General features: G+C 45.3%; 1 protein-coding gene across 1 annotated transcript; it reads right to left on the bottom strand.

The window, feature by feature from the left end:
* Nucleotides 1-21,898: 21,898 nt before the first annotated feature.
* Nucleotides 21,899-38,989, bottom strand: STMND1 (stathmin domain containing 1). The gene is given in 5 exon segments (XM_075919801.1): nt 21,899-22,263; nt 22,645-22,766; nt 30,970-31,119; nt 34,165-34,345; nt 38,906-38,989. Coding segments are annotated over 5 exon segments (828 nt in total). The 3' UTR covers nt 21,899-21,972.
* Nucleotides 38,990-72,089: the final 33,100 nt, after the last annotated feature.

The following is a 72,089-nucleotide window of genomic DNA, read 5'->3' as shown; positions in this document are numbered from 1 at the left end:
TCTGTCTCAGAAAGCCACCAGCTTCCCTGGTTGCCAAGCCCCTCCTGCTCCACATCTGGAGCAAGAGTGTCCTTTCCTTTCTAGGAGCCCCTATTTATACAGCCTCATCTGGGCCCTACCTGGCTACTATATGCCACAGCTGCTGGCTCTATAGCCCCAGTCCTCTTCCAGAGCTGGGTTTAACCCTTGTTAAAGCCAGTGCGAGGCAGATGCCACATCACAGAGCTCAGCAATTCTGTCCTCAGGAGTTTAAATAAGAGCATGGCCAATAACATCACCACACAATAGGGAATTGGTGCCTGAGTAGACAAGTGAGAAACCAGAAAAGAGATTGCACAGAGAGAAGATTAAATGCTGCAGCTCAGATGGTTAACATGTCTAATAGTGTGTAGTGTAAATTAGGATGTATTGCCAGACTGTTTCTGTCCTGGTATTGCATCTCCGGTGTCTGCTCCATAGCCTGCTTCACATGTTAACAAATGAATTGTTGGCACAGAGGAGAGGATGGTGATTGTGGAGCATACCTTCTGTCTGTGCTTTTTGGTCCCACCTGATTCATTTCTGCAAGGTAAATGCTTCCCCGTCCATGGTTCTCTCTTATGAAGGTCAAGGTGCAGCTGAAAAAATATAGGCAGATAATTTCATAGTCCATCTCTTTCTGTGCATCTGAACAGGGCCGTCCCAAGGTGGGTATGGGGCCCAGGCAACCCCCTATTGCAAGCCAACAATATACACCTGCTCCACCCCTTCCCCAAATCCTGCCCCATCCTTGGCCCTCCCCTAAACATTGTGGCCTGAAGGATTATGGGGGTCTGGTATGGTGGCAGCAGGATTCGCCTTCCCCCCCAACATCATGCAGGCAGCGGGAACAGGAGCGGCCCGGCAGCTTGCTCCGCCCTGCAGTGCTGCCCTCCCAGCCCACTGTGGTAGGAAGCAGAATGCCCTGAGGTGGGGTACTCTGCTTTGTGCCGCTGCTGAAAAGCTGCACGCAAGGGTGGGAAAGGCTGGCAGGGTGGAGCAGAGCAGGCTACCGGGTGATGGAGGATGGTGATGAAGGGTGACCCCTGCTACCACCACACCAGTCCCCCAGGTCCCTCCAGTCCATAGGGTGGTTGGGGTGGCTGCTACAGGTCTCCCAAAATTGAAGGGTGTGGGGTGGCCTCTCCAATTTGTCCTATGGATGGGAGGGCTCTGCATGTGAACAGAAAGACTGATGATCATGTGCAGGTTTAAGCAATACCATTATTCTTTTGCTTTAAAATGCTGCCATCTCTCTATGGTAATTTAGGATATTTCTGCACTGTATGGCTATTTTGGGATACTGAAGGTATCTTGAAATAGCAACTCTGCATCTACGTAAGACGCCTCTTATTTTGAAATATTTTTCAAAATAACGGGCACGCTATTTTTCCATCCCAGTAAACCTCATCACATGAGGGATAAGGAACGGCTCGAAATAATGCCTTATTTCAAAATTTGTCACTGTATAAACATGTCAAATTTCAAAATAGATTTGAAATAAGATACACAATTTGCGTAGCACAATTTGCATATCTTATTTTGAGTTTAGGGTGCTGTGTAGACGCATCCTTACTTATCACGGCATTTTATTTTTTGTCATTTCGTTGGATAATATCAAGGTTCTTTTTAAAGTATTTTTTAAAATTTTGTATCTGTTTCTCAGTTGTGGGAAATTATGGGATAGTCAAAGTCACATGGGGGGGGTCAGAGAGTAATTGTTTAATGACAGTAGATGCAGAGATTCAAAAAGTTAAAGCTTTATCACTGTTAAAACTCAAATTGCCAATATCAAATGTCAAACTATACCAAGTAAACACCTTTAAATCAAACTCTAATAAGTTCCCAAACTACATTTTTTTTCTTTGCCAATACGTAACTTTCAGATATTATTGATGGAAATATTTAGTGGTTGGTGTATGTGTGTGTCGTGAAAGCAACCTTTACCAATTTTTACCAGTAAAAATAAAATCCTTCAAAACCTAGTTATTTCTCAGGTTAACAATAACTTGGCCTACCCACTGAGAACTTTTATTGGATAGTCTACCCAGCCATGTCCAGTAAATCTCACACAATCAAAGTGATTTTGAAATGAGTCAATTAAGAGAGGGTGGGATGTTGCATGAATGCTTTGTATTACAGAACTGGTAAGTAGAGAATTTGGGTGTAACTTTCACTGATAAGATTTGACAGAAAAAAAGGGAAAAGCTTGGCCAGACAAAATAGCATATTGGATTCAGAAAACACAAGTTTAGTTGAAAAAAAAAACCATACTGGTGTTTGGGTTTGTCTTTTTTGAGGGGGCAGGTGGGAAGTTGTTGATAGGCATCAACACCTGTAAATGTCATAATCAAGTAAAGTTTAATTTACAGAAGTGGAATAAGTAGTTGCATCATTTTAGGGAGTCTCAGTCCGCAGTCAGTGATCAAAAGAGCCCAATCCTGCAAATGCTGAAGCATGTATGTAATCCTGTTGAATTCAATGCTAAGACAGCTTGCACCTTCCCCCTTTTGAACCACCTCTCTTTCAGTAGAAATGAACTTCCTCAACATTATTTTTTTAAACAAGGAGCAGCAAATTGATTAAAAGCTGTTCTTGGAATGGAAGAAAGCCTAGGAGGAACTTTGGCTCACAGCATGCAGATCTCTGTGTGCCTGTTACCCTTAGAAAGCAATAAGCAAATACATTTTAGTTGGCAGAGTGCAGTGATTTCAGAACAGATGAGTGAGAAAAGAGGAAAAAATAGGCTTAGAGCATCCCTTCTACTAAGAGCCTATGGGCCAGCTGGAAAGCTTACATGGCTAGGGCCAGCCAGCAGTGAGTTGCAATAATCTAATTTTAATTATGTGACAAAAGCATGAAGCTCATTTCAAGATCTCACAGAGGAAAATGGCAACTGGATGCTAATAGTTCTTCGATGGTAAAAGAAGACAAGCTGTCCCAAAGAATGTAGACGTGTCTCAAAAGATTAAATGAGATCTATCACAACCCTCAGGCCCCTTGCTGTTAAAATGCATGTAAGTGCCAGAAGCAGGTTACAGATGTTAAAGGAAGTTCCCAGGAGGTGGTTGGGCAATATAACAATACTAATGCCTCCCCACAACCATCCAACCTTAAAAAACCCCACACCATAATCTGAAGTGATTGGAAAACAAACACTAACAATCATATTAAACAGGCAAGCCTGAAATGCAGAATATACACAAACTGATTTAAATGGATACAGTTGCTTCAATCTGTATTCTTAAGCACCTCCACATTTGGGCAGGCCCCAATCAATAAAGTAGCTATTTTACTGTCCCAAAATAAAGCACAGTAAAAAATGAAGAGAATTCAAATCCTTCTGCTCTACTCAAACTACTTGCATGAGTGTAAAGGAGCATTTCCTTGGTAGTAATAGCATATGGTATATAACAAACACACAGGTGAACTGGTTTGATTCCATCTAGCGAAAACATGAGTCAATTTGTTACATCACATGCTATAAGATGAAACTATAGGCTTCCTAAAGGGTTTTACATTTTTGTTGAGTTTCAGGTTGTTCAAACTTGTTTAAGGAGAAGCCACCAGGATCTTCATCCCTTTCTTTGGATGCTCTGATTATTTATTATTCATGTTTTTCCCCTTAATTGTAAATGCTCCCTTCTACCCCATATGTGTTTATATTACTTGTTTTTTCTTTTCCCCATGCTGTGAGGTTTGTGCTCCAGTTCCGTTATCGCATGATACAGGTCTAATAGTTTCTAACTATCAGACAGAATTTCATCATTTTCTATATATATTTAGAAGGATTTATTTCCATCAACAACTCATGCCCAATTATGTTATCAATCTCCTGGCCTTCCCAGAAACTCCCATGTAATAGCATTTGCTGTATAGGAGCTTGATGAAGTGCTAGAGCTATTCCTACTGTTGCACCAATTAATCAAATAAGAGGAATTTTTGAGTTACTATGGCAGCTATGCCCTGTAGGATTAAGATTGCTTATTATCTGTTTTCACGTGTACTCATCAATCAAATGAAATAATGTGTTGCTAAATTAGTGCATGACTTTGTCATCAAAGAATCATTAGCCCATTGTTATCAATGTAAAAAAAAAAGTGAAAAAGTCTTTTCATGAATCCAAGCAACCACCATTTAAAATAGCTGCACATGAAAATAATATTTAGAAAGTTAGGCAGATGCAGAATTTGGCGTGTGTGGTCAGTGCACTTGGTTAGGTCTATTTTTAACTGGATCTGTAAATGTGAAGAGAAAATGGGTCACAGTATACAACATTTGCCTTCCAATTAGCCATTTGGCAAAAGTGCCAGGTAAAGTGTTTCTTTTAAAAAGAGATGGCATAGATAGCATTATCAGGAAGCTGTTTTACTTGTGTATATGCAAAGATTATTTAATTTATGTTTGTAGAGGAATTTAAGACTTTTGAGTTACTGCTGAACATAAATCTTCTTATAGCCTTAGTCCCATCAGCTATATCTAGACTGCAAGCCTCTTTTGAAAGAGGCTTTTTCGAAAAAGAGCATCTAGACAACAAGAAGATTTATTGAAAAAGCGGCTCACTTTTTCGAAAGAGAGTCTAGATGCTCTCTTTTGAAAAAGCCCTGTTTTCATGCAATAGCACCTTTTTTCAAAAGATGACTTTCAAAAAAGGGTGTTATTCCTCGTAGAATGAGGTTTACCGCCGTTGACAAAACCTCCGCATTCTTTCGATTTACTGTCGACAGAACACGGCAGTAATCTAGACGCAGGTACAGTTTTTTTTTTAAAAAAAGGCCACTTTTAAAAAAACCAAACGCTGTAGTCTAGACATACCCATCTATATTGGGCTGGCTCTTTGAGTCCTTCTTCTCTAGTCCAGTCTGTCTTGAAGCATTTCCTTGCAAATGTCACTGCCAATCAAATCCTTCCTATAGCACCCATCCATATAGTTTTGGCTTTTCCAACCCTTCTATTAACCTCCACTTCTAAATTTAATAGCCTCTTTTCCTATATCTTCTTTTCATGTATGCAAAACTCCAAAGCATGGATTTCCTCAGCTTTTCCATAATTAGTACTAGCTTCACACTTGGTGTAATTCACTCATTTGAAGCAGAGTCTATCCTTGTAACTCCAACCATCCATCTTAATATTTTCATTTCCACTGTATTCAAGATCCGCTCCTGTCTCTTCCTCAGTGCTTAGCACAGGGGTGGTCAATAAAAAAAAGGCAGCTGGCCAGGGTTAGTCCCTGGTGCACCGCCGCCAATATATTTACCTGTGCCTTTGCAGGTATCGGATGATCGCAGCTCTTGTTGGCCGCGAATCACCATTCACAGCCATTGCAAGTGGTGGGAAGCAGCGTAGACCGGGACACTGCTTCTTGCTGCTTGCATTGGCTGCAAACAGCAATTTGCGGCCAACAAGAATTGCGATTGTCTGAAACTTGCAGAGGTGAAGGTAAACATAGCAGTGGGGGCCTGTCATGGACTAACCCTGCACACCGGATCCAGCCTGCGGGCCGGAATTTGTCCTCTCCTGCCTTAGCATTTGGAATCAGCTAAAAAAAAATGCAAACCTAATTACTATAGCTCTGCAAATCTGTGGATGTATGCTTTATATCCGCAAATATCCACATCGGCGGATGTGGATGGAGGTATCTGTGGCTCATTTTTGTAGATTTTGTATCCGCACAATGCTCTACTAATGACTGTCTTGTAAAACGTATTGGATGATAGGCATTCTTCTATTGCAGGTCACTCTACTCTAGGGCTACTCAACACGCAGCCCGCGGCCCATTTGTTTGCGACCTGTGGTGGTGTGATTTGGGTTTACTCGGGGCTCAACATGTGGCCCGCGGGTGGGAGCCAAAACAAAAAAGTAGTCAATATAATGGTCTTCCGTTGATATGCATTTTAGTAGTTAAATTCCTGGATTGTCATTGCTCGGTGAAAGTGCTGTCATAGGGGTGGAAATCGGGTAAATATTGCATTTCATTAATATCAGCAGAACTGACTTAAATAGTGCCCGCGTGGTGTGTAGTCTTGCCTTAATCTTTGTATTCATGCCTGTCAGTGTGAAAGAAGCTATTTGCATATATATTTGCATGTAAATGCAACCACACTTAAGTTGCGGCCCTTGGTATGTGCCATGAGTATCATTGTGGGCCGTGGGGCTTTCAAAGTTGAGTAGCCCTGTTTTACTCACTTCTCTCCAGTTAGTCCATGCCTTTCCTGTTCTGCTTAGTACGTTGCTGAGTTCATCATTTTCCTATACTGTCAAAACTAGATACTTGACACTCTCTGCCTTTGGTAATAGCTGGCCTATTAGGTTTGTTGTTCCCAGTCTCATTGTCTTCCTGCAAAGTGATATCAGTTTGACAGATGATATACTCTGTGTTACTTCCACTGATTTTCATGCCAATTCTTTCAACTGCACATCCCCTTCCAGTCCCCCAGGTATGTGACAGACCCCGTATCGGCCCCACTCTGCTCCTTCCCCGAATCCTGACCCTCCCCGTTGCACCCATTGTCTGAAGCCCTCTCCCTTGACCTGGGCTAGGGCCAGGGCTGCACATCCACTTCCCAATGGGCTGAGAGATGAGCAGTGGAGCAAAGTAGGCTGCCAGGTTGTTCTGACTCCTGCCACCATAGTGAGAGCGGGGGGCCTGACTCCTGCTGCTGTCCTGCGCCAGCCTCCCTGAGCCCCACCGGTCCTGTCTATGGGATGGTTGAGGGGGCTGATGCAGGGCCCCACAAAGAACGGGCCTAGAGCAGCTACCCCAAACTGTGCTATGGACGGGATGGGCTCTGCCTCCACCTTTCTAAATCTTCAGCCACTTCTTGCTCTCCTGTCACCTGCACTGCATCATATGCAAAAAAACATGCATCAGAGTGCCCCTCACTGGATGTTGTGTGCAAATGCATTGAGTACTAATGCGAATGACTGGACACCAATGTAAAAGTGTTATGATTAGCAAGTTACTTTGGGGTCTATGCTGCTGTGCATCACTCAGTGGCTGCTGATGTATTGGCCACGTACACAACTTGGATTTTGCTAATTTTATTCCTTTGTCTTTTTCGGAAAAGGGATGTAAATTAGACGTATCTCAATTGCTAATGAAGCGGGGATTTAAATCTCCCGTGCTTCATTAGCATAAAAATGGCTGCCGCTTTTTTTCGGCATGGAGTTTTGCCGGAGAAAAGCACCAGTCTAGATGCTGATCTTTCAAAAAATAAAGCCTTTTCTGAAAAATCCGTTATTTCAAGAGGGATAAGGGATCTTTCGGAAAAGGCTTTATTTTCCGGAAAAAAAAGTGGCAACAATGTTTATGCTAATGAAGCGCGGGAGATTTAAATCCCCACTTCATTAGCAATTGCGATACGTCTAATTTACATCCCTTTTCCGAAAAAGGGATGTGGTCTAGACGTAGCGTCTGTGTATACAATGCACTTGTGTTTTGTTTTTTTTAACACCAAGTGCTGTTTTGAGGGCTTATTGAGCTCAGGCCCAGGTCTGTAAGTTCCTGGGCAGTCCTCAGTCTGCAGCCATCACCTAGCAGTTTACTAGTACCAGTAGGCTGGGAACCCCAGTTTTTCATAAGCACCACCCATGAAACTCCTGATTGGTGGAGACATCTGACTTCTCCAATGATCTCAGACTTGCTATTTCAGCCAGAAGGAGACACAGGAAGTTGAAGGAGCAACCAGGTGACTCTCTGGCTAGCTGTTATATTGGACTTGCCTTCTCATCTTGACTCCTGGACTCTGGCTTCCTATCTTGTTCCTGATCCCTGCCTTCCTGTTCTGTTACTTGCTTTCTTCCAGATCCCCACTTCTGTTCCTCCTTCCAATTCTGATTCCAGCTCCAACCCTGGGCTTTGTTCCTGACTTTGACACCAGCTCTTATGCTTGCCTTGACTATAACTCTGAACTCCGACTCCTGTCTCTTGACTTCTGTGCCAACTCCTAGGTTAGCCCCTGCGTGTCTGCACCACCATGTCTGACTACCTACCTGCCACGCCACGGTTGCTGGTGTGCTAGACACTCATTTTAGAGTTGCTCTCTTGTGCCTGGTCTAGACTAGGATTTAAGGTGTGGTGTTGGCATATGGTAGACAGACACTCCTGAGCTTTGGACTGAGCTGGAACTCAGTTTTGTGTTCAGGTCTAAAACCTGCAGTGGTCCATTGTGAATAATGAAAAAATGAAAATATTTGACCATTGCGCCACCTAGTGTTTTGTTAAGTAAACTACACGATCACTTTCACGGATTTCAGCAACTTCCAACCCACCATCAATCTTAGCCTGGAGCAGTCCACACAAGAGAGCTACTTCCTTGACATTACAGTACAAGTAAGTGATGGCCACATTTCCACCACTTTATACCGGAAACCTACCGACCGTTATACTTACCTACATGCTTCTAGCTTCCATCCAGGGCACATTACCTGATCAGTTGTTTACCACTAGGCCCTAAGATACAACTGTATTTGCTCCAATCCCACAGACAGAGACAAACACCTATAAGATCTCAGTCAGGCATTCTTAAAACTTAATTACCCACCCGGAGAAGTGAAAAAACAGATTGACAGAGCTAGACAAGTACCCAGGCATCAGCTTCTTCAAGACAGGCCCAGCCAACAAAATAACAGAACACTGCTTGTCATCACCCACAGCCCTCAACTTAAACCCCTTCAGCACATCATTAATAATCTCTAGCCTATCCTCGAAAACAATCCCTCACTCTCATAGGCTTTGGGGGGCATGTCAGTCCTCGCCTACAGTCTGCCCCCTAACCTGAAATAAATTGTTTCCAGCAACCATGCATCACACCTCAGGCACTTTCCCTAGGAACTCACCCCTGCAATAAACCCTGGTGCCAACTCTGTCCATACATCTATACAAGCGACATCATCACAGGGCCTAACTACATAAGCCCTGATTGCAAAGTTGGTATGGTGCTACTCAGTGCTTTCTTTGTAAACAAAAAAGGTGCCGGTACTAGGGTTATCAAGCCAAAAAAAGGAGGGGGGGGGGCAGGGGAAACTTGTTAAGCAAAAAAAGGGGGGGGGGACTTGTTGAGCAAAAAAAAAACTGCTCGGCGGTCAGGACCGTGTCCCAAGTGGGCTTCCGTCCGATCTAAGAGCTCCCAGAGCTGGCTGGGGGCTTTGCCAGAGAAAAGCAAGTGCTCCCAAAAAAAGGTACCGGTATATACCGTCACAAAAAATCACTGGTGTTACCCGTGTGCTTTTGCTCACCTGATGTCATTGCCGATGCTTAAGGAGTCACTGTTTAGCAGAAGCATAGAGGCAACACAAATTCTGCTCTTTGATCTGAACTACTGGGTCTGATTCATGGTTATTGCAATTGTGCAGTGCACTGTTGTCTTTGGCAATGGACACACCGATTACACAGGTGAATAAATTTAAAAGCTTAGAGCTATGGCCATGAAGCAGTGTTAATATGTTCTGTGGTGACACCTACTGGTAGATTTCTCCTACCTAGGTAAGGAAGAGAGAGGCAGAGAGTTGCTGTGCTTGTTTTGTTAATTTACAAAATATGTGCACAGCATCCCGTTCTCCTGAACACAGTAGAAACAAATAACAGCAGGCTGTTTCCTTTCTCGGAAATACCCAAATCTGCTACTCCAGCAAGCCCTGTATCCAAGGAAGCCCTGAGCTTTGTCTGCCTCTCAGAGTTACAAGCAGAGCTCCTTCTCCCTTTCTCTTTCCAGTCCATGCAGGCTGCAATCAGTGTTCTAGTCCCTGTACAGGCAGTCCCCTGGTTACGTACAAGATAGGGACTGTAGGTTTGTTCTTAAGTTGAATCTGTATGTAAGTCGGAACTGGCGTCCAGATTCAGCCGCTGCTGAAACTGACCGCCAGTTCTGACTTACATACAGATTCAACTTAAGAACCCCAAGCGTCCCCAAGTCAGCTGCTGCTGAAACTGATCAGCGGCTGATTCCAGGAAGCCTGGGGCAGAGCAACTCTGCCTCAGGCTTCCTGTAGTCAGCGCTGGTCAGTTTCAGCAGCGGCTGACTTGGGGACTCCTGGGGCAGAGCAGCTGGGGTGCTGCTGGGTTGCTCCAGTAGTGCCCAGAGCGGCGCTGCAGGACCAACCGGCAGCGCCCCAGCTGCTCTGCCCCAGGGTCCACAACAAAAGCCTGGTCTGCTGGGGGGGGCACACTAGCTGCGCCCCCCTCTCCCCCAGCAGACCAGGGACACGGGAAGGAAAGCCGCAGCGGCAGCCGGGTGCCGCGCCTCTGAGGCTTTGCTCTGGCAAAGCCTCAGAAGCACGGGAACTCGCCACTGCTGCGGCTTTGCTCCCGGTGCCCCTGGTCTGCTGGAGACGGTCTCCAGCAGACCAGGGGCACCGGGAGCAGCTTTTCTCACCCCGGAGGTCGAGGTGGCGGATTGCTGCCTGCGAGCTCCGGGGCGAGAAAGCCCCGTTCGTAAGTGCGGATCCGACATAAGTCGGATCCGCATAAGTTGGGGACTGCCTGTATACAAAAGTGGCAGAAGACCCCCCTGCCCCGGCCCCTCGCCTTCCATCACCCCTTATCCCAAGGTCTTTCCTCTCCAATACCCATTCCCAAGGCCCTGCCCCTGTGCTACTCCTTCCCCTCTTAGGCTTTAGCCCTCTGCTGCCCCTTCCCCTGTGTCTCCACCCCCACTCTGCCTCTGCTCCCTGAGCCACCCCCTTCTCACCTCCTCTTCCTCCCCAAGCCTCTTCACCCTGCTCACTCCTCTCTACCACTTCCTCCCCCCACATTGCTCCATCTTGCCACTTGTTAAAAAATTGGGAGGGCATTTAACACACTTTAAGGGGAAGAAGAAACATGGGCTATAATAGCAAGGATAAGGGAAAAACAAGGCAAAAGGGTGGTGGTGCAAAATTAAATCAGTATCTTAGTTTTATGTATACAAATGCAAGAAGTCGGAGGAATAAGCAGGAAGAACTTGAAATGCTCATAAGTAAACACAAGTAGGACATAGTTGGTATCACAGAGACTTGGTGAGATAATACGTATGATTAGAATATTGGCACTGAAGGACACTGCTTGCACAGGAAGGATAGGCAGGAAAAAGGGAGGAGGTGTTGCTTTATATTTTAAAATGTGTACTCTTGGACTGAGGTTGAGATGGACATAGGAGACAGAGTTGGTGAGAGTCTCTAGGTGAGGTTAAAAGGGGTAAAAAACAAGGTTAATGTCATGGTAAGGGTCTGTTACAGACCACTTAACCAGGAAGAAGAGGTGGATGAGGCTTTTGTTAAACCACTAACAAAATCATCCAAAGCACCGGACTTGGTGGTGATAGGGTACTTCAACTATCCAGACCTCTGTTGGGACAATAACACAGCAGAGCACAGATTATCTAGCAAGTTCTTGAAATGTATTGGAGACCATTTTTTTATTTCAGAAGGTTGAGAAAGTTACTGAGGGGAGGCTGTTCTAGATTTGATTTTAACAAATAGGGAGGAGCTGGCTGAGAATCTGAAAGGGGAAGGCAGCTTGGATGACAGTGCTCATGAAATGATAGACTTAATGATTCTAAGGGATGGTAGAAGGGAGAACAGCAAAATAAAGACAGTGGATTTCAGGAAGGCAAACTTTAGTAAATTCAGAGAGCTCGTAGGTAAGGTCTCATAGGAAGGAAAACTAAGAGGAAAAACAGTTGATGTCAGTTGGTAGATTTTCAAAGGGACATTATTAAGGGCACAAGAGCAAACTATTCCACTGTGAGAAAAAGACAGGAAATATGGTAAGAGGCCACCGTGGCTTAACAAAGAGATCTTGAATTATCTAAAAATCCAGAAGGAGTGTGTCGCGGGGCGGTTCTTCCTCCTCCCTTCCCAGGGGGTAGGGACCCATGTCCCAAAGCTATCTGAGTCCACAGCCTGTCCCGCATGCTCAGTAAACAGTCTGTAGTCTGGCCCCTCCCCTCAGGGCTGGATGCCCAGACAACCAGAGGCAATAAAACAAAGTTGCTCACCGGCCCTTTAAAGCAGGGCTGGATGCCCCAGGTCCAGAGTCACTATTAGAGTCACCTGCTGGCCTTCAAGACAAGGCCAGGTGGCCCACTGGGCAGAGTTACTATTAAAGTCAATCATGGGCCCTTTAAGGCAGTGCTGGGTGGCCCACTGGCTAGAATTACTATTAGAGTCAATCACTAGCTCTTTAAGGCAGGGCTGGGCAGCCCACTGAGCCAAGTCACGGGGGTGGTGCTACACCCCAGCCCAGGTCCCCGTGAGTGGCAGAATGGTCCACCCCTTCCTCGGCGGGGAATCCACTCGAAACGCACCGCTGATCTCTGGGAGGGAGATGCTGCTCCTGCACCCTCCCTGAGCCACTTCCTACCTGCTCCGATGGGCCATCTTCCCACATGATCGCAGGGTCCTCTGGCTCCTTGGGGCCTGCACTTCCCTGGTAGCCTGCGGTGATTACAACCCGAGCAGCATTGGGGCCACTGCTGCTCTCGTCTCGAGCGGCTGGCTGATGATGATCAGGAGCTCTAGCCCATGGTCCTTCTCCTCCAGCAGATAGCCCAGACTGAGCCTCTTCTCAAGCCTTTATACCTGGGCTACAGTCTGCGCATGCCTAGCGGGCTTGCGTGGGCTGGGCTCCTTCAGCCAGGGTAACTTGGCTAACCCCGGTTCGTTCAGTGAGGGGCTTGTACACCCTGTCACAGAGTGTTATAAAAAGTGGAAAGTAGGCCAAAATGTAAAGGATGAATATAAGCAAATAACACAAGTATGTAGGGGCAAAATTAGAAAGGCGAAGGCATAAAACAAGCTCAATCTTGGTAGAGATATAAAGAGTAACAAGAAAACATTCTGCAAATATGTTAGAATCAAGAAGACCACCAAGAACAGAGTAGGCCCCTTACTCAATGAAAAGGGAAAACAGAACAATAACAGAAAATGTGGAAATGGACACGTTTCTTAATGACTTCTTTGTTTCTGACTTCACCAAGAAGGTTGGTGGTAATTGGATGCTTACAATAATGAATGCTGCAGAAAAGGAGGTAGGTTCAGAAGTTAAATAGGAAAAGAACAAGTTAAAAATTACTTAGAAATGTTTAGATGTCTGCAAGTCCCAGGGCCTGATGAAATGCATCCTAGCATACTCAAGGAAGTGATTGAGGAGGCATCTGAGCCATTAGCTATCAGGAAAGATGGAAAAGATTCCAGAAGACTAGAAAAGGGCAAATACAGTACCCATCTATAAAAAGGGAAATAAGAACAAACGAGGAAACTACAGACCAGTCAACTTAACTTCTGTGCCAGGAAAGATAATGAAGCAAATAATTAAGGAATACATCTACAAACACCTGGAAGATGATAAGGTGATCAATAAAAGTCAGCATGGATTTGTAAAGAACAAATCATGTCAAACCAACCTGACAGCTTTCTTTGGTAGGATAACAAGCCTTTTGAATAAGTGGGAAGCAGTAGACGTGGTAGACCTAGACTTTAGTAAAGCATTTGATACAGTTTCCCATGACATTCTTATAGATAAACTAGGGAAACACAACCTAGATGGGGCTACTGAAAGGTGGGTGCATAACTGGTTGGATAACTGTTCTCAGAAAGTAATTACCAATAGTTCACAGCCATCCTAGAAGGCATAACAAATGGGGTTCCTCAGGGATCAGTTTTGGGATAGGTTCTGTTCAATATCTTCATCAACAATTTAGATGATGACATAGAGAGTATGATTATTAAGTTTGCAGATGATACCAAGTGGGGAGGGATTGCAAGTGCTTTGAAGGATAGGACTATAATTCAAAATGAACTAGACAAACTGGAGAAATGGTGTGAAGTAAATAGGATGAAATTCAATAAGGATAAATGCAAAGTACTTACTCCACTTAGAAAGGAACAATCAATTTCACACATACAGAATGGGAAGTGATTGTCTAGGAAGGAGTACTGCAGAAAGGGATCTAGGGGTTATAGTGGATTACAAGCTAAATATAAATCAACATTGTGACGCTGTTGCAACAAATAAACAAACATACATTCTGGGATGCTTTAACAGGAGTGTCGTGAGCAAGTGAGCAAGACATGAGAAATAATTCTTCCACTTTACTCTGCACCAATTAGGCCTCAACTATGTCTAGTTCTGGGTACCACATTTCAGGAAAGATTTGAAGAAGGTCCAGAGAAGGGCAACAAACGTGATTAAAGGTCTAAAAAACATGATCTGTGAGGGATGACTGAAATAATTTGATTTGTTTAGTTAAGACTGAGAGGGGACATCATAGCTTTCAAAACCTAAAAGGATGTTACAAGAAGGGAAAAAATATTCTCCTTAACTTCTGATTATAGGACAAGTAGCAATGAGCTTAAATTGCAAGGGAATTTAGGTTGGACATTAAGAAAAACTTCCTGACTGTCAGGGTGGTTAAATGCTGGAATAAATTGTCTAAGGAGGTTGTGGAATCTCCATCATAGGAGATATTTAAAAGCAGGTTAGACAGACATCTATCAGGGATGATCTATATGGTGCTTGGTTCTGTTGTGAGCGCAGGAGACTAGACTTGATGGCCTCTTGATGTCCCTTCCAGTTCTAGTATTCTATGATTCTATGAAAGCATTTTTGTAACCATTCTTTTGTGTATCAAGGCTCCAATCCACCTTCAATTGAAATAAATTGAAAGATTCAGGTTGACTTCTGTGCGAGTTTGATCCGGATTCAAATAATCATTTATATAATTCAGTAACTAACAGAATTTACTATTTTATACACACACACACACTTGCCCATGAGAGCTATTAAAACTTTATTTTTAAATGATTTCTAAGTTCAAATAAATTTAAAAAATGTGTTTCACATCTACGAATTTACTTGTATGTTATTCACACCTGGTTTCTTATAAAAACATTTTCCAAAACACACATTATTAAATTGTGGCGTTCAATAGAGCTTCCAAGTGTCATAAATATTTATAAAGAAAATATATTCATTGTTCTGAGTCTTCATTCTGATCATTTCATAAAGTGTTTGTATTCTGCTAGTAGGCTTTCTTGAAAGATTTAGCATTGTATATGCTGCATTCTTACAACTTTTTACTTTTACTGTCTTGTACTCAAAAAGACTAACTACCACTATAAGAATATACAAACATATCAGCTGCCATACTGAGTCAGAACATGGTCTATGTTGCCCAGTATTGTGTCTCCCGCATCACAGCCTCAGGAGGAAATCTACAGAACTCAGCAATTATGGAGTGTTCCACTCCTGGCTTCTGATAGAGATTAAGGGTTACCCTGAACATGGTATTACATCCCTGACCATCTCGCGTAAGACCTTCAATGAATCCATCTTCCATGAATTTATTCCATTCTTTTTTAAAGCCCTGTATTGCTTTGGGCCATCACAACATTCCATGGCAATGAACATCCCAGGTTATATGTGCACTGTGCAAAAACATTCTTCCTCTCATTTATATTAAACCTGCTGTCTGTTAATTCCATTGGGTGACTCCTGGGCTTTGTGTTGCGTGAAAGATCAACAACACTTCTGTGTTCACTTTTTTCACATGATTCATGATTTGGGAGACCATGATCATATTCCCCTTTAGTCATCTCTTCTCTAAATTGACTAGACCTAATCTTTTTAGTTTTTCCTCAGTGAAAGTAGCTCCATCCCCTTGATTATATTTGTTGCTCTTTTCTGAATCTTTTCCATTATATCCTTTTTGAAATGGGGCTACCAGAATTGCAGACAGTATTTAAGCTGTGGACACTCCATGGATTTATACATCTTACTGTCTGTCTGTTTCCGAATAGTTCCTTACACACTGTTAGCCTTTTGGGCTACTGTTTTTGCTCTGTTGTGTTTTCTAAGTGTGTGGGTGAAGCCATTTGGTTAATGAAAACCATTGTACTAAGTGAGGCTTGGATTCACAACCTCAGGCTGTCTCCACTCAGCACTGCTCAGTTAGCACTATGTGCGAACCGATTGCATGATAGGAGCATGAGTTCAGCAGAACTTTTCAGAGAACTATATGTGGTGACTCCAAAGTCTCTTTCTTAGATGCCAACAACCAGCTTAGACCCTGATATTTTGTATGTCTAGTTGTATGTATAGTTCCCTCCCCCCCATAAGCATTACTTTGCACTTATCAGCATTTAATTTAATTTGCCATTTTGTTGTGCAGTGACCCTGTTTTGTGGGATACTTTTGTAATGAATCACAGTCCACTTTGGACTTACCTATCTTGAATAATTTTGTAGTACTATAGCTTTACCTGATATTGCTCAGGTCCTTAAATAAGTTTTGTTTGTCTTCATTTCAATCAGTGTTCTGGGGTTGGGGTGTGGATGAGAGGTTTAGTATGCAGGCTACCCTGGTAAGAGAGGACAACCTCAGCAGCAGCTTGGGACCAGATGAAAAGCACCTGTCCATGGTCAGTGCAGCTGCAGTGGACACAACCAGAGGAAGGCGGGAATGTCCCTCAGCTGGGGGACAGACAAACAGACACATAAACAGACAGTCTCTCTGAAATACATAGTAGATAACTGTCCCTCTCTCCACTCCTGCCCCCTCCTGGGCCCAATGGGGTTATAGCTATCCCAGTCCTGATCTCTGCCCCCTTGCTGCTCTCTGTGGTCATTCTGCAGTATAATTCCCTCCTACCAGACCCCTGCCTTTCCATTTTATGAAAAGCAATCCCATTTGGGCACATCCCATTGTCCTGGCACAACCAAACCCTGATCTTGCTTTAAGTTATGATAAGAGGAAGCTGCCTACCAAATTTGGTGGCCCTAGCTCTTACCATTTAGGAGAAGTTCTTGAACAAACAGACTCACAGTCAGACAGACTGACATTTCTAAAATATATAGTAAGATTTTATGTTTGTCTCTCCTCCTCTTCCCTTGGCTCCCTCAAAGGCATGTCTGCCCTTGAGAATTTAATTCAGATGATTGGCATCTGTGTCTGAGCATCCAGATCTTGGTAGTAACCAACCAGTTATTGTGTGTCCTTACTGGTGCTGTGTTTCCTTTGTGCATCATTAGGACTTCTGGCAGCATAGCCAATGATTCTTACCACTGTCTTCTGGAGTTCAAGAGGGCACTGTCCTTGGCTCCCTCTGGACATAGTTCTTGGTGATCTCATCTGCTCAGATGAGTACTGTCATTGTCATTTTGCTGTGACTCTCAAATATATTTCTCATGCTACAAATGTCTCTGGGTACGTCTACACTACAACGTTAATTCGAACTAACTTAGCTCGAATTAGTTAATTCGAACTAAGCTAATTCGAACTAATGGATCCAGACTAAAAAACTAGTTCGAATTAGCATTTTGCTAATTCGAACTAGCATGTCCACCTTAAGTGGACCCTGAACCGGGCTTAAGGATGGCCAGAAGCAGTGCTGGCAGGGCATCAGAGGAGGACTTAGAGCGTGGAGATGCTGTCTCAGGCTAGCCGAGGGCTGTGCTTAAAGGGTCCCGACCCCCACCCCGGACAGACAGTTCTCAGGGGTGCCCCGCTTGCAAAGCAGTCCTGGCTTGGATTGCCCGGACTACCCACACTGGGCACATCACAGCACTCGGCCATCAGCCCGGCTGCACTTGCCGCAGGCTGCCATCTGGGGAGAGGGGGCAATTGGGGGGCTGCAGGAGAGCTTCCACCCCCAGAAGCCCGCAGAGCCAGCCCAGTCCTCCCCATCGGGGGCTCGTGCCCCATTCCTCCCTCACCTCCTTCCACTTACCCTTCCCTAGCCCCTCTTCTTGATGTATAAAATAAAGATAACGTGTCTTCCAAAATGGAATCTGTCTTTATTGAACAAAACTGGGGGAGACTGGGAAAAGGAGGTGGGAGAGGGGAAGAGAGAGGGTGGGAGAGGGGAGGGCAACTAAAATGATCAGGGGTTGGGAACAGGTCCCATATGAAGAGAGGCTAAACAGACTGGGACTTCTCAGCTTAGAAAAGAGGAGACGGAGGGGGGACAGGACAGAGGTCTCTAAAAGCAGGAGTTGGGTGGAGAGGGTGCATACAGAAAAGTTCTTCATTAGTTCCCATAAAGAAGGACTAGAGGACACCAAAGGAAAGGAATGGGTAGCAGGCTTCAAACTAGTAACAGAAAGTTGTTCTTCACAAAGCAAAGAGTCAACCTGTGGAACTCCTTGCTGCAGGAGGCTGTGAAGGCTACAACTAGAACAGAGTTTAAAGGGAAGTGAGATCAAGTCATGGAGGTTGGGTCCATGGAGTGCTATTAGCCAGGGGGTAGGAGTGGTGTCCCTGCCCAAGGTTTGTGGAAGGCTGGAGAGGGATGGCACGAGACAAATGGCTTGGTCACTGTCTTCGGTCCATCCCCTCCAGGGTCCCTAGGGTTGGCCGCTGTCGGCAGACAGGCTACTGGGCTAGATGGACCTTTGGTCTGACCCAGGACGGCCATTGTAAGCTCAGGGCTCAGGGTCGGGGGTCTCAGTGGACCACCTTGATTTTATTGCACACCTGCTCCTGGGTGGCCAGGCTGGCAGCTCTCCTGCCCTAGCCGGCCACTTTCCTGTGCCTAGTGCGGAGGTCGTGGACGAGGTCCACGATGTCTGCACTAGCCCAGGCGGGTGCCTGCCTCTTGCAGTCCCGGGCAAGCTCCCGGGAGCCGCCAGCCTGGTCCCGGGAAGAGGGGGAGGGCTGGGGGGCATCAGGTGGGTGGCTCGATCCGTGCCAGGTGCAGGGTCTTCTGGCTGGGTGCTGGCAGGCTTGCACCTGGCACGGGCACCGTAGCCAGCCCGTGCCCCTTTAAGGGGTCCGGGGCCAGGAGGGGGGCAGACGAGTTTCTCTGGTGTTGGCCAGAGTGGCCACCAGGGAAACCTGGGGAGGGCTAGCCTCCCACTAGTTCGAATTAAGGGGCTACACACCCCTTAATTCGAACTAGCTAGTTCGAACTAGGCTTAATCCTCGTAAAATGAGGTTTTCCTAGTTCGAACTAAGCGCTCCGTTAGTTCGAATTAAATTCAAACTAGCGGAGCGCTAGTGTAGCGCCTATTAAAGTTAGTTCTGAATTGTTACTGTTCTCCACTGATGAAAACATTCATCCTTTTGACAACCCATGCACACAACACTGGGGGTAATCTACTCCTCCCTCACATACAGCCCGTGACCTGATCTCACACTTTTTCCCTCCACTATATAACAGTTGTCATACATCTGATCAAGCTTCCTCTTGTTGGACACACATCAGGTGGCCATATTTAGATCTGTGCACTAGATCCTTGTGCTTTTCAGCTTCCCTAGCCCTGGGTAGGTTCCAGGCACTGTCTTTCTTTACCTCTGCAACCATGAGCCATCCCATTGCTCTGTGTGGGCCAGTTAACTCAACTGTTGATGGTCCTTAGTGATTGGCCCTGTCAGGACTGTTCCCTACTCTGGCATTCCGAGTGCAGAAGGTGAGGTCCTGCAAGAGAGCTTCAAAACCTTGCCTCTACGGGCACTGCTTACAAAAACTTGCCCCCAGAATCATAATACACAGATTTTGAGGAATTGCTGCCACCTTCAAGAGCTTTTTGATCCCTAAAAACCAGGGTTGAAAACTTGAAATCAGCCCCAGGGGTACCCCAAGCTCTTTTGCCCCAAAAGAGCTTGAAAAACAAAAGAGAAAAACAAGCTGCAGTCTCTGGTGGCTGACCCCTCAGTCAGAGGCATGTATATACACACAGACAGACCTTCCAGGACACAAGATCAAATCATCACCTTAAAAAAAAGCAATTTTTATTACAAAACAAAAGATAAACTTGAGAAAGCATATTTGGTTGCTAGATGTTACAGAGCAACTAAGGAAAACAAATTAAAACACAGAGAAAAGTCTCAGCACAATGCTTAGATGGTAGTAAATGGGGAGGAGAGGCAAAGACTCATAGGGTATGTCTACACTTGCACCCTCGTTCGAACTAGGGATGCAAATGTAGGCATTCAAAATAGTCGATGAAGTGGGGATTTAAATATCCCACGCTTCATTAGCATGATCTCGCTTGCGTGTTATTCCAATCAACAGCTGTTTCGAAAGTGAAAGTGCAGGTCGAGACGCGTTAGTTCGAACCAAACCCCTTGGTTCGAATAACGTTACTTCTAAAAAAATACGGTGTTACGTTAGTTCGAACCAAGAGGTTTGGTTCGAACTAACATGTCCTGGCGCGCACTTTCAAATTTCCAATTCAAATGTCAACCCTCTATCTTGATGAGTTCTCCCAGCCGTCTGGCTGACACCTGTAGTCACTGGGTTCTGGTCAGCATTCCTCCAGTCCGTTACAGGCCCATATACAGGCAGAACCCCCCTAGCACCAGTCCCTCACTTCTTGACAGAAGTATGATTCAAGGATAGAGTAGAAGTCACCAGAAGGCTTTTAAACAAACAGAGAAAAAATATAATCTAACAGAATTCAGAGAAGTCTTCCTGAACCTTCACAATAGCATGCAAAAAGTCCAGCCCATCTACTCTCCTGATGGCTAAATCATGTGTCCTAATTATCTCCAGCCCCAGCCCCCTTGTTCATGCTGGTGCTCTCCTGATACCCACAATTGCCTCCCTCAAGCCACTAAAACCATCTTCTTTTCCTGTTGTTCAGACCACGTCATCCTTCTATTTACATCCCTTTGCTGGCTCCCCATTGCCCTGCACTTCAGGTTCAAACTTCTTTTTCTTACATCAGGCCCGTTCCCCACTCTGATCTTGCTTACTCTCCCATTCCTCCACCCCTGAGCTCTGCCAGTTACAACTCCTTTGCCTTAATTTGCCTCTGTTTATCTACACGTTGGCCCTGGGATATATCCCCTCCCAATCCAGATTTGCTAACCTGCTGCTCTCTCCTCACTCACATCCTACCTTCCAAAGAAGCTGATCAATTAAAAGCACCATTTTAATGGAAGCATCAAGGTATATCAAAACTGAGTAAGTGGGTTGTTATTTTAACACAAGCTCTTCCTTGTCCCTTCCTCCTTCCCCTTATTTATTTTTGGTTACTTTCAATTGTGTTGTCACACCTAAAGTTAGATTGTAAGCTTGTTACCACAAGATAGAATCCAGAGAGGGGGGCTTAGCTCCACCTGTAACTGATCAATTGTTTCCCCTCAGTTGGTGAGGGGAAAGGCCAGTGTACGGCTCACTAAGAGGAAGAGATCTTAAGAGGTTCCTGGTGGAGATCCTGGGTCAGGGAAAGGACCTGGAAGGTGGCTTGCCATGCCAACAAGGTGAAAGAGGTGGTTAGGGATGGAGCTTCATTGACATACTGGACACCAAGGTGGCCCACTCTGGCTACCTCCAGACTGCATCCCTCTGCCGACAGAGGGATGCAAATCAAGCACTTTGAAAGTGCAAATGAGCCTGGGATTTAAATATCCCAGGCTTAATTTGCTTACTCACGTTCGGGTGCTGTATACTGAGGAGTACAGGATCTGCAGAAAAAGTTCCCTGCTGTCGGCTAGAGTTTACTTTCACTTTCGAAAGGGGACGTGATAGGCACAGTGCTCGAACGTGAGTATGCAAATGAAGCCCAGGATATTTAAATCCCGGGCTCATTTGCACTTTCAAAGTGCTTGATTTGCATCCCTCTGTTGGCAGAGGGATGAAGTCTGGAGGTAGCCTCACTTACATGAGTGGGGAAACTGAGGCATCAGCTGATTTTTTTTTTTTACACTAGGTTTGGGGAGACCCTGTTTTATTCATCTCTTATTTTTATTGTAGAATGTCACCTCCACTGAGGTGCTGGGACAAAAAACTGGACTTCCTGTTGGCAGTCCTCCTCCCCACAAACTGTGCTTATGTAACCCAGCAAATTGCAATTCATGCTCTTAGCTTTTGGAAGGAAAAATGCAACCAATTCTCAGTGCACAATGGAAGAAAGTCTTGTTTTTTTCATTACACATGGATGAAAATCCAAATGATGATTGGAATACATGAGATGTGACTATAATCCCTGTTGTGTGTCAAAGACTGAATGAGTTTGACAGAGTTTTGCTTGTCAGAATGCCTCATTTAAAGTGCTGTTAAAAGTTGCATCAGACTCCACAGCACCAAAGTGTTCTGAATTGCTGTTTACCATGTTCACAGCTATTTCTTCCTTCTCCAGCAGAGTCTCTGTCTCCTAGTCGAATGACAAAGGCTCAGCAATGTTTGTAGCTTCTTGACCTTCAGAAGATGAATAGCCTTCCTCATTTTGCTTAGCTATATTTTGATGGACAATTGCTAGAAAAAGTCTGCCACTTTGAAGTCTTTCTTTCACTTGCTTTTCTTCAGTTTGAAAAATATATTGCTATGTAATGAGGGGTAAGTAGGAATAAACTGTATTTGAACACACACTTTAATAGTTGCTTTTACCTTTCTCTCTGAGTTTAACTGGAATTTTACTCCAACTGATTCAGAATTTGGCTAGTTTGCGCAAAAGAAATAAAATCTCTATCGAAAGCTATTCTAGCATTCTCTTTTTTTGTCCCTATCTTCTGCATAGTTTTCATACTCTGAAAACCAGAAAACTTAACAGCCCTGTCCTGCAGGCATCTTTTGTTGAGATGAATGCTCCTTCCTGTGACACTGATGTTCATGTTTTAATAGCATTTTTCAGGAATGCAGCTTCCACTGGCACATACAGTATTTTAAACAGCGTTTTTTAGAAGACACAGCAAAATTAAATTACCTTTCTTCTTTCTTCAGCAGAATTCTTAATATCCTCCATTATTTAAGCACTCACTTCCTTCTTTTCTACCTTAAGCTTTTCTAGCTTGGCTGGTGGTTTCTTTAATGGCTTTTCCAGGGCTTCTCTCTGCAGAAAGACATTTTAAAAAATCACACTATCATGAGAATGGCAGGAGATGGTGTTGGAAGGAGTCAAATCTCATTCCACTTCTGCTGTACCCCTTCCTGCCTCATTGTGTAGAAATTAAGTGGTGAACTGTCAATTTGTCTCAACCCTCACCTAGTGTGGGCTACCTCCACAACAAACGTTCATTCTCCCATGCCTGTTCTCTCTGTGACCTCCCCACGGCCAGTAACAATGAGGTTATTCTCTCATGGGAAAACTGGCTGGAGACCAGTTATCTATTTTCCCAATAAGTATCAAATGGCAATAAGTTTGTGTCACTGTTGAATTCAAACTAATAGCCTCTGGTGGAAAGCTCTGTATCCTGTTACTTGTCCCCCGAGACCTCCTGTCAGCAGATTCTGACTATCACAAATAACTGCAAGTCAGGCCTCTATGCCAGAAGAATCAAGTAATGCAATTAGTATGGAGGATGACTCATTCAATGTGACTGAAGTGGATGAGAAGGTGACAATAATGGAAGAAATCTGATCTATTGAAGAGACTGCTTGCATGCAAACAATGCACCAAAAATTCCTGAATAATGACATGTTCAAATTTACAATGGGACAAAATGATGCTCTGAAAATGGCCTTTTTACAGGCCCGCCAATGGGGGTGGGGGCAAATGAGGCATCTGCCCAGAAGCCTGGAGATCCCTACCAGCTGCCATCACTGCTACTGTAGTGGCCGGAGCCCCAGACCCTCTAAATCTCTGCCAAAACCCCAGACGGGTGCTCCAGTCAATACTGAAGGGCTGGCTGGGGGAGGCTAGCACCAGACCTGCCTCTCCCACCCAAGGCCCTGCCCCTTCTGGGATGGCTGAGTTTGCCCTTCCCCCCTCCACACCCCACCCACCACCTTGCCCAGGGACCTGACAGTTCTGTCAGTATCCCTGCCTTCTTAACATTAATGAAGAAGGCCATTTTAACAGCGTCCAAAGGTGGAAACACTAGAGTATCAGGGCACTAGAGTATCAGTAGAAAGAGAGTCTCGTGCTGAGTTTGGGGAGATCATATTGTTCTTGTCTTTTATTTGTACTGTACAGCTGAGTGGCTGGGGTAAAAAATTCCACTTCCATTTACAGTTGTCCTCCTCCTTACCTGTGTAACACAGCAAGTTTCAATTCATGCTCTTAGCTGTAGGAGGGGAAAATGCAATCAACCCTGAATGCTAAATGGGAAAAAGTCTTGTCGTTTTTTCATTAAACATAGGTGAAAATCCAGGCACTGATTGGTATAAATGAAATTTTAATAGGATCCATGTGCTTCAAATGTGGAAAGTGTTTGAGAGAATTTTGCTTGTCAGAATGCTTCATTTAAACTGTTTTACATTGTGTGAAACTCCACAGTACCAAAGGGTTCCCAATTGCTATTTACAGTTTTGACAGCTATTTCTTCTATGCAAACCTAAGTGTGAAGACTATGAAAAATGGGGAATGTGGAATGCATACTCTAATTCAGTGGTCCCCAACCAGGGATATGCGTACCCTTTTGGGGACACAGCAGTCGTCTGGGGGGTACATAAACTCATCTAGATATTTGCCCGTTTTACAACAGGCTATGTAAGAAGCACTAGCACTGTCATACAGGGTACGTCTACACTAGCTCATTAGTTCGAGCTAGGTAGGGTAATTAGGGCAAGCGGAGTTGCAAATGAAGCCTGGGATTTAAATATCCCAGGCTTCATTTGCATGTTCCCAGGTGCCACCATTTTTAAATCCTCCTTAGACCGAACTCCGTGCCCGCGGCTACACACGGCACGGAGTAGGTAGTTCGAATTAAAGGTCCTCATGGAATGAGGAGTAACGGTAGTTCGAATTAGGATCTTTAATTTGAACTACCTACTCCGTGCCGCTTGTAGCCGTGGGCTTGGAGTTTGGACTAAGGGGGATTAAAAAATGGTGGCGCCCGGGAACATGCAAATGAAGCCCGGGATATTTAAATCCCAGGCTTCGTTTGCAACTCCGCTTGCCCTAATTACCCTACCTAGCTCGAACTAACGAGCTAGTGTAGACGTACCCACACACATGACTTGTTTATATTGCTCTATATACAATGCACTGAAATATAAGTACAGTGTTTAGATTCTAGTTGTTTTATAATGATATGGTAAAAATAAGAAAGTCAGCAATTTTTCAGTAATATACGTTAGACCTCCTTGGTCGGGCACCCTCAGGACCTGACTGGTCCCGGATGAGGGATTTTTTTCAGATCAGGGGAAGTCATTTCAGGCTCCCTGCTGCTGACCTCATTGTCACAGTGTCCCCCGTCCCCCCAATCCATCGGGTTTCCTGGCTCCCCCTGTAACCCAGCTGAACTGCATGCCAGCTTCCTGCCCCTCTGCCCCCCCTCTTGCAGCCCAGATGAGCCGCGCACTGGTTTCCAGCCCCACCTCGTAGCCCAACTGAGTCATACGCCAGCTCCTGGGCCCCCATCCTCCTGCAGTGCCGGGACTCTCTGATCCTGGAACATCCGTGGTCATGCCAGATCATGGATGTTGCTGGACCAGAGAATCCCGGATTTTAGAGGTGCAACCTGAAGAGTGCTGTGACACTTGTGTTTTTATGTCTGCTTGTGTAAAAAAGTAATTTTTTGTCAGGTGAAACTTGGGAGACAAATCAGAATGCCTGAAAAGAATATAGTAGTCTGTCGTTATTCTAACTGAACAGGAAATTCAGACAGCAGAACATTTTCCAACCTGCCCAACATTCTTACAAAACAGGAATAAAAACAGCAACTTATCTCTCAGCTGGATTTCTCACTAGTGGGATCTCAGAAGCTCTCATAATGGGTTTCAAGGATTCCACAAATAATGGACAAGAGGAAATATTAACATGATTGAGGTGCACAGTCTATTGATAATTAGTAACATGATAAGTGGATCAAATGTCTGCAATTTGCCCCACTTGAAATCCATAGCAGCTTTCCAGTTAATTTTTTCTAGCCTCTCTCTCTCTTAATGAGATAGTGTTTATTCCTAAAACAAATGTGGAAGTTGGGTATTTTTTATTAATAATTTAGTTATAATTTTGCAAGTGTTCAGCCTTCCTATATAAATGGCAAGGCCTCGGGGGAAGGAGAGGAATGTGAGTTTTCAACAAAAGTTTAGTGCGACTCTTTCTGAACAAGGAAGAAACTTCTTCGGAGACAAAGACAACTCTTTCAAAGCACAAGAAGGAAAATCTGTTCTCTTTTAACTTGACTGTTGATTATGGTTATGTTTTTGGACTGAAATGCTGAAACACCTTCTCCGGGGTGATATATCAATGCAGTGCAGCTTGGTTATGAGTATTTTAGGTAGCTCTCCTGATGCAACGATTCCCATTAGAATTAAACTGAGTAATTTATATTGCAGCAGAGAATGGCTTTCTCTGACTTTGTCTACCCTAGATTTATTTCCATAAAATTTCTCACTGTCTCTATCAGTGGTGAAACTCCACTGGTGGCAGCGGTACTAAATACAGGATATCTAGCTAGGGGGGTATTTTAATCACAGGGTCACCTAGACTTGCTCTGCACAGAATGAGACCATGTGGTGATTAAAACATTAATGAAAATCCACAGGCAAAGCTGCACCAAGAGCAAGATGGGAAATCCTTAAGGAAAAGAAAGCATAGACAAGGCCTGAAGGATGTGTAAGCTATTGAGACCAGGCATGTAAGCACAAAAGGGATGGGATGCTAGGGATGGCTCAGTCTTCAATATTTCTGTGCAAAATATTCTTAAAGCAAACAGTGCAAGTCTCTCCCATTGGTGTCTGGGGAATGCATGCGGAGCACCTCTTGCTTCTCCTTCCTTGGCACTAGTGCTGAATACAAATTTTGCAAATGCCCTAGGGCATCCCAAAAGTTCAGATCTGAATACCCTCAAACAAGAAGTGATCCAAATCCAGTTTTAAATCATAATATCGTAGTACTGCAGGGCTGGAAAGCACTCTGAGAGCTCAGCTGGCACAAACCCACTTCTCTTATGCAGGACCAACTGCACCTAGACTATCCTTGGCTTTGGCTAACCTGTGCTTAAAATCTCCAATGATGGGAATTCCACAGCCTCTCTTAGAAGCTTGTTCCAGAGCTTAACTAGCTTTATAGCTAGAACTTTTCTCCTAATATCTAATTTAAAACTCCCTTGCTGAAGATTAAGCCCTTTACTTCTTGTTATCCCTTCAGTGGACAGGGAGAATAATTGATCACTGTCTTCTTTAGAACAACCTATAAGATACTTGTAGACTTATCAGATTATGGGTTTGTTACAGAAGTGGGTGGGTGAGGTTCTGTGGCCAGTGATATGTAGAAAGTCCATTAGGCCAGTAACCCTGTCAAAGAAGGAGATTAGTTTTGTTTGGGATGCTTTGTTCTTGACATATCCATACAGGTGATTATTACATATCACCCTATCATCCTCTAGGTGCTTAACAATTGATAGTTTAATAATATTTTCCAGTATCTTTCCAGGTATTTAAGCTAGGTTAACTGGTCTGTAATTTCCTGGGTCATCTTTGTTCCCCTTTTTAAAAGATAGGGACCATATTTGCCCTTCTCCTGTCTCCTGGGATTTGACCTGTTCTCCATGAGCTCTCAAAGATGATCCGTTATGGTTCTGAGATTGCTTCAGCTAGTTTCTTGAGTACCCTGTGGTGAATCTCATCAGGTTTTGATAATTTGAATACATCTTTATCTAAACATTCTTTAGCATGTTCTTTCCTGATGCTGTCTTGTATTCCTTCCTCTGAATTGTTAATATTAATTGTGTTAAGTGTCTGGCTATAATCCTTTTAATGACAACTGAAGCAAAATAGGCATTAAATACCTCAGCCTTGTTGGTGTCGTGTGTTTTAGTTCTCCTTTCCCACTAAGCAGCACATCTACATTATCCTTCACCTTTCTCTCATTCCTAATACATTTACAGAATTTCTTCTTGTTGCCTTTCATATCCCCGCTAGGTGTAACTTATTTTACCCTTTGGCTTTTCTGATCTTGTCCCTACATGCTTTAGCTATTTCTTTGTATTTATCCATAGCCGTTTGTCCATGTTTCTGCTTTTTGTTAGATTCTGTTTTGATTTTGCAGATCATTGAGGAGCCTTTGATGCAGCCATTTTGGCTTTTTACCCTTCTATCTTTCCTTCACAACAGGATAGTTTGCTGATGTGGTATGATGTGGTTTGGAGCCTTCTACAGTAATACTCCTTTGGGATTATGTTCTCAAAAAGCTACTTTGTAGCAACGATGAAACTAGAAGTCTATGAGCAGATTGTTCTTACAGGATTAAGAGGCCAGGTTCTCCAATGCATCTGAAGAATATTTGATAGTTAGCACTCTGATGACAAATCTGTGTTCCTGCTGCCAAGTTTCTCAGGAAGGAAGCAGACCCAGCTCCAATTTAAAATATAAAGTGATAAGAGAGCTAGAAATGAAATCTGCTCTCTCCAATAAAGAACTATTAATTAAAAAAAAAATCCATGAGGGAAACAAACACCAAAGGAGCACCAGATAAAGAATAGCCGAAATCAATAAAATGGTACAAGTAATCTTAATGAGTGAGTAGTTATTATTATGAAAAAAAATAGAAGAGACAGCAATCAGTTGTGTCATGAAGAAAAAAGACAACCAACTTTAGCTCCAATTGGAGCTGCTCTGCACCGCTTCCTCAAGTCCGCTCCTGCCACTGCTGAAACTGACCAGCAGTGGACTTGGGAAAGGGCAGGCAGAGAGTTGGGGTGCTGCCAGGTTAGTCCCGCAGCGCCGCTCCTCACCCCCCTGCTCGACGCCCGGCAGCACCCCAGCTGCTCTGCCCCACGGCTTCCCCAAGTGCACCGCTGCTAAAACTGACCAGCGGCGGACTTGGGGAAGCCCTGGGGCAGAGCAGCTGGGGTGCTGCCTGGTTGGTCCCGCAGTACCGCTCAGGTGAGGGGCGGTGCTGCGGGAACAATCAGGCAGCACCCCAGCTGCTCTGCCCGCCCTTTCCCAAGTCCGTTGCTGGTCAGTTTTAGCAGCGGCGGACTTGGGGAAGCCGTGGGGCAGAGCAGCTGGGGTGCTGCCAGGTTGGTCTCGCAATGCTGCCCCTCACCAGCACCTGGTTCGCCCCACACCATGCCATTCCCTGCCCGACCTCCCCGCCCCAGACACCTCATAGCCTCCCCCTGCTGGAGTACCTCCTGATACTCCGGCATATCCGATAATCCAGCACTCCTGGGTCCCAAAGGTGCCGGATTATCAGAAGTCTGCTGTACAATAATGTTTGCCAGGAAAAAGCAATCTTACAGATATGGAGGGAATGCAGCATTGTATTTTATTAAAATAGCAATACCCAGATTTTGTTCAAAAACTAATTTCATTTTTTAATAAATTTTGGATGTGAGATGTGGCATCAATTCTGGATTACTCAGAGAGTCAGATGTTTAAAATTCCCAAAATCTTGAGTTAGCTGTAATGTAAATCCCAAATAATAAAAGACTGAAAGTAGATTATGTCAATTAACTGCTGCCACATGATTGCTGATTTGAAAAACAATTCATCAATATTCAATTGGCAGTGAGCATTTGTAAGAGTGAGGCCAGCCTGGGCGTGTGCAAACAAATTAACAAAGGTTGTAGTCATCTTCCTCTGCGTTAAAATAAGCTTCTCATTAGTATGTGTCTCTGTCATCCAGCTTCTTATTTCTAAATCACGTAGGTCTCCCTCTTGAAAGGACTTTCGAATAGAGCTTCACTAATTGCAATTAGCTCTTTGTGGGTGCAGTGATCGATTGGTATGGAGCTCGTTGCATGATCAGGCCTTCAGTAAACATAATATTGTCTAAGGCATGGGTGGGCAATAATTTTTAATGGAGAGCCACTCCAAGATTTTGGTAAGTGGTTAAGGGCTGCACTTCTGTGGAAGGGTGTGGGGTCTGGGACAGTGGCTGGGGCATAGAAGTGAATTTGAGTGAAGGAGGGGGTTATGATCTGGGTCAGGGGCTTGGGATGCAGGGTCCAGAAGGGGTTATGGGTACAGGAGAGGATTTTGGCCTGGGGGAGGGATGTGCGAGGGGGTGCAGGATCTGGGAGGGAGTTGTGACCTAGGAAAAGGAGGGAAAGGGGGTGCAGAGGGTTTAGGTAGTGACATGGGGCAGAGAATAGAGTGCACGGTCAGGGAGGTGCAGGAAAGGATTCTGGCCTGATGGAGGGGTATAGGAGGAGTGCAGAGTCTGGGAGGGAGCTGTGAACTGGAGGAGGTGGGAACAGTGGGTGCAGAGGGTTTGGTTGGTGGCCTGGGGCAAGTAGTTGGGAGGAAAGGGGCGGGGTCAGAGGGAGGCTTTGGCTGGGAGGCACTTACTTAGGCAGCTCCCAGGTAGCAGTTCCACTGGAAGCCTGCCTGTGTGCTGGGTGAGCTGCTCGACGTGGCTCTGCTCCAGCACGGGAAGGGAGGGTGGGAATGAGCGGGGGGAAAGGGAGTGAGGAGGCTTCATTCGCTTCCCCTACCATTAGCAACATTTCTCATCTCCTATTGGCCAGAAATTGGCCAATGGGAGCTTGGGATTTTTGCTAGGGGGCAAAGCTTTCTTCTTCCTGACCAGTAATAGAGATGTAGTTGTGTTAGTCTGGTCTAGCTGAAACAAAAGACAGGACTATGCAGCACTTTAAAGACTAACAAAATGGTTGATTAGGTGATGAGCTTTCGTGGGCCAGATCCACTTCCTCAGATCAAATTGTGGAAGAAAATTGGCATGACCATATATACCAAAGGGATACAATCAAAAAGAGTGAACACATATAAAAAGGACAAATCAAATTTCAGAACATCCCCCCTCTGTTCTGAAATTTGATTTGTCCTTTTTATATGTGTTCACTTTTTTTGACTGTATCCCTTTGGTATATATGGTCATGCCAATTTTCTTCCACTCTTTGATCTCAGGAAGTGGGTCTGGCCCATGAAAGCTCATCACCTAATAAACCATCTTGTTAGTCTTTAAAGTGCTGCATAGTCCTGTCCTTTGTTCCTTCCTCACCAGTTTGCAGAGCAGTTTGCAGCCTGCTGTTTAAAGCGGGTGCAGCTGCTCTATAGCAAGAGTGCTGGCGAGGCAGCCACGGGCTGGATTTGGCGGCTTGGTGGGCCAGATTCGGCCCGCAAGCTGCCTCTTGCCCACCCCAGTCTAAGGTTTCGAATGGCATTGATAAGATACTTGCCTTGACATCTGCATCTCCAGTTGTACTTCGGCTCTTGATTATTCCCTGCATCACCAGCTCCTCAAGGATATCTGATGACTTTTGCCTCTCCCATTCCTGAAAGTGCATCGGTTTATTGATAAGTCCACCACTGAGTAACACGATGTCTTTAAAAAGAAATTGTTTAAAATTATTATTCACACAGAGCTCAGGTCAATTCACCCATTTAATTTCATTGTCACATCAGTCTTGTAATTTCTCCATATATTTATTTACTGAGGATGCCCAATCCCTTACAGCCTATGCATCACTTAAACTCTGTGTTAAACTTTTAAGTGGTCTTAATTGATGCACTGGCCCGCCGCATGGGGTGAATTGCACATTGTGGCCTCTTAGGTCACCATTCAGAAAAGCATCCCTCTTCAGAAAAGCGCTTAAGGATATGCTGAGAGTCCCATGGAAGTCGGCATTCACAAGCTGTCCTGAACTGGGTCTTAGTGAGCTTTGTAATTTGATTCTAAAAGATGAATCCAGCTAGTTAGAGAACTCTACTTGTTTAGGTGAGTTTAGATTATCCATTTAACACTGAGCTTTCTACAGGCCACTGCACTCTATGAAAGGGAAACAAAAACTCCTTGTATGCTTCCAAGACCTATGTTTTGTTCTTAGAAAGTGTATACATTTGTGTCTGATTACATTTGTCTTCTGCACTAATTATATATGTATAAACAGCAATTAAGAATACATAATCAAATTATTTTGATAACCCTTCTGAGCTGCTGTTAGGTTTCCACACATTAAGCATGAGCAATAAATAAGAAAATACTGTTGCCAAGATAGATCAGGTCTGCAAACCTTAGTTTGCAATTACATCATTTAAATTAGCAAAAATGAAGGCTTTTCTGAGACGATGACTTGGATTATATTAGAATCGCAGTTATTTGACCTCTGTCACTTTTTCATGAGTGGCCTGAAAATCTGATAAATGTATTTTATAGTGAGAAAACTAGAACAGTGTGGGTGAGTCTAGACTGCTGTGCTTTTCCCGGAGATATCCCAGAAAAGTTCTGCTGCGTCCAAGGAACGTGTCTGCTTTTCCAAAAAAAGCCAAATGCCAGCTTTCGGAAGAAAAGCTGAAAAAGATACGCAAATTGCGGTTTGCAATTTGTGTATCTTTTTCTGACTTTTCTTTGTAGTATAGACACAGCCTGAGTCTGAATAAGATTAGTTTTTCAGAATATTGAGATCATACTTGCCCAAAGATGATTTTAGCAGTCATCTTATTCTATAGCTTGTCACCCAAAAATCATAGGGGGCCAGCCTTCCAACCAGCATCCAAAATGGTGCCAGCAAAAATAGGCTTCTATGCTTTCAGGTGAGATGTGTTAAAAGAATATGTATTCTTTCAGTCAGCCAAAGGCCATATTGGGTAAGCACAGGCTTCCTGTTGCAGGGGGAGCAGGAAGGGGGGCTGAGGTGCAGCTGAAAAACAGCCATGTTTGGCTCAGTAGCCATAGGTTGCTGACCCCAGCACAGGAGGTTGGACTTTTGCGGCCAAAGAGCTTGAGAACATGATGACATCATTTTGTCATCCAGCAGGAAAAACTTTTTTATATATAGAGATTTGTACATGAGTGACATGCTATGAATAGACTAGCAATTTTTGGACATTAAGTTTGCAGTCACACATTTGCAAGAAAAATCATTTTTTGCCTGCATGCTGTTGTTTATTTGCATGGGGAAGGGAGTAGAGTGAGTGCACCCTGCTTCAGAAATTTAAATCTGGGCAGCAGGTGAGACCTTGTCTCCTTTCCCCATGTGTTGCCTATGTACATACCTAAGGATACTCAATAGTGTGTATGAAAAGCATGCATTCGTGTATTCAGCAAACTTTCTGGAATGCAGTACCTTGAGATCCTGGGAATATAGATTATATTTTGCTCTTCTGTAACAAAAAAAAAATAGGAAATGTGTATAATGCTCATTATAATGGACCTCATAAATATTTTAAATATGTCAGGAAAAATTACAAATCACATTATCATTTTCTCAACATATTTCACTTACTACTCAAAACTATGATTTACTATGTAAAATATAAAGCAATGTTTAATTGTATGATTTCAACAGAGTGAAAAGAGGGAAAAAATATTCTTTATCAGAAAGTATCTTACAATTATTAGTACTACAACCCATATTTCTAAAGCCCTCATCCCTCAGAGAGAGAGAGAGAGAGAGAGAGAGAGAGAGAGAGAGAGAGAGTGTGTGTAAAAAGTTACACATTTAGATGTATCAATTTAGCTATAAATCTTACCCACAAAGTTCTCAGGCAAATACAGCTGTGTAATTTTAACATAAAGGAAATCAAGAAACATGGGAATGGAATTTAAGTTGTTTTTAGAAAGCAGCAAATTCCAATATTTACTCCTTTAATGCTCAGTTGGAAATACTGGTCTATTACAGACTTACTTGTGACAAAGAACAGTAAGTATGTTTGATGAACTTCAAATCATTTAGAAAACAGGCAAATAGGGATTTAAATTGCAAAATAAGAACTTTAATATGTACCAACATCGGCTGTTAGTTTAGCAACTCTCATCATTGCTAAAGTATTGTAAATGTATATGAGGGCCAAAGCCGAATGTTTCCTTTTGCACTTACACAGTCTGGGGTAGGTCCTGAACTGCTGTAAATATACATAGCTCTATTGCCTTCACTAGAGCCATGGCAGCTCTCACCAGCAGAGGATTTGAGCCATAAATAGTTATTTCCATTTTGTTCTTCAATTTTAATGTGACTTTAGAGCTTATGAAAGGCCAAACTCCCCTGCTTAGGCACAAAACAGGAACAGTACAGGCAGGGTCAATGTCAATATGTCACAACCCTGATGGGGAAGTGGGAGGGATGGGACCTTTTGTAGGAGTGAGATGGGAATTTCCTCTCCACGATCCCACCTACAAGCTTGTCGATATGGGTAACAATTACTGTCTATTATGATAATGAGAACTGAGTCACACAGAGGAAAAACTGGTAATTGGATATTATTCGGGCCAGATTTGAACAACTGACTAGGGAGCACAGCCCTGCAAATGCTTGGAGTCAATGGGGCAGTACATTGCACTGTGTAGTAAGTGTTGCAGCACTGGGCCGAGAAGGGTGAATGACTCTAGATCTTCTTTCTTTTGGTTGCCATGAAGTTTTCAGTTGTTTACCTGTGTTTTGACCATTATTTTTTTCTTTAGAAGAAAGTAACTCTTTCGGACCTCCCTCAGGTGAATTTATCTCACTAAATCCATCTTCAAGTCTTACTCCACTGTCTGAGGTGCCTTTTGGCCCAGTGGATCTATTCCAAATGGTGTAGCCAGCTGCTCTCTGAGATGGGTCATTGTTAGCCTGCAAGAAAAAGAAAGAAAAAAATGAGAAAGGCACTTGGGGAATTTCAACCCTATTTACAAGTGGACAGTTCCCAAAATGGCTCCATAAAAGTGTCAGGCTTAGAGTGGAGCAGAACCCAGCTCTGTGCATCTGTGCTGCTCCAGAAATATCCTGACAAGGAGCCATGTTTTTTTTCACAGATTATTGGTTATGGTAATGAAATGAAGAAGAATTTCAAGGACTTGAGCAACAACCTTACACCTGGATCACAAGGACACTTTGTGTCCTTGATCACATTGAAAGGTAAAAGCTTGAAACCATTCCAAATGAAGAGTTTTTTGCAAATATTTAAGAAGATGTGACCACAGTAAACATACCGGAGTCTCAAATTATCACATACTAGGGATCCTGTCCTACATGCCTTCCTCATTCAGCACTCAGTGGCAGCTTTGGGTGCCCACGAAATGCAGGATTGGGCCTTAAATGTGTTGCAAATCTCGTGCTTTCAGCTATAGTTGCCGTGAGCATAACTCTGTAATAGCAAGAAGGGCAGCAACAGTGTGTGCCGTTTTATGCCAATTAGGCGCAATCATGCTCTCAGAAAGTGGCTAAGGCAGCCTTTGGTTGGGCAATATTTCTGTGCCCCTTTGTTATGCTGTGTCCATGTTGTGTGCAGCTGGTACTGGCAAGACTGATGACAGGGCAATACCTGCAACTGGACACTCTCCCCATTACCTTCCCACTCTCCGGCACTCGTGGCTCTTTTTGTTCCGAATATGCAGATGCGGCAGGACACGCTTGCAATGTCCTTCCTTCATAATTCCAGTGGTCAGATGCAAACCCTGCAAAGAGGTGTCACCTTAGGGTGACCCGCCCACAGAATACACCACTCAATCCAATTAAACATAACGTCAGCCAAAAGAATTTGCCCGCACGTAATGGCAATTCATTGTCCGCTCCGATAGCACCACATAGCCTCTCAAAGCAGACAGGCAAAGATGCAACATTGTCTTCATGCACACAGGCCATTCCAGAGTGCCCTCAGGCATTGTAACATGTATCTTCCAGGGCAAACTTACCCTTTTTTTCCTCGCCCCTCCCTTGTGCCCTATTTATTTTGGGTCTGTACACCTAAACTCCAAACTCCATTCATCTGAAGAAGTGGGCTGTGCCCATGAAAGCTCATGATAACATCTTCATGTTTTGTTAGTCTATAAAGTGCTACCAGACTATTTGTGGTTTTCTAAGCTGATCTAAGCACCCCTGATCATTCATTGCTAATGGGGAAGGTGCTCCTAGAGGAAGCTAGCTCCTTTAATTAGGGGAGCGAGGGAGAGGATTACAATAACCTTCCAGTCTCCATAATGACTCGTTAAACTCAATAAACCCGTACTAGGGATGTAAAAGGGTGGTCAATTAACTGATTAACCGATAAACAAAAGCTTATCGGTTAATGCTATAGACCAGTGTTTCCAATTTTTTTTGACCACGGAACCCTTTCAAACTCAGAAAAATTTCAAGGAACCCCCTAGCCAGGGATTAAGTTTGTTGAGCAAAAAAAAAAAAACACACCCAAACACACACAGACTGCCAGTACACCACAATTAGTAGTAATAAGATGCTAAATACGGTCATGAGATCACCATTCATTTAAATTCAGCATATTGAATATAACACCATTCATTTATATTCAACAAAAATCATATTAAATATGTACAAAAAATAAAACTATCAAATAATATTAATTATATTCATAGTTTTCAATGCGAAGAGTGGTTTTTCTTCTTTTCTTGGCAAATTCTTTTTATATTTGGTTTAATACTAGAAAGTTGGATTCGCATATCTGGCGCAGCATTCAGTCAATTTCTGTATTTCGTTTTCATTGCTGCATAGTTTGAGAACCCAGTTTTGCACAAGTATGTACTGGCAAAGGGTAACAGCTGACGAATTGCGCGTCTTGATAAAGATGAATATTCTTGACTTTGACATAAGTCACTCCAAAATGTAATCAGAGAAACTTCTTTAAATGTTTGTATTAATTGGCCATCTGAAGCGATTTCAATTAGGTTTTCATAATCTTGTGTAGAAAAACTGACTGGCTTTTCTGTTAAACTTAATGGATTTCAAATCCAGTTATTGTTGTCATTGATGTTTGGAAAATACTTAATGATGTTCGTGTATAAATCGCGGAGATGATCTGCAATGTCGCTGCGAATATCTTCATCAAGTTTGTATCCATTTTCTTCAAGGAAATCATTCAGAGTTGATAAACAATCCAAATCATTTCGTCCTACAGATGAGATCCAAAACTGTAGCTTCCGTTACAATGACAAAATTTAGTCTTTCGCATTAAAAATATTTACATTCTTTCCTTGCAGCGACAGATTTACTTCATTTAGTTTTGTAAAGATGTCTGCAAGATACGCAACTCTAGATAACCACAAAAAGTCTGTTAAACGATCAGACAGTTGGAATTTGTGATCCATCAGATTTGCGGAGAGCTTATGACGCAATTCAAATAATCTAACCAGCACTTTTCCTTGTGATAGCCACCTGACTTCTGTATGTAGAAGCAGGGCTGTGTGTTGACTACTCATATCTTCACACATAATTTTGAACAGTCTTGATTGTAATGGTCGAGTTTTTATATAATTAATAATCTGTACTGCTTCGTCCAACACATTTTTAAGAGAGGGAGAAATATTCTTAACTACCAGAGCGTGTCTGTGGAGAATGCAGTGACTGTTGGTGCAGTTTGGTGCTACATTTTTTATTCGTGTTACAGCGCCAGCCACTGTTCCTACCATTGCTTTGGCACCATCACTGCACACATCAACACATTTTTCCCAGCTTATTTGATGTGTTTTCATAAAGTTATTGATACAATTGAATATATTCTCACCAGTTGTATTGGTTTGCAAAAATTCACATAAAAGTAAGTCTTCTTCAATAGAACTATTAAAATCAGAACGGACAAATACAAGCAGAACTGCAAGACCTGCAACGTCAGTGGACTCGTCTAATTGTAATGCATATGCATCACATAAATGCAGCCGAAAAATAAGCTCCTTCTCTATGTCAGCAGCAAGATCGTGAATACGACGTGTGACAGTATTGTTTGATAGTGGCACAGCCTCAACTTTTTTACTAGACTCCTGATCCAACATACACATTACAATATCTTTCGCACATGGTTTTATGAGTGATTCCCCAATAGTGTGTGCTTCTTCGGCGAGCGATATACGATAGCTTACTTTATAAGATGCCTCTGTTGCATTTTCATGCTCAGATTTGGCAATTTTTGACATGAAGAGTTTACTTTTTTCAAGCGATTCAAGCTTTTGCTTAAAAAAACTAATGTCTTTATCTTTGTATTCTGGATGATTTGTTTCAAAATGTCTTCGCAATTTAGCAGGTACTAAACAACTATTAGATAATATTTTGTTGCACACTACACACTGGGCACCTGGAGCATCTTCATTTCCATTGCTTGTGAATCCAAATGCCAAATAATCCTCACAATACCTGCGTTTCTTATTAGTCAGCTGAAATTTTTCATAATTAACTTGAGCTGCCTCAGTATTTTCCTTGCTGGTTTCAGTAAAAATATTGGAGTGGTAAAAGCAGAGCGGCAGCGGGGGACGCGGGAGAGGGATCTTGGGTTGATCGGGCAGAAGCGGGACAAGCAGCTGTTGCTGCTGCTAGGTCCGGTGGTAAAAGCAGAGCGGCAGTGGGGGACGCGGGAGATGTCTGAAAGGGGAGCGGGGAAGGAGCCAGCGTCTTTGCGCGCCGGGCTCCTCTGTCTCTTTATGGGCGGGGGGAGGGGAGCGTTCGGGTTCTCGCGGAACCCTTACGTTCGCTTCATGGAGCCCCAGGGTTCCGCGGAGCACCATTTGGGAAACACTGCTATAGACTACACGCATTTCTCCCCCTCCCCTTCCCTCCCCCCAAGTAAATTTTTGAGCAGGCTGGCCAGCAACCAAGCTCAGTCCTAGCTTGTGATGGGTCCGGGACCTACCTCTGCTGAGGCTCTGCATTTAAAGTGTATTAGGAGCTAGGATGGCAGGCAGCCCGGCTCAGTTCCAGCTTATGCCGAGTCCAGGAACACAGACCCACCCACCCCCAGAGCCCTGGACAGAGGCTGCTGCCACTCTGCATTACTACCTCTGTGTCAGAGGTAGCAGCATGGGGTGACAGGCAACCGGTTCATGAGAGGAACTAGTTTTTAAACTGGCTCCACTCACAGACCAGCTCCTGCCTGGCCCCCCATGCTGCTGCCTCCGATACTACTGACCCCGCCCCTGGGGACTATAGAGTAGTCGACTAACCGATAAGAATTCATGAGGTTACTCGACTATTCAGTTAACCGATATTTAACATCCCTAACCCGTACGCACAGTTGTGCCATGCACCTCTGCAATGCATGACTTGTATTCGCTTGGGTGAGCACTGTAAGGGCTGATGCACAGAGTTACCCAAATGGAGCTACTTCTTTCTGCCTACTTACCGACCTTCCCACCCACTCAGGTTTCTCATGTAACATCCCCTGTTCCACAGCTGCTTGGGAAAAGTCATTACCTGGTTCTTGGCTCCCCAGCCATTTGGCAGCTCCTTGACTGATGGCTGTACCCCCTCTATACTGCAGGAAGTGCTGCAGCCCATGGCAAGAGTGTGACCAGCTCCTTCTCTTGCTTTGAAAGTCCTGGAAGAGCTTGGCTGTGTGTAGTCACTAGGGACTCAGGCAGTTGCCTGGGCCTGTTGCTATAATAAATGACAATACAAAAGGTTTCTTCCTAGGCAGGTTTGGAACATGGCAGTACTTACACATCACCTTAGTCCAGGTGATCTCACTTTAGGGTGAGAGGCAACTTGGCATTCTGGTGCCAGCCAACAGCCCTAGAGTGACAGCAGCAAGTTTCTGCAGATCACACAAAGGGGCAGGGTGTCTCCAGGCTTTTTAAAGAAAATAAAAAGAGAAATTTTCATGTAACTTTTCCTCCATTGCCATTTCTGTCCACATTCTTCCTATCACCTGTGATTGTCCATCATTTTTACTAACGGCAAAGGATGCAGAAAATAAAAAGCCACCCAATCAAGAATTCCAAGAATCATATTGTAGGTTATGTTACTGTGACTTGTTGGCAAAAGTTCTGCATTTCATAGCCAGGTAGTGTAGTCCAACAGAGCAAGAAATTAGCGAACACCAAGGATAGTGCTTTCAAAAGTATGTTGGAAAGGCTGAAATGCCTAATAATGATTATTTGTTTCTGTTGTCATCCACAGGGTTAGGTTGCATTTCCAAGTGTAAAAGAATACACGGTTCTCGCTTCAAAAAGCTTATGTGAGAAAATGGGAACAGAGACACGGTAGGGAAGAGAAGGTCAGAGAGAAGTTCAGCATATAAATAAAGTGATGAAGGCAATGTTTTGATAACTCATTGTTGTGTTTGTAAAATAAATGCATTGTCTCCCAATATCTGTAAAGATACTATAATTAACCATTTAGTTACTTGTGAGCACCAAGAATTTGCTATTTGTTTTTAATATTTCTTTGGGGGTTTTGGCATATTTTTATCTCTTACTGAGAACCAGTGAGGAGAGGACGTGCATGCACACACATGTACACACAGAATTTATTAGCTTCTTCAGATTCATATCCCAAAACCCACTACCAGAATTATCTCCTTTAGAACTGAAGTAAACGGAGCTGCATGAAGATGTTTACATGACACATGCATATGTACTTTGCACCAGTCAATGGATTAGTCCATATTAGAGGATCAGATGAATCCCAGAAGTAAAAGGGAATGACTGCAACTGTATACTGCCAATAACTTTCAACTGTGAATCCAGAGACTTCTGAGATACAATCCCATTTCAAGGGCCTTCTCTCTCTCTTTTGCTAGTAACTTCTGTTCTTTTTTTATATCAATGCTACTCCATAGGGGTATGTCTACACTACCGCCCTAGTTCGAACTAGGGTGGTTAATGTAGGCAACCGGAGTTGCAAATGGAGCCCGGGATTTGAATTTCCCGGGCTTCATTTGCATATTGCCGGACGCCGCCATTTTTAAATGTCCGCTAGTTCAGACTCCGTGCCCGCGGCTACACGCGGCACGAACTAGGTAGTTCGGATTAGGCTTCGTATTCCGAACTACCAGTACACCTCGTTCCACGAGAAGTAACGGTAGTTCGGAATAGGAAGCCTAATCCGAACTACCTAGTTCATGCCGCGTGTAGCCGCAGGCACAGAGTCCGAACTAGCGGACATTTAAAAATGGCAGCGCCCGGCAACATGCAAATGAAACCCGGGAAATTCAAATCCTGGGCTTCATTTGCAACTCCGGTTGCCTACATTAACCACCGTAGTTCGAACTAGGGTGGTAGTGTAGACATACCCTAGGACAGTGGTCCCCAACCATTTGGGGTTGCCGGGCGCCAGGGGGCGTGGCCGTTCGCCCGCCGGGGGCCCCCCCCCCATAGCCGCATTCCCGGGGCCGGCGCTGGTGCTCTCTCTCAAGCGCCGCGCGCCCGGGGCCGGCGCTGGCGCTCTCCCCCCCCCCCTTCCCCAAGCGCTGCGCGCCCGGGGCCGGCGCTCTCCCCCAAGCGCCGCGTGCCCGGGGCCGGCACTGGCGCTCTCTCCCTCCCCTCCCCCATGCGCCGCGGGGGGTCAATCCGCGGCGCCCCCGGGGCCGGCGCTCACCGTGCGCCACGTGCCCGGGGCCAGGCCAGCCCTGAGCACTTGGCGGGCGTAGACAAATGCCCCCGCGGGCGCCATGGCGCCCGCGGGCACCGTGTTGGGGACCACAGCCCTAGGAGATTGGACTATTGGGATAGTTTTTGGTTCACAGAGAATTCAGATTAAGGCCAATAAAAATTTACTTTTAGTTTAAAAAAAAATGTTTACAGAATATATGTGATCATAATACAATATGATTGTAATGTTATTTTTATTAGTATATGAATTAGTATTAATCACAGTATGCTATGTGGTGCTTGTTTGCTTCAGCTTTTGCAATGGTAACAATGTGGTATCAAAAGATATTTTTTTTAAATCCATAAACAATTATTTACTTAATCTTAGCAATAAACCACAGATATTTATATTTGCTCTTTCAACAGCAAAATAGTAAAGCTTGACACTAGAAAGTGAATATCAATAACTAAACACAGAAACCAGATTAAACAGAAATCTAAAATCTCAGGTTATTATATAATCTGAAGTCAGGAATGATTTATGAATCATGCTTCTGCATTTTGTAGATCAAGTTATGCTTGACAGTGTCATGTAAAGAGAAAGCAAGATAAATGACAATAGAGAAGAAACCATGAGTATTTTATATAGGCTGAAACAAATTGTTTGCATTTGGTCACATTTGTGAAAGGAAAAGAACCTTGCTCATTAGTATGTAGATACTTAAATGCAGACCCTGGAAAGACTCACACATACTTAAACTTAACGTGCTCTACTTTGGAGTCAGTAGGAGCTGTAGGCTTTTGCTAGAGGCTATGCAGATGGTCTTGCTGGGTTTGATCCAACACTTACTTCTGAAGTCAGTACCAAAGCTCCTGCTTGATTCAGCATTGGCGAGGCCTCAGCTGGAGTATTGTATCCAATTGTCAGTACCAGGAAAAGTAGGACAAACTGGAGAGGGTCTAAAGGAAAGTGATAAAAAAAAGACAAAGCTTAGAAAACCTGACCTGTAAGGAAAGGTTAAAAATATTGGGGACATTTGGTCTTGAGCAAAGAGCAAAGGGTGACCTGATAAGTCTTCAAATATGTTAAGGGCTGTTACATAGACTAGGACTGTGATCAGTTGTTCTCCATGCCCACTGAAGGTAGGATAAAAAGTAATAGGTTTAATCTACAGCAAGGAAAATTTAGGTTTGGTATTAGGAAATCTTTCTAACCATAGGGGTAGTTAAGCTTTTGAATGAGCTTCCAAGGAAGCTGTGAATCCTCTTCACTGGAGGTTTTTAGGAATAGCTTGGACAAAGACCTGTCGAGGACAGTCTAGGTATACTTGGTCCTGCTTCAGCACAGAGAGTTGGACTTAAAAACTTCTCGAGGTCCCTTGAAGCCTTACATTGCTGCAATTCTGTGGATCACTGTGTATAAATTTAGGCTTATGCATAAATCTTTGTAAGATCAGGGCCTTAAAACAGTCAGTAGAGTTGATCGAAAAATACATGTGGGTATGGAGGCAGAGGGGATGGGAGTTTTCCATAACGGTAAATACAGGATGCCTTACTTTAAAAACATGTGGGCTTGACTGAAATACAGAAGTTGAAACAAGAGGGAGAAAAGAAGAGCAAGGCCAATCAATATTTAGCCATGTGGGGCGGCGGGGGGTGGGGGTGGGAGAATGAAAATTCTTTTTTTTTAAAATCAGAAGCCTTTTAATGGCATGTCTTGTGAAAATAAAAACAAAAGTCAATTCTGTGGGGTCTACATTTTGGAAAAATCACTGCAAAATCAAAAGCAACTTTTAAAGTAATTGCTGGGATTGAGTGGAGGACATTGAAAAACTGTAGAACCTTATATTTACAAACACCTTGGAAATGGAAGTTGTTTGTAACTCTGAAATGTTTGTAACTTTTGAACAAAATGTTATGGTTGTTCTTTCAAAGATTCCAGCTGAACATTGACTTAATACTGGTTTGAAACTTTACTGAACAGAAGAAAAATATGTCTTTCCTTTAATTTTTTTAGTAGTTTATGGTTGTCAAGGTTCCCCACTCTGGCACTCTGAGTGCAGAAGGTGGGGGCCCACAAGAGACCTTAGATACCTTGCCTCTATAGGCTTCTGCTTATAAAAACTCCCCAAGATCACAGATTCCTTGTCCTTGGGAAGTAGTTGCCACCATCAAGTATAAACATACCCCTCTTCTTAAGCCCAGGAAAAGCACTTGAACTTCTTCCAGAGGGGTACCCCAAGATCTTTTACCACAAGAGAGCTTGAAAAATAAAAACAGAAAACAAAATTTAATCTCTGATAGTTGACCTCTTAGTCTGACATCATCTTGCTTCTGCCAGCTCCTAGTTTAAAGTCTCACAAAGGAACAGCAGGCAGGTATATCTATTCAATTCAAATTTTAACACTTTCTGCCACTGGCTTTCCTGGCTTACTGCTAGCTAACTGAGTTTAACCCTTTAATCACTGAGAATTGGCCAGCACTCCTCCTATCCATCACAGTTTTTAATACAGTATTGTACTGTATTTGGTGTTTTATTTTTGTTTGGTTTTTGTTTTGATCTCTGCTGCTACCTGATTGTGTATTTTTGGTTCCTAGTGAGGTGTGTGGGGCTGACTGAACAGTGCATAATTCTGGTGCTCATAACTCTGAGGTCCTACTGTATATACTTTATAAAGAATATACACAATTTCCAAGCAGCTTAATGGCTTGCAAGTTTTGGGGGCGTATTGAATGGGAGTCAGGCCATCCCCAATGTACAATCACCTTTGCTACTTTTCTCGTCCCGTGTGCTTTCAAAATCTCAAACCACATGGGTGAAAAATGGATGGTTTTAAGAGGTAATACAAAGATTTGTACATGGGAAGCTCTTTGTAATACGTAACAAATTTTACTGGTCCAGTAAGACCCAAGTACTTTACATTCTGAGTGCCATCAGCAACATGTTATCTATTAACCAATTGTGGTGGAGTAGTCTGCCCTCTGGCAGTGCTGCCTAGTGGTCAGCAGAACCCTGTCATGTGGTGTGGCCCTTTACGATATTGGGAGGTCTGATATGTACAAGGAGCTAGGAGATATTGGTAGAGAACTGATCCTGGTTATAAGTAGTATGCATGGAAATCCCGTTACTGTTTCTGTAAGGCTACGTCTAGACTGCAAGCCTCTTTCAAAAAGAGGGTCTAGACTACAACCAGTACTTTTGAAAAAGCAAGCTGCAAGAGAGCACCCAGGCAGTCTGGATGCTCTCTTTCGAAAAAGCACAGTTTGCATTACATAACGCCTTTTTTCGAAAGAGCACTTGTGAAAAAAGGCGTTCTTCCTTGTAAAATGAGGTTTTCCGTGGTCGAAAAAACTGCCATGTTCTTTTGATTTACTTTTGAAAGAACACAGCAGCAGTCTAGACACAGGGGAAGTTTTTTCGAAAAAAGGCTTCTTCTTTTTTTTTCGAAAAAAACCTGTAGTCTAGACACACCCTAAGAGTCCGGGACTAGGAGTGAGCAAAGCAAGGCTCCCCTGTCTCTCAGTCAGCTGGGATGAGTTACAGGAAGGGACCCATCAGATATACTGCTTCCTCCCTCCTGGCAAGAAAAAGCTTATCTGCTGTACCCTCTGAGCCTGAGATTAATTGGCGGGGGGGGGGGGGGCAGTGAAGGGCCAGCTGAAAGAGAATCTTATTAAGGCCCCACTGCTGTCCTATGTTACAACTCCAGCTCCAGGGAGGGAAGGTGAAGGACTCCTGTCTGAGGGTGAGAGAGAGGAACCCGCAGCCTGACGAGGCGAGCTAGGGGTGGCAGTCATGAAGGAGATTGTTTGAACTCCAACTCAAAGGAGGAGGCTTGGCGTCTTGAACAGGGGCAGGAAAACCTGTGGGGATTCTTATATAGACCCAGCGTGGATGGGGATTGAATAACTCAAGAAAGGAGTGAACCTCTGCAAAAATAATTAATTAACCAGAGTTCCTCTCCAATCCCCTGCCAGCTCTCAGTTCTGCCTGTGTGGGCACCTGGCCCTAACCTGTTCACCTGCACCAGTCTATCCCTTGTCTCATCAGCATTCAAATCAAGTGTCTTGCTTCTCTGTGCTCATTGGTGAGACTCAAGGACTGGTCACTGAGAGCACAGGAGAGAGGATCCCTGCTCTCAGAACAGGTGCTCTGTACTGAGCATGTGCAAACTGATTTTTTTTAAAGGCTTATAATTTGGCCAAGTTTGGATGGATTTCCAGAAGCACCAAAAAGCACTTCTCTGACAGAAAGGTCATCATTCTGTCACATTTAAACGCATGGGATTTGCTAACGCTTCTTAAAGAAAAGGTCACCAGAATTTTTTAGCATTGACAAACATGTATGTTTCTGATCCCTGGCCTTGGAAGTAACTAAAGCTTTTTTGCTAAAATTTTCCAAAATATCAGCCTAAGGCAGATTCGTGATGTGGCAAATTTCAGCGCAAATGGTTAAAGCTGGGAAAAGTTACAAATGCCTCAAAACGGGGTTTTACAATGGGAAATGTCTGGCAATCTTAATAATATGTGGGACTACTGGCCTGTACTGTAATACGCCTGGCTGAATCCACGGTGGTTTTTTGCCTTAATTTGACTAAATTCCTCCCCAACCTCACTTTCTTGTGGGTGCTGAGTCCTATGATCTCCAGAGCCCTTTCTCTTGCCCTTCCTTCTGCCACTGAAGGTTGGTAGGGGCTACTGCTAACAGTGGTCATCCCTATCTATGGGATCTAGGCATTGCCAATATGGGTGGATCATATTCCTGGAGGTTTTATCACCTGACCATTTTTAATTACAGTTTAATCTTTAATTCCTGGACACTCCAGGACAATCCTGGGGGGGTTGGCAACCCTCATGGTATCACTGTGGAGGCATTGGAAGGACCTACTGAGATCTCATCACCAGCCTGAGGCAGCTCATGAATCCATCTTACTGAGTTGCCAGGATAAGTCATGGTCAAGCTCCCCTTCAAGGCAGTAAGAGCCTCACATCTTTAAGGATTTGGCCCATTGGGAGTTAAAGGTATTCAGTACCACCCCAAAGATGCTGGACACCTAATAGAGTGGAGCCCCAAGAAGGGTCTTGCCCCAGGTTTGACATGTGAGAGCGCTTGGTTATAGCTTTTCTGGGTGGCTGTAGTGTGCCCAGACCTGACGGCTGTCGGTGTAGCTAAACTCCATTTCCTGGCTAGCATTGGCACGGTGTGTATGTATTGCATATCAGGGGTGTAGCTGATCCCAATACTGTGTATAATCTCTCCATGGTGACGGCATAGAATCTGTGGCTATTTAAGGAGTGGGGAGAGGGAGAGCTTGGGTTTCCTGCCAGAATTCCCACTCAGGTAATTACATTTCTGCCTGCAGACTTTCCCTGTAACTTCAGATGAAGAAATCATTCTCCTCCCCCCTCCCTGCAAGCTCCTGGCATGGAATTGCTGCTGCATCGCTAGAAGCCAGCAGTAGCCACGCTGTTGCAGCAGAGGAAGAGATCCTGGCCTATACATCATTTATTATAGACTTGTCCCTAGCGAGGAGTGCTGTACCAAATCAACACACTCCACAGCTCTCATCCCTCAGTGTCTGACTGTAGCCTTACAGGTTGGCCTGCCAATTACACTACTAGATCTAATTCAAGCAGCCAGTTGGAAGCCAGTGAAGAGATGACTGAGAGCCAAGACAAAATCAGAAGGAGAGAAAGGAATTTCTCATTGCACAGATATTCAGTAAAAGTGTTTATGCCTTTGAAACCTACTAGCTAGTTTTTTTTTCTTCTCTACATAAGCAATATTGATGCCAGGTTGTAGCAGGTGATTAACTAGATACCAACTCTTTCCAACTTACTTTAGCTCACATCAGTGTTGTAAAGACTGTTTATCTGAGAAGTCTGTGTCTTAATACTTAAAAACCAGCAGAGGGCAACAATATCTCAATGATAACATTAGCAAGTACATGACAGCAATTATGCTAATATTAACCGTAGTTATGTTAATATAATGATAGGATCATATTGTAGTATTTTCTAGCATAATATCAGTATAAATATAATATTAAAAAGGCAGCAGCAGGTGGCTTTGGTCCCAAATTTAGATTTAGTAAATAAGTTTTTAAAAAGTAGTAATTTTCTGCAGTTGGTATACACTTCAGCAAAGCATATGCTTATACAGGCAGTTCCCGACTTACGCAGATCCGACTTATGTCGGATCCGCAGTTACGAACGGGGCTTTTCTCGCCCCGGAGGACATGGACTGCAGACCAAGAAGACGCGGAGCAAAGCCATGGAGGGGCTCGGGAAGCGGGGCAGCCCAGGCGCGCCTGGGCTGTCCCGCTGCCGGCTTCCCCCGAGGCTTTGCAAAGCTAGTTCATGGAACGAGGTTTACAGCTAGTTCGGATTAGGAAGCGAACTAGCCGGCATTTAAAAATGGCGCCGGCCGGCTTTATGCAAATGAAGCCCGGGAAATTCAAATCCCGGGCTTCATTTGCAACTCCGTATGACTACATTACCCCCCCTCGTTTGAACTAGGGGGGTAGTGTAGACATACCCTTATACAGAAATTTAAATTCAAGGATGTCTGGCAGTTTTCTGACATTAATGAGATAAGTAAGATAGTAAGCAGAGCCAAGCACATTTGCAGCCAGGCCTGCCGACAGGGGGAGGGGACTGGAAGGGAGCAATTGCCCAGAAGCCCTAGTGATTTTAAAGGACCGGGGGTGGGGTACCTGGCTGCTGGTGCCAGTGCAGCAGGGCAAAAGCAGGAAGGCAGATTTCCTGCCCACTCTTGCTCCATGCCGGAAGCAGCTGGCACATCCCTGCAGTCCTTGTGGGAACAGGTCTCCAGGTGCTGCCCCGACCCCAAGCACCAACTCCACAACTCTCATTGGGCAGGAACTGCTGCCAATAGGAGTTCTGAGGATGGTGCCTGTGGTCAGGGGTAGCACATGGAAACCCTCTGCCCCCCTCACCGAGGAGCCACTGCCAGATGATTCACCAGTTGCATTTAGGAGCCAGCTGAGGTAAGTGCCACCCTCCTCCCTCCTGCACCCCAGACCTCTGCTCCAGCCCAGAGCCTGTACCTAACCTCCCTCTCAGAGCCGGCACCCCATTCTGCCCCCTCAGCTCCCTGCCTCAGCCTAGCGCCTGGACCCAGCATACAAACTTCCTCCAGAGCCTGCACCCTGCACCCCAACTGAGTGAAAGTGAGTGGAGACAGGAGAGCGAGCGACGGAGGTCGGGAGCGAGTAGGAGTGGGACGGGCACGGCATCAGGGGCAGGGAAGCCAATAGTGCAGCCAGCAGCTCAGTGGGCACCAGCCAGCAAAGCACAGCGCTTCCCAAATGTCAGGCAAACTGTGCCCGTTGCTTTTACTTGTGTGGGAGCCCGTTGACTGTGCAGGATAGGGACCTGGAATAATTTTTGCAGCAAATTATTTACTCATGGAATTCTCCTCTCTCTATCTACTTAACACACAGCCACATGGAGATTGTGATGTTCCCCAATGCACTTGTAATTCAGGGTTACTAAGGCTTTGTCTACACTTAAATGTTTAAAGCCCAGCTGTGGCAGCACTTTAAACTGAAAGTGTGGCCACAGCACAAGCGCGAGGAGACAGTTCTCCCAGTGCTCTCTGTAAGCCTTCTCCACGCGGGAAGTAGCTAACCCAACTCTGGGCAGGTCTACACAGCAGGGACAACCTCAAAATAAGAGATGCGACTTGAGCTACGCTAATTGTGTGGCTGAAGTCAAAATAGCTTATTTCGGCTTTTGGTACTGTCTACACAGCAGGAAGTCCGAGTTAGAGCACTTTTTCTCCAACTTCCCTGACTCCTCCTTACGAGGGTTACAGGAGTCAGAGTAAGAAGTCCTCTAGCTCTACATTATTTTGACATTACGTTGAAATAATTGCCTGTGTGTAGATGCGCGTTATGTTATTTCGGAATACGTGAAGACATAGCCTCATGCAGCTCCATACCACCCCTGAAATGGGGCTGGGCTGAACTGGCAGAATACAGTCCTATTCTTGCTGCAGAAAGCCTTGATTATGAAGCATCATAGAATCATTCTTTTTTAACCTGGTGCCACCTGTCTGTTTCTGTCTGTCTTCTGTGCTGTATGGAGGGAATCAATAGTTATCTGAGCCAGAGGTCTCATTGTGCTCAGTACTGCACAAATACACAGGAACAGAATGTCTCTGCTCCAAAGAGCTTACATGCCAAAGAAACAAGGCAGGTATAACGTGGAGAAAGGAAGTGTTCTCAAATTTATAGATGGGGAACTGAGGCTGAAAGTGTGAATGACTTGCCCAAGATCCCACAGGGAAGCTGTGGCAGAACTCAGAACTAAACTTACTTCTACAGTGATGTATAGCTGAGAGTTGCCTGCTAGCAGTAGATATCTCCCATGGCCAGAGCTCCCCGCTAGATGGGGAGGGTTCTGAGTTACTACAGTGAATTCTATCCGGGTGGGTCTCGCTCACATGCTCAAGGTCTAACTGATCACTATATTTGGCGTCTGGAAGGAATTTTCCCCTAGGTCAGATGGGCAGAGACTCTGGTTTTTGTTTTGTTTGTTGTTGTTTGTTGTTTTTGCCTTCCTCTGCAGCCTGGGGCATGGGCCACTTGCAGTTTTAATATAGAATTAATGCTGGATTCTCTGTAACTTGAAGTCTTTGAATCATGATTTGAGGACTGAAGTGACTCAGCCAGAGGTTAGGGATCTATTATAAGAGTGGGTGGGCGAAGCTCTGTGCCCTGCAATATGCAGGGGTCAGTCTAGATAATCTTGATGGTCCCTTCTGGCCTTGAGGGTCTATTAGTGTAGCTCTTGCATTTCAGTTCAGCAACAACCAAGAAACAATCCTGCCTCACCTTGCACATAGTGGAAGCATGGACTGACAGGTTTCCAAGCGCTTGTTTACACAGTGAAATGTATTAGCATTACTGTACAGATGTAATTATACTGCTGTAACCATTAGAACTCCCATGCGAACACTGATTTTGGAAGAGAAGTGTCTGCATGGGGAGTTACTCTTTTATAACTACAGCAGTGCAGTATGTTTCCTCCTGTACACAAGCCCGAAGGTCAAAGTAATGTCTTTATTTTCCTATGCAAGCCAGTTGGAATGGGAGCTTTCTTGAGAATGTTTAGATGTAGTAAGGACTGAATTGGAAATCTCTCAGGAAAGAAGGGACAAAGCTAAATGCAACTGAAGAGGCGCCGAAGCTGAGACCATGTATCCAAACCCCCTTTCCTAGAACTTTGTGATCCAGAGTGAACTCATCTTATCTTGCATTTATGGGACCAAAAGACAGAGTAACAGCCACTCTTGTTTTTACCCCCAGATAATTTTCCCATGGTTTTCAAGTGTTGTGAGCCGTGGTGTTGGCTTTACCCATTATAGAGATGGAAACCTTGCCAAAGTTTGTGGGTGTTTGAATATAGCATTCTGCTTTGGCTCATCTATATACCCTGTAGGACTTAAGATGCCACTGAAGATGAAAAATTGAGCATATAACATAGCTGCTTTCTAGGGATTTGGAATACAGTGGCCCCCAAAGTCAATAGTATAAACATAACCCAAGTGCCGTGCTGAACAAGGTTGGAGGTGTGGTACACAGATCACATGGCTGCTTAGTACCACAGGAAACACATTACTAAACCCTCTTTTAACCTGTTAAAGCCTTTGAAATATGAAGTATTATGTAAGGCTTTCATTTTAACACCATCCCTTCTTCCTTTTAGCTTTTAGAAAAAAGAAAAAAACCCTCAGTTGACAATTGTATAGCTGGTAATAATTATCCTTTGGGAGAAAAGAGAAGAAATCGGCCCCCGGAGCTGGAACCAGGGCCACAGTGAGGATACCCCAGTAGGGACAGCGCCTCACTGCGGCCTCAGCTCCAGCTGCAGCACACCAGCTGAATTAGCAGCTGCACAACCACGCTGCCATGCAACTTACAGGGAACCCTGCCGAGCCGAGCCACAGGGGCATGGCCTGGCAGTGTGTCACGGCCCAGTAGCCAGCGGTTCACAGCCCAGCACTGGTCCATGGGCCAGCGGTTGGGAACCACTGTTGTAGTGTCTAATAAGAGTCTGGCTTAGCCAGCAAAAACGACCTATTTTCCAACTCTTCCAAGGCGGCTGGGGTGGGATGAGGAGACAAGGCAGGAGAAGCCACCGAGCTAGAGTCAGTGCCCCGCTGCTTTCAGCTCAGCCTCTTCCAGGCTTGGTCCCCTCTTTCGCTTGCGCTCTTCACCTCCTCCTTCCCTTTCCCTTCCCTTCTTCTCCATCTTCCCCCGCTTCCCCTTGTTGTTGTGTGTACAGATGCAATGTAAAATAACACGTGACCACTTAAAATAAATTACCAAAATGAATATGCAGATATGCAAATAAATTAATTACCATAATGAACATGCAAATGTTTTGATACCGGTCTGCCAAAAGTTTTTGAATGAGTTTGCCGGTGTGTGGTATAAAAAAGGTTAGGAATCACTGCACTAGAAGACTTACCTGGTGTTTCCTGGGGGTGGGGTGGAGGCTCTGCAGGCCTCCCACCAATGCTCCCCGGGCCCAGCCAGGGGCTGGAGGGGAGGGGAGCCTGGGGGCCACACAGACCTCCTGCCAGCACTCTCTGGGCTGGCCCAGCCCGGTGAGGAAAGGGGAGGACATGTGCTGCCCTGCCCCAGTGCTGGGGGGCCATGGTGGTGAAGCCAGTGGGGCTTCTACTCCCTCAGTCAAGCACTGGGGCTGAGGGCTGTGGGGCCACTTACCTGGGCCAGTGGCAAGCAAGATGGTGAGCCTTGTTCCCAGCTGGCCACTCCCTTGGTGGCCCGGCTGCCCCCAGTGGTCACGGTGCAGTACGGCTGTCCTCTGCACTCACTGCCCCCAGTGGAAGCTGGGAGTATAGCGTCCCTTCACTCAGGCCCTTCCCTTTCCATGTTACGGAAAACAATCAAATTCCAGGCACATGCCATTTTCCTGGCACAACCAAACTCTGACCTTACTTTAAATTAGGAGAAGCTGCATACCATATTTATTGGTCTTAGCTCTTGCCATTTAGGAGGAGTTCTTGAAGAAACAGACTCTCAGACAGACAAATGCACAAATCTTTAAGGTAGATAGATAGATTAGATTCACTAAAAAGGGATGGGAAAGAAAAGGAGCACGATATGTGTGTGCATGCATGCAAGAGGGAGAGACAGAGTCTCACATCCGATGTATTTAGGATTTTACCAGAGCCAGTGGAGTTGGTGGTGTCATCTGACTCCCTCTCTCTGGCTCAGTTTGGTCAGGACATCTTTCACGTTCAGTATGAAGAAGGCCTGGAATCCCAGGACGTGGTGGGAGTGGTAGCCATGACATTTCCCCTCCCCCCCCAAATCTGTCTTTAAGGACCCCAAACACAATTGATGGGGTAAATATCCCCTCTCCTTGTTATTTTGTCCACCAATAGTCCTAATTTCTAACACACAAATTTTGATTCATTTATTTTTGGTCACACTTTGTTCTTGCTTACCAGGAATGATCTTAGCACAGTCCTTGAATTATATCAGGTAGGGCTTTTTGTTGGGACTAATTTAGATTTTTTTTTTGGTCTCCACTTTATGCTTTTCCCCATCAACATTTGTTGGGATAGGTGACTGTGACATCTTATGAACTTACACTCACTTTTTACAATTAAGCTCACGATTAGGCTACGTCTGTACTGTAGCCTTCTTGCAGAAAAGCATATGCAAATGAAGCGCTGCATGGAATATCGCTGCACTTCATTTGCATAAGTAATGAGCAGCCACTTTTGCGCAAGAGACTTTTGCGCAAAAACGAGCAGTGCAGATGGCTCAAAGAAAGAATGGCTCTTGCGCAAGAGGGGGGGTTTGCACAAAAAGGTTCCATCTACACTGCTCGTTTTTGTGCAAAAGCCTCTTGCGCAAAAACGACTGCTCATTACTTATGCAAATAAAACATGGCAATATTCCATGCCGTGCTTCATTTGCATATGCTTTTCCACAAGAAGGCTATAGCAGGGGTTCCCAAACTTTTTGACACGGGGACCAGTAAATCCATTCACGAACTTTTGGAGGACCGGTAACGTTCATTTACATATTTGCATATTCATTAATCAAATAATGAATATTCAAATAAATTGTTTCTGGTCCTCCCAAAACCTCCAGGGCCAGCTTTAGCAAAGCTTTTGATATGGTCACCCACAATATTCTTGCCAGTAAGTTAAGGAATATGGATTGGATAAATAGGCTGTAAGACAGACAAAGCTGGTTAGACCAGGGTTTCCCAAACTTTTTACTTTAGTTGGAACCCTTTTTTTTCCGTACTGTTTTTTGCAGCCCAAAAATATAAACACATGAAAAGCAAGTTTCTTTCAAACTAAGAAAATACCAGATATATAACATGTCTGGTATTTTCTCAGTAGGTACGTTTTATTATTATTAGATGTATCAGTTTGTAGGTTCGAACTGCCTGGCTGGTAAATGTGCTCAGGCTGCATGAGTGTGTCTACCAGCCAGACAGTTCGCAACTACTCAAGAGGGAGTGTGTGTGGGGGACAATAGAATCCCCGGGCTGGACTAACTCATGCTTTGTGGGGGGGAGAAGGGAAGGGGAGCAGTGCCCCGAAATCTACATATGGCTGGGTCAGTCCCACTCCACGCAGGCCTATTCATTCCTCCCCCCTGCTCTCCCTGCTGCGCCTCTGGACAGCCCCACTTCCCGCAACCCCCTCCCGGGCAGCCAGTTCTCCCCAGCTTCTCCTCCCAATCTCCCTTAGCCAGCCCTGCTGCCCACGTCCAGCCCTCCTTCTGGCGGCTGCTTCTCCCCCCCACATCTTCCCCGGCCAGCTCCCTGCCCCCAACCTCACAGCCCCCGGCAGCCCTGCTTCCACCAGCCCCCCAATCTCCCCAGCCCACCCCGATTCCCCAGTCCAGTGCTGCTTCCGATGGCCAGCTCTCCCCTCCTCCTCCCCCCACCCACCTCCCCTAGTTAGGACTCTGCCAGGAGCTGGAACATCCGGCTGCAGACTCCGCCCAGGCTGGCAGAGGACTTGGGGGACCAGGCACCACACGGGCACTCTGGGAGCGCAGAACACCCCGGCAACCACGCTGAGGCCCAGTAGCTTTTTCCTGCAGCCCAGTACCAGGCTGCAGCCCATAGTTTGGGAAACGCTGGCCTAGTGAGATTGCAGAATTTCCACCACTGGAGATATTTAAGTCCAGGTTAGACAGACACCTGTCAGGGATGAGCTAGGGCAACTCAACTTTAGAAGCCCCAGGGGCCACACTGATACTTACAGAACATGCTGAGGGCCTCAGCTTGTATGGTTGCATATGAAAGCAAATATATACAAATAGCTTCTCTCACACTGACAGGCATGAATACAAAGATTAAAGCAAGACTACACAACACACAGGCCCCATTTAAGTCAGTTCTGCTGATATTAATAAAATTCAATATTTACCCAATTTCTACCCGTGTGACAGCACTTTTCATGAGCAATGACAGTCCAAGAATTTAACTACTAAAACACATATCAACAGAAGATCATTACACTGACTACTTTTTTGTTTAGGCTCCCACTCACCGGCCACATGTTGATCCCCACATAAACTCAAACTGCACCGTGGGGCACAAACAAACTGGCTGTGGGCAGCATACCAAGTTATTAATAAATATATTATAAATCTTTACCTTTTCTCTCTGCTGCCATGTCTCCTCTCATTGCTCCACCATCTCCCCTGGTGCTGCTGCCCCCCAACTCCTCACCCTCCTCTGCTGTCCTGACTCCTGCCCTTCTCACTGCCCTCAGCCCTCCTGCGACCTGCCCCCCTCCACCAGCCCTTCACTTCTCCCTGTGCCCACTCCTCCAGTAGCCCCACTCTGATCATGTGAGCTACCCCTCCTCATCCCCTCTCCTAACACCTCTCTCTACACACCTGCCCTGCCTCTCTTCTCTGGTGCCTGTCCCTCCCCTGCAGGTGTCTGCCCTTCTGCTTCACCCCAGAATCCCCTGGCATCTGCACCTTCCCTTACGCCTGCACCTTCCTGGTGCCTCCCCCTTGCCTTACTGGCCCTGCCCCCTTTGCCCTCTTTTTCCCTGATACCCTCCCCCTCACCACTCTCTGCCCCATTCCTCTCCTGCCCCTCTGTGCCCTCACACATGACTTGCTCCATCCCCACCCTTCTCATGCCCACCCCTTCTTTCAAGCCTTCTCCCAGCACTTTCTCCTCCAGCCCCCAATGCCCTTCCCCTCTCTTCTCCTCTCCCAGCATCACTCTGTGCCCCCTCCCACTGACCCCTCCCCTCCTGCCCTTTCCATTGTCTGCACTTGGCCTCCTGGCATTTGTCTCTCTCCTGCTCCCTGTCCCTTGGTGCCTTCCCCTCCCCCCGCCCAAGCCCCTTCTCCTTCCACCCCTCCCTCCCACCTCCGCCCAAGCCCCCCCCCCCCCCGCCGCCACCTCCTCTCCTCCCCCCAAGCCCAAGCCCCATGCCGCCGCCTCTCCTCCTCTCTCCTCCCCTCCCCTCTGCCACCGCCGCCGCATAAGCCTATTCCCTACCTTCTGCCTTCCACATTGCGGGGCTGGAGGCTGTGCTGAGGCCTCAGAGGCCCAACCCAGAGCCAGCGTGGCCCCGCAACGTGCCTCCGAAGAGTTTAAAAACCTCAGGCCGTGATGTCACATTACGCCTGGGCGTCCTCCCCGCCCACGTGCAATGCCGCGCATGGGCAGCAGCAGGCGGCGAGGAGGAGCTGTGCGTGGCAGGGAGAGCCCAGAGCCGAGGGGGACGCTCTGGGTGCGGGGTGGGAGAACATGCTGGGAGTCCGGGGCACACTCCAGGCAGAGTCGAGGGAGAGACCCAGCTCCATATATTGGTGGAGCAGGGCTCCGGCTCTGTAACTCGCCAGCACTTCCGAGTTCAGGGGCGCGGGGCCCGATTCGACCGAATCGGTTGAATTGGCCTAATGGCCATCAGCCACCAGGCACGCTGAGGCCTGGTATTTTTTTTCCCATGGCCCAGTTCTGGGCCGTGGCCCATAGTTTGGGAAACGCTTGGCTACAGTATAGACGTAGCCTGCGGGTAAATTTATAGGCTCAGTGATCACAACAGACTGTCTTGTCAGAGTCTGAATGTAGTTGCTTTCCCTCCATATATTAAACTCAATGGTCATTTATTTAAAAAAATAGTTGCTAAAATGAAGTCTGTGCAGTTAAATAGAGCTCTGCTGTTGTTCGCAAAAGAGATTTTCTTTAAAGGGCCTGGAATACAAAGCTCTTCAAGTATAATTTTCCTAAATATGTACAGTTAAAATAAAAAAGGACCTTCAGGGTGGGTCTACACAGCAGGGCTTAACTCGAAATAAGCTATGCAAATTGAGCTGTCATTTGAGTAGCTTCCTTTGCAATAGCTCACTTCGAAATTGGGAGTGTCTACACAGCACTTATTTCCAAATAGAGCACTCTTCCTCTGACTTTCTTTATTCCTCAGCTTGACAGTATTTTGACATTATTTCGAAATAACTGCCTGCTGTGTAGACGTGGACTAAGTAATTTTGAAATAATGTTGCTGTGTAGTCATACCCTTATATACCTTTTGCTGCAGTTAGCAGCAGTAGCATGGTAATTGTTTTCTGTATTTGCTGGTGGATTGTGGGAAGACCAATGCAAGTGACATGTAGCAGTTACTGTGCCTCTTCTGTCTCTCTTCCTATCTTTGGAACCACTTTTTCAGTGCCTTTTATTTGGTGGGTCATCCTCCTCTCCTCTTTCTTGCAGTGCGTATCTTTCTGGGGTCCATCCTCTGCTCCCTATCTCTGGGTCATCTCATTCATGGACGTGGCTAAGCAGCAGGCACAGTCTATTATTTTTGTTACAACTTCTTCCCCACCTACTGAACCTTTTTTCATCCACTTTTAGGACTTGTTTTGGGTAATGTAAGCTTTTGGGAACAGGGAGCATAATCTTCTGTTTGTAGGGTATCTAGATGAAGGAGGCCCTGAGCTGGTTGGCCTCTAAGTGCACTGAAATATAAGAACATTAAATATTACTACTACTACAGCAGAGCAGTAAAATTCATCCCTAGGCAAAAAGCCTACAAAGTCTATGCACCAATTCAAATGTAGAGTTTAAGTGGGACTTGAAGAGCATGTAGGTCAGTGATCATCAACCAGTAGATCGGGATCTACGGATAGATCTTGGAGCCTCTGACATGTGATCCTAACTAGGGATGTAAGCGACTTGTTGACTATACGATAAGTATATGCTGATCAGGCTCTTAATACATTTAAAAAGCACAAGTGCAGCAAGCAGGACTGGGCGCAAGTCAGGAATCAGCTGACCTGACTTGCGCCTGGTCTCTGAGCTTTAGCCTTTTAAATGTACTAAGAGCCTGGAAGCTCTTAATATAGGGGTGGGCAAAAGCCTCTTAGTGGGCTGGATCTGGCCTGCCTAGGGCTTTGATCCAGCCCATGAGGCAATTACAGGCCCCTCCCCTAATTATAGGCCCCACCCTGGGAGGGTTGGAGTTCGGCCCCACCCCCTCCACACACCGCACGCTGCTGCTGGAGAAGAGGCAGCCCTGGGGCCATGTGACTGGTGCATCTCAGGCCTGCCCCAAGGTGCATCGCCATGGCAGTGGAACCTCTGGCACGGCCTGTGGCGATGGCGCCTCTGGGACCTGCCCCAAGCTGTGTAGCCGCAGCAGTGGCACCTCCAGGGTCAGCCCCAGGCCTCAGCACCTTTTGGGCAGCCTGAGCCACTGGCTCCAGAGGCTGGCCTCAGGCCATGTGGTCACGGCCGAGGAGCCTCTGGTCTCCAGGACAGCCTCGGGGCCAGCCCCAGATCATGTGACCATGGCAGTGGTGTCTCCGGCCTCCGAGACAACACAGTTGCAGCTGTGGGGCCTCCCTCTGGGACAGCCAGAACAGCGTGGCTACAGCCATTGCTGTAAGGGAGCACAAAGCCAGATAAGGTTTCCCCTCATGCCCAGCTCTTCCCCCCGACCTCAATTGTGTCACTTCCCTCCCCCCTCAAGATCCAGCAGCCCCAGCTTGCTCTAAAACCCTCCCTTTTTCCTGCACCCTCTCTCCTGGCTAGACTCTGCACCCTCCCTTGCTCCTGCTCCCTCCATCTGGCCAGACTCCCTACTCCCAGCCTGCTTCTGCACCCCACCTCTCTCCCAGATTCTGCACCCCTTCCCTATCCTACTTGCTGGCAGCTCTGTCTTGTGCATTGTACCCCTCATTTTGGTTCCTACCCCACAGCCTAAGGAGGTCCATTAAATCCACTAACTCCAGAACCCCAGACAGCGGCGGATATAGGGCAGGGCAAGTGAGGCGGCTGCCCCAGGCCCCATGCTTCAATAGGCCCCACGCCCTGGGCACCACAAAACTCTCATCTGCCCTGACCCCAGAAAAGTAAATCTGGTCTATGGGAGGCCCTAAACCTCAGTCCCCCCCTTTCCCTCCTCTTACCCGGTGACACTGAGGCACCAGAGGGGTGAGGTGTCTCAATTGAGGCAACATCAGTGAGTGTTGCAGGGTTTTGGAGGAATGTTTTTGCTTTTCACTTGTGTGGTCCCCAATTGATTTTTTTTGTGGGTGAGTGACCCCTGACCCTAAATGGGTTCCCAACCCCTGCCAAAAATAAAGAAAACATTGAAACCTTTTGATGGACATAATATTTTACTTTATTTAAAATGAAGTTTGATAAACTAAAATGAGAAAGTTAAAATGCTTCATCTGTTTCATAATTTAAATTAAACCGTTCTCCCTTGCTGCAGCTGGTTCAGAAAATAAGGTCACTGTACCCAGCAGGGTAGTTCTCAGCCTCCCCCTCCCCCTTCTGCCTGAGGTCTGGCCCCTTACAGGTCAGCCCGCTGCCACTTCTGAAATTTATGAAGTGGCCCCCCTTCCAAAATTATTGCCCACCCCGTCTTAATACATTTTAAAAGCACAAGCATAGCAGGGTGGGGACTGGGCGTGAGCTGGGACAGCTGATTCCTACTCGTGCCTGGTCCCTCCCCCCACTGCGCTTCAGCCCTTTAAATGTATTAAGAGCCTAGAAGCTCTTAATACATTTAAAAGGCAGAGCCACAGCAGGGTTAGCTCCTGGGGTGGTGAGGAAACCCCACTACGGCTCTGCAGTTTCTCCCCCTTATCAACTAATCAACTAGTCAATGGAAATTCCATCGACTAGTGGATTAACTGATTTAATGCGATTTAACATCCCTAATCCTACCTGATTTGGCCAAGTAGCTATCAAGTGTTGGCACTTCAGCTGCCCCTCCCCCTACTGCTGTGCATCTCCTGCCCTTTGCCTTGGAGCTGTCCCGTCAGGCGCCTTCTGCTTTCTGCGTGGGGCAGTGGAAGAAGAAGAGGAGTTCTTATGTCAAGGTCCCCTTCTTCCGCCCTGTATCCTATCTCCACAGAGCAGAGAGGGGGCACAACAGGGTTTGGGATGGAGTTTGCTGGCTGCTTTTGGGAGTGGTGCAAGACTAGGGCAGGAGTCTGCCTTGGCCCCACTGCACCACCACCCATGGGCTATCTGACATAAGCTGTGCCCAAGCTGGAGCCCACATCCTGAAACCCCTATCCCATTCATGAACCCCCTACTACATCCTAACTACCTACCCCAAGCGCGTCTCACATGCCAAATCACTTAATCAAAGACCAGAGCCTGCACCCCAACCCTCTGCCCCAGTCTAGTGAAAGTGAGTGAGGATGGGGGAGGAAAGGAGGATGGATTGGGCAGGGGCAGGACCACGGAGGAGCACAAGGAGGAGGGGCAAGGCTGTTTGGGTTTGAGGTAGATCTTGGATTGCACTTAAATTCAAAAAGTGATCTCATGCTTACAAAGGTTGAAAACCGCTGGTGTAGGTCTTTTGCTGTCTCTGTGCCCAGAGGTGAATTTCAGCCCTTCCACAGAAGCAGTTCAGAAACTTAAGGCCTGATTCTGCTCTCCCCAGTTTTACCCTGGCGCAACTTCACTGACGTCACTGGGGGGGTTTCTCCAGATTTACTTCAGTTTAACTGAGATTAGAATTTTGTTGTTTAAATACTGTGTTGTTAAGAATACACTTGATAGCTCCAAAATGTTATTCATTGTTTAATACAAGAACTTAGATCTTATCAGCAGTATAGAACTATGTAGACTATTATGAAACCAACACAAGAGAAACACTCCAAAAAGGAAGAGTTAAAAACAGCTGTCTAGAGTAAAAGTGGGACAATGTTTAAGTGGGACATGAGCTATGTATTGGCCCTCTGCCCACGGATGAATTTCAGTCTGTGCGAGTAGGATGGTAGAATATTTCAAAGCTGTTTATACACACACAGTACAAAAATCATTTCACTTGTCTTCAGAAAGCAGCCACTCCGGAGTTGAAGGCAGCAGCTATTTTTAGTAGCACACTGCAGTACTACACAGGAGAATACAAGATGCTGCAGCCTCGTAGCTTATTTTCACAGATGACTCGGCCAATTTGTTAAGGCAGGATCAGGTGACAAACCATTACAGGAAACTGAGTATGGGTATTCGACATCTGAATGAAGCCCAAAGGGCTCTGCTAGATAATGGTTAAAATACATCACATTGGTCAGACCTAGTTTGAACTATGTAGTGGGTGGAGAGACAAGAGCAGCTGAACACACTGTTTCATAGATAAGCATTTCAGACCAGGGCTCATGTCTTTGTTCTGTTTATACCATTACCAGTACAGTGAATTGGAGCCTCTAGACACCATTGCATTACAAATAAATAGTAATAAGGCTTCTAATTTCTAAGTAGGGCAATGTCTTGTTTTCTCTGAAGGATTTATAGAAAATGGAATCTTGTAATTAACCAGTTTGCAGTTCCACTATATGTTCAGAAAGCAGGTTATTGAGTTTCTGAATTAACATTTTGTTTGGGCAATAATAATGTGACCATCACATTTTATCTGTTGTTGGCAGCCCCTCTGTTGATTTCTCTCTGAAAATGACACTTGTTTTGCAAGTATACTGGTGAAAAGCCATGTGAGTGAGACAGAACAGTCTGTTACTGTTGTAAATGAAAAAAGGAAAATGCAAACACACAGTCATAATACGGGAAGTTCTGGACTCTTGTATTTTAATTGCTCACTTTAAAAACCAATACAGTTGATGTTCACTGGGGTTATTGCATGCTGTCTCTTAGGGTGTGTCTACACAGCAGTGCTATTTCAGAATAACTGACATTATTCCGAAATAACAGTCCGCATCTACACGGCAAGTAGTTATTTCAACATAATATCAAAATAAAGTTGAGCTGGAGGACTTCTTACTCTGACTCCTGTAACCCTCCTATCACAAGGAGTAAGGGAAGTCGAAGGAAGAGTGCTCTTTCTCAGACTTCCTGCTGTGTAGACAGCACCAAAAAACAAAATGAGCTATTTCAACTTAAGCTGCTCAATTGACATTGCTAGAGTTGCGTAGCTCATTTAGGCTTTAGCCCTGCTGTTTAGATGTGCCTATAGTGTCACCCTCTCCCCCAATGAATAATATTTATGTAAAAGAATCAATATATCTGAGCCTCTGTTGTTGACAGCAGACCCAAAGGGCACACACAAAATAAGGTGGCATGGTCAACAGAAGAATACATTGCTATAAACATCCATGACTACGATGAACAGTGAAGCAACAGGATCCTAGTAAGAAGAGAATGAGCTGAGTGTGACCCCACTATGCATGTCAGACTAGCACAAATAGATCAGGCACTGAATGTGGTGGGAAGCATGTGTTCTTGCCTGGCCCTGTCCTTCTCCTCACTCTCATAGTAGCAGAGGATGGTAGATGCCCTGCTGGGAAGGCAGTGAACCAACCCCTCAGCCCTTTGAGCTGGGGAGGCTGCTACCTGACTGGTGCTACCAACAGCAATTCTGGGCCCCAGAGCAGAAATAAATGCATCGCAGCACTCCTTCAGCTGGGTCCCCAAGTCCCCAGCCTGCCTGGAGAAATCCCAAGCCAGAAAAGCCCTGGACCAACCCAGCCCCATGTCCTACCTGCAGGACAAGCCCCAGGGCAGCCGCACCGTGCCTCCCTTCCCTTCCCCCCGTACCCAACCTACTTGCTCTGGGGAAAGCCACAGCGGAATCACTTGATTGAAAGACACTTGATATGTCCCATGCAGGCTCTGGGCTAAGTAACTCCACCGCAGAACCCGCAGGGAGGGGGCATAGAAAAATTGTCTTTCAATCAGGAGACACTTTTCAGCAGAGCTACCATGGCAATGTCTGGGGCCCCCAGCAATGTCTCCTCTAATTTTTTTCCATCCAAGTGTGGTATCAATTTTGTTATGCGCACATCCTGCCAGCTGTGGGTGCTCGTTTGCACAGCTGGACAGTATTTGGGTGGCCACCAAAGCACTCAGCTTACAGGGAAGCCTTTAAATTGCCCAGCCTCTGGGCTATTGTCCTCTTTGCCTTCTACCCCATTGGCAGAGGAAAACAGATTTGAGCCCAATTAAGTTAAATTAGTTAAATTAAAATGGGGGAGGGGGCAGGCAGAGAGGGGAATCTCAAACTGGTTGTTACAATTTGAGGCTTGTCCTTTTTAAAGGAAGGGAAAGATGAGGCCGTTAAAATCAAGGCAGGAGGAAAGGGGGGCAAGGGTGCGATATGACAAAAGGACACAACAGCAGTACCTTCCCCAGGCCTTAGCACCATAAGGAGTAATTTAGGCTGCAAAATAAAATGTTGCATTTACATGAGCCCTTTTGATCAAATCACTTTATGAATCTTTTTGTCTTAGATTATGAACTCCACGTAGGAACCACATCTTCCTATGAGCTATGAAGTGACTTGACTGGGGCCTCTAGAGAGTACCTTAATACAAATAATTAATGAATGGAAGACTCACACCCCTGTTAGGTAAACTGAGGCAGTGATTCTCTTCACTGCTTCTAGCTTTGGACAGGAGGCAGATATTGTCCCAGGCTTCATCTTATTTGTAATCAATGCCAGTTAAGTGCAACAAGCATGGCTGTTAATACAGTGATCCTGGGACAGGCTCTCTGTGACATGATCCATTCCCTGGGGTACAACCTGGAACTGTGGGACTGCTGTGTCCCAACTCTCCAACCTAGGTTGACTCTCACAAAGCTATTAGCATGCGGAACCCCCCACACAGCTAAGAAAGCTCCCTGGGCCACTTGTTACAGAGAGATCCCAGCCTGGGCCTTGCACTCCAGAAATGTATCGCCTTACATTGATGCAAGGGTCTCCTGGAGAGTGTAAGCTCATTAATTGGTTCACCGGTCTGACAAAAGGGCAGGGGACATCTAACAGCCCTTGTTAATCTGAGCCGAATTCTTCAAGCACTTCAGCTGAAATCACACTGTCCTAGATACAATAGAAAACAGATTTATTACGTACTGAAAGATAGACTTGAAAGGGTTATAAGTAATAGGCGTAGAGATCAACATTGATTACCCAAGGAATACAAATAAACTTGCACTCTACATTCTATGACAAAGCAAGGTTTGAAGCAAGCAGTTGTTCACCCCATTGGATGTTTCAGCTAGTTTACAGTTATTAGGCAGGCTGAGTTCCTTCTTACTGTGGGGCTGTCTCTCCCATTCAAATCTTTGTCTTCCTGGCGATCTCCTACGTGTTGAGATGGGGGAGGAGAGAAGCCAACTGGTGATAGCATCAACCAGTCCAAGTGCTAGAAATATCCTTGCTGCAACATGGGGGGGTCAGGCAGCCCCCATGCCATACTTGCCTTCTCTAAGGAGCTTTTGGGGGAGTGACTTTTTCTTGATGGGCCATTAAGCTGCTTCTTTGTTGCAACAAAAAGACTGGCTATAGACATTTCCCAACATAGTTCAATAACGCAAATATAGCAAAACTTCATAACTTCACACACAATGATAGTACACACAATTCAACAGGATATTAAGGGCAAGACTTTTTAAAATGGTTCTGTACCTCACATGGCATGCGTTGTACATATGGCAATGGTGAACGTGGGAATTCCAGGCAGCTACTCTGAGGCACAGAGTGTCACAGTCTGGCATTTCATTCTGTATGTACAGTGCCTTGCATAATGAGGCCTGATCCTTGTTGGGTCCTCCAGGTGCTACTGAAATACAAGTACTGTTAATCAACTGCCACTGCCGGCTGAATGCTCAGTTGTATTAAGCTCCTTCAAACATGCAATAGTCAAATGAATATTGAAAAAAAGTTTTTCTGATATAAACAGATAGGAACAAGTGCTTTTATTCTTACATAAAAAAGCTACTAAAACATGTGACAGATGTCTTGTCACACTATTTATTGCATTATTGGAAAGTTCTGGGATACTATGGTGATGAGCACAGCATAAAAACCAACATAGATTATGAGCCATCAAGGAAGAAAGGAGATGTTTCTCCAGAGCCATGCATGACACGATGCACATTTATACTTTATGCAACAGGATCAGTCACCTCACAAATGTCCTTTTGCTGCTTGAGGTTCTTCTGCAGACATCCTGCTTCAGTTTCCCTTCTTCCAGGCCCCTTGTTCAAACTGCCCCCCTTAGAGTCTGCCATTCATTCACATAAAAGTTCAGAACAAAATTCAAAGTCCCTTTCCCATCTACGTTCCACTCCCCAAAGGCCCAAGTGCTTCCTTTACACCCAGTTTGAGAGCAGGTACAGTCACAAGGGCACTGGATCCCACTGCCTCTTAAAGGTGTGATGCTTGCCATCACAGGGTATGTCTACACTTGCACCCTAGTTCGGACTAGGGATGAAAATGCAGGCATTCGAAATTGCTAATGAAGCGGGGATTTAAATATCCTGTCAATGCCGCGAAATGGACTCTCAGAGATGCTAAGGCCAATCCATTCTGTTTTAGGTGCATCATATAGTCCAGAATAACGTGAATGGGAATAGTTCCCATTCACGTATTTGAGGATCCATATTGTGTTGAGAGTACGAGGAAGTGAATCATGTCCATTTTGCAAGGTAAGTAGATTGTGTGTTCTGTTTCCTGCTATGGATGAGAATGTTTTTGACCTGGTCAGAGCAGAGAGCCTCGGAAGCGTTTAGCTAACTAGGTACCATGCTGAAAGGTGAAGGGTATGCAGCTGCGGATGCAGGAAAGAGCCATGGTCCTGAGTGAGGAGGTTCAGGATTAACGGGCAGTGATATGGCAGGTATAGAGCCAGTCATAGGAGGAGTGGATATCAGTCTTGATGTGCCCACACGGGTGCTATTAATATTACCGTGGCTTTGTCTAGTTTGATTTTCTGGAGGACTCTGGAGATAAGGGGCATAGGTGGAAAAGCGTACATGAGGGGACCTCTCCAGTTGTGGAGGAAGGCGTCCCCCAAGGAATTGAGACCGAGGCCTGCCCTGGAGCAGTAATGGTGACACTTCTTGTTGTTGGCAGTGGCAAATAGGTTTATATGAGGAGTGCCCCATCGTCAAAATATGGAATGGAGGACTCCCTGGTAAATCTCTCGTTCATGAACTGTTGTGAAATTCCTGCTCAGGGAATCCGCTATTGTGTTGGTGATGCCAAGTAAATAAGATGCCACAAGGGTTATGCCATTGGCAATGCACCAGTTCCATAATCGGGTTGACTCTGCGCACAGCGATCTGGACTGTGCGCCCCCCTGACGATTTATATAATACATGGTCACTATATTGTCTGTGAGAACACCCACGGTAGAGTTGCGAAGGTATGTGTGAAAATGTCTTCAGGCATTGGCGACTGCCCTGAGCTCTAGCAGATTTATATGTAGCAGAGATTCCTGGGGTGACCAATGGCCTTGGATGGAAAGTTTGCCCATATAAGCACCCCAGCCGATGAGGGAGGCGTCTGTGGTAATGTGGCAATGAGGTGGAGGCTGACAAAACCGGGGGCCTGACAGTAAGTTGCCGTCTCTGGTCCACCAGTGGAAAGAGGATTTGACTACGCAAGGAATGGTCGCTACCCTGTGTACGTTGTGCTTCGGCGGGTTATAGATTTTGAGCAGCCAGTGTTGTAGCGGCCAAAAATGTATGGGGTATGACGTATGTCGTGGAGGCCATGTGGCCCATCAGTCTGAGCACTGTTATAATCTGTACTGAGCGTTTGTAGAGAAGTTTGTCCAGTAGTTTTTGTAGTCTATATTCTGGGTAGGTTGGAGAGTGGACTTGTCCTCATTGATAAGGAGGCCTAAAAGAAGGAAGGTTTTGCTCGTAATCCACACCATTTCGTACACTTCCGCTGACGAGCCTGCTTTTATAAGGCAATTGTCTAAGTAGGGGTATATTCTCACCCTTCTGGGTCAAAGATGCACAGCTACCCCTGCCAGAGTCTTTGTGAACACCCTGGGTGCTGCTGCGAGGCCAAAGAGTAGAACTCGATATTGAAAGTGATCTGTACCGATTGTGAAAAGTAGAAATTTCCTGTGTGCAGGATGAATTGTTACGTGAAAATAAGAATCTTTGAGGTTGAGAGCAGCAAACCAATTGCCCTGCTCCAGAGTAGGTAGTATAGAGAATAAGATCACCATCTCAAAGTGTTGTTTGCGGAGGTATTTGTTCAGTTGTCGGAGGTCTAATATAGGTCTCCATCCACCTAGGTTTTTTTGTACCAAAAAATAGCGCGAGTAGAATCCTCTCCCTTGAAATTGAAGAGGCACTCTTTCTATCGCACCTATATGAAGCAGGTGAATGATTTCGGTGGTAGTAAGTCCTCGTGAGATGGGTCCCTGGAAAGGGACAGGGATGGTGGGGTTGTGGGAAGAAGAGAAAGGAATGGGATGGTATACCCGGACTGGATTATTTCCAGAACCCATCTGTCAGTGGTAATGCTGAGCCATTGATGGTAGAAGGGCCTTAGCCTATGGCAGAACATATGGATGCTTGGGAGAGCTGTCTGCTTGCTCTCGACCAACATGTCAAATGTGCTGTTTGTTGCCGGGTTGATTTTGTGTACGGTTGGTGTGGTTCCATCGTCTCAGTGGTCTTTGACGTTGAGGATGACATGGTTGGTCAAATTGTCATTGCTGGTGTTGCCACTGCTGTCTAGTGTGGAAGTAATCATAGCATCTTTGGAATGGTGTATAACGCCTTCTTCTGAACGGTGGGGTGTATATTCCCAACAATCTAAGTGTTGTTCTAGAGTCTTTACTAGAATGTAGAACAGAATCTGTCTTTTCGCCGAATAGTTTGTCTTTATCAAAAGATAAATCTTCTACTTTTGTCTGCAACTCTCTAGGGACTCCTGCGAACTGAAGAAATGAGGTCCTTCTCATAACTACAGCAGTAGCGGTAGTGCAAGCTGCTGTGTCAGCTACGTCCATAGCAATTTGCAGACTTGCTCGTGTGGAAGCGTAGCCTTCCTGAACGATGGACCTAAGCAGTAGTCTTTTGGAATCTGGCAGTGCTTCCATCAAGGCAATCAACTTTGCATAATTGTCAAAATTATGGTTTGATAAGTGTGCGAAGTAGTTGGCGATTCTAAGGAGTAAAGTTGAAGAAGTATACACCTTCCTGCCGAATAAATCGAGCCTTTTCAACTCCTTGTCTGCTGCGTTGCTTTTATATTGGGGCGCCATTGCTCTTTGATGTGCTGCATCAACTACAAGGGAGTTGGGTTGTGGGTGGGTAAACAAAAACTCTGACCCTCTCGGGGACATGAAGTACTTCTTGTTAGCATATTTGTTAGTTGGGAGGGCAGAAGCAGGGGTTTCCCATAATTCATTGGCCACCTCTAAGATCACTTCATCCAGAGGTATAGCTAATTTGGCGCTCTGCGTTGTCTGTAAGTTCTTAAGAAGGCGATGTTGTTTTTCTTTAATTTCCATTAGTTGTATTTCTTGTGAAGCTGCCACACTTTTAAAAAGGTCCTGGAATTGCCTTAAATCATTTGGTGGAGAGATATCATCGGGTATAACTGCCTCTTCCGGCAAGGAGGACTGGTCCGAGGGAGATACTACAAGGAGTTGTGTATCCACTGTAGTTAATTGCCTCTCCTCCTGGTCAGAAGGAGGAGGGTGGGTTGGCAGTGGGTCCTGATCTGGAAATGGGGAGGCTGAGAGTGGGGAATGCCTGAAGGAAGAATATCCCGTAGTAGACCTTGGTGGGGATCTCGGCGAGTAATGGTAATGATGATAACACGGTGAGTATTCCCTGTGGTAACGCGAGTCATAGCGGTCCCGGTGATAGTACGATGACCATGAGGGAGAGCACCTGTATGGATGGTGCCTCATACAGTCATGCCTAGAAGATGATCTTCGTGAATGGACAGATGGAGAGGGAGAATACGATCTTCTGGGAAGTGGAGAGGGAGAAGCAGAGAAACAGTGAGAGTATCTTCTGGTATCTCTGGGGGGTGTAAAAAATGGAGATGGTAGCCTATCAGGTGAAGTATAGCTCCTAGAAAGCCAGGGAGATCTTCTGCTTGATGGTGAAGGTGGAGAGGGCGATGGGGCCGGCGAGAATGCAAGAGGCGGTGAAGCTGGAGATGGACTACGAAGATGGTGAGTCTTTGCTGTGGTGTCGGGAAGGGCTCTAGGACACCAGGAGCTTTGACTATAGGGATATGGGGAGGGTGGGGGAGGCAAGGATTCTGCGCTGGTGCATTAAAGCAGCTCAGGGGTGGAGCTTCTCTCCCTGCATTGGCTGTGCCTAGCTACAGGACAAGAGCTTCCTACTTATTTCCAGCTGGCAGAGTTCAGCTGTAAGAGGCTGGGGATCCTACTTCAGAGCCTTGCTAATGGCCTTAGTTTGTGTGTGTTACATGGATCCTTGCTACATGGCATAAAAGGAATTCCGTAGGGGGGTTGAGTTAAGGCAGGATTGTATCTTGCGTGATCTGGCTCCAGTCAGTTTTCTTCCTGACTGATGCCTGAGCATCTGAGAGGGGGGCCACTGGGTCAGTGAGTGAGGGTGAACACATCCAGCAATAGGCAGACCAGATCCTCAGTGGATTCCCTGTACAAAGATGGCATGGGGTTTTCCGGGCACCATCATGAGTCAGGAAGCAGAACTTTCCCCTATCCTGGGAGCTGGGTCAGGGATACTGAGCTCCTGCCCTGCACTCTGAATTACTGCATTGTACATTAGGAGCATGGGGATGTCTGGGAAGTGCCGGGAGGTGCACAAGAACAAAAATGTGGCTGCTTCTGGAGGGGCACTTTCCGTGCCTTCTGCAGCTGGAGAGCTGACTCACTCCTCCTGCCTTCCCGACCTGATTGTTGGAGCTTGCTGCTCCCTGCTCCACTGGGGATGGGTGGAGCACGGTTTCCCCCCAGCAGGCAGAGGAGCTGGATCTTCCTCTGCTGTGAATAGCTGTCATCTTCCTCCACATCCTGGGATCAGTGGGGCTCCCTGCCTCGCCCTGGCACTGGAAGAGTTCTGTACCCCCACTCTTTGTGGGAACCCGTGTCCCTGCTTGACCCCCTTTCCATTGGTACACGCCTCTGGTCAGATGAGGGTGGGACCTGATTCAGCTCTGAAAGCCCCACACATCCAGTGCGTGAGCTGCAGGAGATATCTCTGCTGTGGTCTTTGTGAGCTACATCCCAGAGTGCGCCAGGCTCATGCGCACAGACACCTTCCCAGCATGGCATGGCATCTGCAGCGAATCCTGCCTCAGGTCTGTGGTAAGCCCTTGCAGCGAGAGAGGGGGCTGCACCAATGAGGCAGCCTGCACCTCACATGTGGGGGATAATCTAAAATGGGTTGCAGACTAGTACAGTTATACTAGAAATGCAAAAGAAGCGTGCAAAGGGATCCGACGTGGTACAAACTTGGTGTTGTGAAGAAGTTAAATAAAGGGGGGCAAAGAAATGTGGAGAGACTGGGTTGTTTATAAATGAATGCGAGGATACTGGGTAATAAGCAAGTGAAAGGAGACATTCTCATTGATGAGGAAATTTGATACAAACTGGTATTCTTGAGGCCTGTTGGGATGATTTGCATGATTGGAATGTTAAAATCATGGGTTGCAGAGGCAACCTTAATTCTGCCATTTCCTAATATTTGACTGCTTGACTTTATTCCCTCAGTAAAGTTGTTTTAATTTAGTTTCTTTTTAAATGTGCAATTACTACACAGAACATAGAATTTTAGAAAGATATTTGCTGTGATACTGTGGTGGAATGAGAAAAGGTAAAAATAGCCCAGTTCCTGGAATAACCATGCTTTCTCTGGTCCAAACTAACTGTAGCTACACATACAACATGTCTTTTTGAGGCCTGGCTGTGTACATTTAGTAGACCTAAGCAACTGCAGCCCTGAGGAGTGGGGCTACGTCTAGACTGGCATGATTTTCCGCAAATGCTTTTAACGGAAAAGTTTTCCGTTAAAAGCTTTTGTGGAAAAGAGTGTCTAGATTGGCACGGACGCTTTTCCACAAAAGCACTTTTTGCAGAAAAGTGTCCGTGCCAACCTAGACGCGCTTTTGCGCAAAAAAGCCCCGATCGCCATTTTCACGATGGGGCTTTTTTGAGCAAAACAAATCTTAGCTGTCTACACTGGCCCTTTTGCGCAAAAGCTTTTGCGCAAAAGGACTTTTGCCCGAACGGGAGCAACATAGTATTTCCGCAAGAAGCACTGATTTCTTACATGAGATTGTCAGTGTTCTTGCGGAAATTCAAGTGGCCAGCGTAGACAGCTGGCAAGTTTTTCCGCTCTTGCCAGTCTAGACACAGCCTAGGTGTTTTACAACTACCTGTTTCCTTCAGTAAGTATTCTACACTCTGGTTATCTGTTCCCTTATTCTTGAAGAGACACTCTGACTTATCACCTGGGACTGGAATCAGTAGTAAATGTAGCTCCACAAGATATATATAGGACTGCACAGGTGAGTAATGGGGTGGCATACCTCTAATCTGCCTCAGGCCTGTTCTAGAGGGACAATCAAATTCGTGGGTTAAGAGAATAGTTCAGTCTATCTAAGGTATTTACATGGCCCTTATTACTGTAGTATTGAAGTGCTTCACAGTCTTTAAATTATTTCTCCTCACAACATGCCTGTGAGGAAGAAAAGTATTATTCCCATTTCACAGGCGAGGAACTGATCAACAGGACATTTATGGCGATGCATGCATTGAACATAGCTCTCTACATCCCAGGCTAGCCCCTAGCCATTCTCTTTCTCTGTGTCCATTCAGTTCTTGGCCTCTCTGCTAAAATTGCCAGGGGAATCAGTGAGGAAAATGCTAGGGTTAGAAAACTTCACTTACAAGATGTTTTATCTTGAAGAACATGTTCTACCCTTTCTACCTTTCAGAGCTCATGTTAATATTATCACCTCTCATCTAAAATTAATCTGGACAGAATTTCCCAATTAAAGCATGAGCAAGTTGCACAGATTTATTCAGCAAACAACTGTTCCTTTCAGTTGTTGCCTTGACTTTGCTGTTGAGTTGTAACAGCTGGCTGTTTATTTTTTTAGAAGGCAGTAATCCTATTTATAGGCAGCAGAACACACGCATCCTTGTCTGTGCCTTTGCTGATCCAGTTTAATTTTTCTTGTTACAAAAGGAGTAACCGTGTCAGCTAGTTTAGAGTCTGATAAAATTGGTATCTGAGAGTCTTGGAGTTTTTTCTATTTCCATCGCTAACTTGAGACAAGAGGGAATGTTTTCAGAGATGTGCCTGCCTGAATACTGGGAGCAGTGGTTTTTGGAACTGCCTCACGGTTGGACTTTCACAAGGGCTTAAAGTGGTCACCAAGAAGTCGCAAGTCTGCTAGTGTTGACCATAGAATGTCATTCATTTGTAACAAAATACTTACGCTCAAACAATGTATAGAAATACATTTGAAATGTTGTTGTGTCCTTTGAAGGAAGGCAGGGATATGTTTGATTTGTTTGTTTTTTTGAAAATCAGATGGCAGAGTACACATCAAGGTGGAATGATCATAATTTGGCATTTGAGGAACAGGACTGCATCAGTCCCTTTGGTAACTCTTCTGGAATGGACCCAGTGTGGAGAAATAGTTGTGTCAGAGAGGTGCTCCTAAACTGGCAAGTGAGGATGTAAAATTCAAGCAGTTAGGGAGCATGATGGTGCCCTCCAGTAAATGGCCCAAGAGAGAATCTTGGAGTCTACCATTAATGTTTTTCTTA

Source organism: Pelodiscus sinensis, chromosome 2 (genome assembly GCF_049634645.1).
Source record: "Pelodiscus sinensis isolate JC-2024 chromosome 2, ASM4963464v1, whole genome shotgun sequence".
Classification (NCBI taxonomy): Eukaryota; Metazoa; Chordata; order Testudines; family Trionychidae; genus Pelodiscus; species Pelodiscus sinensis.
Note: the sequence above shows the minus strand (reverse complement) of the source record. Positions and strands in the feature narration are given on the sequence as shown.